A 72,089-nucleotide genomic window follows, 5' to 3' on the forward strand; every position below is an offset into this window, starting at 1 on the left:
GTCTGGTATGTTTCTCTCTACCTCTGCATTATGGTAATGGTTGTGTTATGTGACTGGTATGTTTCTCTCTACCTCTGCATTACGGTAATGGCTGTGTTATTTGACTGGTATGTTTCTCTCTACCTCTGCATTACAGTAATGGTTGTGTTATTTGTCTGGTATGTTTCTCTCTACCTCTGCATTATGGTAATGGTTATGTTATTTGACTGGTATGTATCTCTCTACCTCTGCATTACGGTAATGGTTGTGTTATTTGACTGTTTTATTTGACTGGTATTTTTCTCTCTGCATTACGGTAATGGTTGTGTTATGTGACTGGTATGTTTCTCTCTGCATTAAGGTAATGGTTGTGTTATTTGACTGGTATGTTTCTCTCTGCATTATGGTAATGGTTGTGTTATGTGACTGGTATGTTTCTCTCTACCTCTGCATTATGGTAATGGCTGTGTTATTTGACTGGTATGTTTCTCTCTACCTCTGCATTATGGTAATGGTTGTGTTATTTGACTGGTATGTTTCTCTCTACCTCTGCATTATGGTAATGGCTGTGTTATTTGACTGGTATGTTTCTCTCTACCTCTGCATTATGGTAATGGCTGTGTTATTTGACTGGTATGTTTCTCTCTACCTCTGCATTATGGTAATGGCTGTGTTATTTGACTGGTATGTTTCTCTCTACCTCTGCATTACGGTAATGGTTGTGTTATTTGACTGGTATGTTTCTCTCTGCATTATGGTAATGGTTGTGTTATGTGACTGGTATGTTTCTCTCTACCTCTGCATTATGGTAATGGTTGTGTTATGTGACTGGTATGTTTCTCTCTGCATTAAGGTAATGGTTGTGTTATTTGACTGGTATGTTTCTCTCTGCATTATGGTAATGGTTGTGTTATGTGACTGGTATGTTTCTCTCTACCTCTGCATTACGGTAATGGTTGTGTTATTTGACTGTGTTATTTGACTGGTATGTTTCTCTCTACCTCTGCATTATGGTAATGGCTGTGTTATTTGACTGGTATGTTTCTCTCTACCTCTGCATTATGGTAATGGTTGTGTTATTTGACTGGTATGTTTCTCTCTACCTCTGCATTATGGTAATGGTTGTGTTATTTGACTGGTATGTTTCTCTCTACCTCTGCATTATGGTAATGGTTGTGTTATTTGACTGGTATGTTTCTCTCTACCTCTGCATTATGGTAATGGTTGTGTTATTTGACTGGTATGTTTCTCTCTGCATTATGGTAATGGCTGTGTTATTTGACTGGTATGTTTCTCTCTGCATTACGGTAATGGTTGTGTTATTTGACTGGTATGTTTCTCTCTGCATTATGGTAATGGTTGTGTTATTTGACTGGTATGTATCTCTCTACCTCTGCATTACGGTAATGGCTGTGTTATTTGACTGGTATGTTTCTCTCTACCTCTGCATTATGGTAATGGTTGTGTTATTTGACTGGTATGTTTCTCTCTGCATTACGGTCATGGTTGTGTTATTTGACTGTGTTATTTGACTGGTATGTTTCTCTCTACCTCTGCATTACGGTAATGGTTGTGTTATTTGACTGGTATGTTTCTCTCTACCTCTGCATTATGGTAATGGTTGTGTTATTTGACTGGTATGTTTCTCTCTACCTCTGCATTATGGTAATGGCTGTGTTATTTGACTGGTATGTTTCTCTCTACCTCTGCATTATGGTAATGGCTGTGTTATTTGACTGGTATGTTTCTCTCTACCTCTGCATTATGGTAATGGCTGTGTTATTTGACTGGTATGTTTCTCTCTACCTCTGCATTATGGTAATGGTTGTGTTATTTGACTGGTATGTTTCTCTCTACCTCTGCATTATGGTAATGGCTGTGTTATTTGACTGGTATGTTTCTCTCTACCTCTGCATTACGGTAATGGTTGTGTTATTTGACTGGTATGTTTCTCTCTTAGCACTCTTCAAACTCTCACTAAATGGCTTGTGCAGTCGGTGTAATGGGTTTTGCAGCACAACGGTGAGAGAAAAAATAATCGTTTATCGTTGTCCTTTTTGTTGATTCTGTTGTGTTTCTCAGGCATTGAGAGGAAGTCGACCTCTTGTGTGTGTACTTAGCACCTTGTGTGTAATGGCATTTGGTGGCGTCATGCTCTCGTGTTTGTGAGAACGCTGCGTTCGATTACTGTTGGAAGCTGTAAGTGCTGATTGTTTGTGTGTTAGCCGTAAGCTTGTGCACACACACATTCACACACACTCACCTTCCAAGAATATAGTAAAAAAGTCACAGAAACTGGAGAGAGATGGAGGAAGGGAGGGATGGATGGAGATAGGGATGGATAGAGGGATGAGAGAGGGATGGATGGATAGAGGGATGAGAGTAGGATGGATGGATAGAGGGACGGGAGGGGGATGAGAGAGAGAGGGATGGATGGATAGAGGGATGAGAGGAGGATGGATGGATAGAGGGATGGGAGGGGGATGAGAGAGGGATGGATGGATAGGGATACAGGGATGAGAAGGGGATGAGAGAGGGAGGCATGGATAGAGGGATTAGAGAGGGATGGATGGATAGAGGGATGTGAGAGGGATGGATGGATAGAGGGATGTGAGAGGGATGGATGGATGGATAGAGGGATGAGAGAGGGATGGATGGATGGAGAGAGGGATGAGAGAGGGATGGATGGATAGAGGGATGAGAGAGGGATGGATGGATGGATGGAGAGAGGGATGAGAGAGGGATGGATGGATAGAGGGATGTGAGAGAGGGAAAGAGGTTGACACACAGAGAACTGTGCCTGCTCTCCTCCTGTCCTCTCCTCTTCCACCTTGTTCGTAAAATCCCTTTCTGGAACTGACAGCATACACCACAGGGTGGTAACCTCGTCGCCAACATAACCGCCCCCCTCTCCCCTAGGGCTGCCCAACACATCCGGAGCACTGTCAAGGCTTACATGGTGCCAGTGCAGAACACACACACTCTCCCTCCTCAAAACCCCCTGGCTTGCATGTCGTTGGCAGTCACTTCCAGAGACATGGAGGTACCCACAGGATATGCCCATAGAGAGAGAAAACCCCTCCACCCACACACACACACCCTTTCTCTCCCCGATAGCGACAGAACACAGCCAAGACTTCTTGTTCTTCTTCCCATCCAGTTTTACTCTTCACCACACCCGTCCTTACCCTCCTCGCCTTGTTCCATCCCACCAGTCTTCCACCCTAACCCCCCCCCCCCCCCCAGTCATTCCTGGGGATGTAGAGGTTCCCTTCAGTACCTAAACCCCATCCTACCCACCCTAGCGGGAAATACTGGAACGGCTCAGGGTGGTGAGTTGTTATGCAGAGGCTGGCGTGTTGCTACCTCTGGCACAATTCACTGAGTCTCTGTTTCTTACCACCTAACTTTGTACTCAGCTGTGTCTATGCCATCAGTCACTTTGAGCTGGCATTGATGCAAGGACATTTCCCTCGTCTGTCAGTGTGAAATAGGAAGTCCGTGTTTACTCAGAGACGTCCAGATCATAATTAAAAGGACATGAATTTGACAAAGGACCCATTTAGATGTATTGTATTAGCAGATGTGCTAGCCTGGAGGCCAGTGTCTCGGCATGCACTGTGTGGTAATGGAGCTAGCCATGCTAGCAGAATCAGTGATGAGGCATCTGGCCTTCTCAGAGACAGACGGATAGAGCATGAGATTGGGGCCTGGTTCCAATTCTGTAGATACGTAGCTGTCCTTCCTTCTTTGAAGTAGCTCATGTCATGTGACATGGATACTTTTATTCCTAGTTGATTAGGTCAGTGGGAGATTTTGCAGGTGTCCTGATGCTATGAGAGGTTAGATAGTACAGGTGTCCTGGAAAACCTCGTCTTTCCATCTTTGCTGATCTTTCTTCTTCTTAACATAAACTGAGAGTGGTTATGAGGTCCCAGGATGCCAGCGATAAATTACACACAGAATTATAATATTCATGAAATGTAAGCACAGCTGTCAAATTCCAACCAATTCTTGTCTCCCTAACAGAAAAAAAAAGTTAAGTTCAGAATAAAGTGCCATAGGTGATAGTTACCTCAGTTACCTTACGTTGGTGGTACAGTTTTAGGAATAACTGTCATTGTGTTTTTTAATTCAGAAGTTTTCCATTTTATTTGTATAGAGGTAGCAACAGGCTATGATATTAAGTGAGCATTGGCTGACACTGGCCCAGCATTAAGCTCACTGGCTGGCATTTACATAAATAGTAACGTCTACAGACCAGTCTGTTGCCACGGCAACACCAGGTGATTCTCCACGGCAACCTCCTTCCACACAGCAGCTTTGTCATGATCCTCCCCACCCTTGGATTAAGGCCCCACCCCTCTTCTCGCCCCTCATTGATCCTAGTTTGACAGGAGTAACAGAATTCTATTTGAACAACACACACTTACACACACTTATTTGGACAACACACACATATCCACACATATCCACACATATCCACACAAAGACACACAAAGACACACAAACACACACAAACACATGCACACACACGCTCACAGCACATTCATTAACACAACATACAGAACCCTCACATTTAAAAAAATACATGGCTATGCCATTGAAACACGACACTTGTACCTCACACACATTTGCAAAGCTCTTACACACACACACACACACACACACACACACACACACAACCCATGTCTAATCTGTTCCCCCTGTTACAGCAGCCGCATGCGCACGCACGCACGCACGCACACGCACACACACACACACACACACACACACACAACCCATGTCTAATCTGTTCCCCCTGTTACAGCAGCCGCACGCGCACACAAACGCACGCACGCACGCACACACACACACACACACACACACACACACACACACACACACACACACACACATACACACACACACACACAGGAAAGCTTGGTGGTGGCTCTGCAGATTGTCCTTGGTGTAACAGCAGCCCTATGACAGATAGTACTGTATCAGTGAGCTCCTCGATAAACACTTCCCTTATTGTCTTCTAGCAGTGTTCCTGGAGTTGGGTACACATCCATGTCTGTTTGTGTGTGAGAGTGTAGGCCTAATATCCATGTCCAGAAAGGCTAATGGAATCGGGGAACGGTAGGGAGAGTATAGTATTGTCACTGCTAATAGACTTAGGAGTTTATCATGCTTTTCATCGCCGGAGAAGAACGAAAAACATCACAGCCACAAACACACATTAAAGTCAAATTAGATAAGCGCCTCTGTGTCTGTTGTCACTGCTTTACTGCCAGTAGCAGAGGAAAATACACTTTTATATGACCTATTAAAGCACACAGGAACTGTTTTTTCTGTTCTGGAGATCTTACCTTGTCAACAATTTCCCAAGCTAAGCCTATGATTACAGGCAAGTTTGGATGAGCTCTTGTTTCCTGGAAACGATCCATGGCAACGGCCACCCCATAATCCTCCCAAAAAACATGGCCTCTCGTGTGTTTTGTTGTTGTTGTTTGGTTTTGTCTGTTTAACGCCACAGCAACGAATTAAGGCCAATTTGTTGATATTTGTGGATGTTTCCACTCTCAATACCCGATGCTTCCCAATTGCCACGGCCTATTTTCTCTGTGATTCCCTGACATTAAAGCCAACCGCGTCGACTGCCCCATGCCATTTCATATGCATATATTAGCCTTTACGTGATTGATTGAATTATTTCATTATTTGTGGTTAATCTCCTAAAACTGCCCGCAGGTTGGCTGGATCGGAATTACTCGGTGGAGTATAGCTAATTACCTTACATTAGCATATGCAAATGAGGGATGTTATCTTGTGTACAAAATGTTGCTTGTGGTAAACACTGAGCTAATGACTTTAGCTGTTTAAATGGTACTAATTGCATATTGTTTAATGAGATGCGCATTTTTAGAGTATCTTACATCACAGGAAGGATGGGGGGGTGAGTGTTTATGTAGTTTCATCTTGGTTGTTGTTTAGCCTTTATGGTCAAACAGCCTACATCTTTGTTGAGGGGGACAAAATATGTGTTCTGGACTTGAAACAAGGACCTGGGTCTGCATCCTAAATGGCACCCTTTTCCTTGTATAGTGCACTACTTTTGACCAGAGCCCTATGGCATGCCCCATGTGCCCTGGTCAAAACAAGTGCACTAAATGGGGAAAGCGGTGCCATTTAGGATGTAGGCTGGGTGCCATTGTGCTGGACAATGTGAAGTCATAAAGGTTATTTTACCGATCTTTCTTTCCACTGTCATTCATCTTAACTATACACCATCCAGTGTGTCTGTCTCCTCTGTCATTCATCTTAACTATACACCATCCAGTGTGTCTGTCTCCTCTGTCATTCATCTTAACTATACACCATCCAGTGTGTCTGTCTCCTCTGTCATTCATCTTAACTATACACCATCCAGTGTGTCTGTCTCCTCTGTCATTCATCTTAACTATAGACCATCCAGTGTGTCTGTCTCCACTGTCATTCATCTTAACTATAGACCATCCAGTGTGTCTGTCTGTCTCCTCTGTCATTCATCTTAACTATACACCATCCAGTGTGTCTGTCTCCTCTGTCATTCATCTTAACTATAGACCATCCAGTGTGGGATTCACTCCTCCTCTCTGCTTATGAAACCTCCTCCAATAGGGCCACTATGTAATTCATAAAGGAATGGTTGGGCCATCAAGGCCACCTACGCAACACACACACACACACACACACACACACACACACACACACAGACACACAGACACACAGACATACAGACATACAGACATACAGACAGACATGCACTATGCACAAAGTCACTTTATGCATTTACACTGAGCACAATGTATCTGTCACATGCGGTATATTGTACACACACGTATATATGTGCACATATACACACACACATGCACACACGCAGGCACACACACAGCGAGAGAGAGAGACAAAGTGCGTCACCAGCAGTGTTGTGTAGTGTCCTGAACCCCCTGGCCTCAGTGTCTCTGTTGTCACAGTTCCCTACTCTTTATCTGGAGCTGGCAGAGTGGGGCCTGGGGCTCTGTCTACACACTGTAACACACATATACACACACACAAGACATGCACGTATACGCATGCATACACACACACACATGCACACATACAAGACACACACGTATATATGCATACAAACACACACATATGCACACACACACACACACTCAGGTTTAAAAGGTCAGTGCCCCTGTTGTATGACCTGATGTAATTGTTCTGTCATAGTGGCGGTGACCTCCGTCAGTCCAAATGATGTCATATTGATGTTGAGAGAATGGTCTTACTTTGTGTGGGTGTCTGCTTGTGCATACACGTGTGTGTGTGCCTTTGTGTGTGTGTGTGCATGCACATGTGTGTGTGTCTCCCAGTGTGTGTGTGTCTGTGTGTGCTTGTGTGTGTGTGTGTGTGTGTGTGTGTGTGTGTGTGTGTGTGTGTGTGTGTGTGTGTGTGTGTGTGTGTGTGGACATGGGTGTGTGTGCTTTTGCGTGTTCTAGTGTGTGTGTGTGTGTCTGTGTGTGCTTGTGTGTGTCCTAGTGTGTGTGTGTGTGTCTGTGTGTGCTTGTGTGTGTCCTAGTGTGTGTGTGTGTGTCTGTGTGTGCTTGTGTGTGTCTGTGTGTGCTTGTGTGTGTCCTAGTGTGTGTGTGTGTGTCTGTGTGTGCTTGTGTGTGTCCTAGTGTGTGTGTGTGTCTGTGTGTGCTTGTGTGTGTCCTAGTGTGTGTGTTTCCCATTGTGTGACTGTGTGTCTCTAAGTCATCCGGTGGACCTCTTACAGAAAAGATCCAATCATTTCATCAGGGCATCGAGGACACTCACCTTATCTGGCGCTGTAGGGACCAGGCTGGAAGGAAACTCAACTGAGATCATTATTCTCTTACAGGTATTCACATCCAGAAACATCCATGACAGTTATTCTAGCTTGAGTAGAAGTCATTTCTCAATGAGGAATGGCAGCAAATTCACATGCAATATTGTGTGACTGAATACATAAGACCATGTTCTAAAGCAGAGTTTATAACAGTGGACTGTACTTGGAGGCCTGCTTTCAATAGGTTAAACTTGTCTTCCTTAATTGAAGTAATCAATGATCGATGATTGGATAGGTGACTGGGTGGATTTCACTGCATTGCCTTCCCTCATCAAGTCAGATCAGTGACTACCTCAAAGAAGGATGGAAGGATTTCAAACTATTGTAACAGGGCCCTATAATGTACCATTATACCTGCAAAAACGTTGTGCTGTTTAACAAATGATCCTGGATCAGCTTGGTTTCACTGCTCAGACCAGTCAAGGCTAGACCTGGTATCAGCTGATCCCAATTCAGTTGTTAAAATGGGCCGCAGTCTGCAGTTCACTGCTGCCCACCTGTTCTGAGTAACCAGGCGTGCCAGATATCTCCATGTCTGGAATGTTCACAATGTTCCGGTCTGGAAGTTACCTACCTCCAGGGTAGTATCTGTCTTTCCTGCTGAAGGGCCTTCCTCCTCCCTGCCTCTTTTCTCACTTACCTTTCTCTCTCTCACTCTCTATCGCGCTCTCTCTCTCTTGCTCTTTCTCTCTCTCTCTCTCTGTCTCTCTCTCTCTCTCTCTCTCCCCCTCTTTCTCCCCCTCTCTCTCTCTCTCTCTCTCTCTCTCTCTCCCTCTCTCTCTCTCTCTCTCTCTCTCTCTCTCTCTCTCTCTCTCTCTCTCTCTCTCTCTCTCTCTCTCCCTCCCCCTCTCTCTCTCGCTCTCCCCCTCCCCCCCTCTATCACTTCCTCTCGGTGGGTCTGACATGCTGACCAAACTGGCAACGCCAATGCGTCTGTGTGCATCATCGCCGCATGTTGATTTTGTCTAACCCCACAAGACACGCAGGTTAAAATTCCAAAATTAAATCTGAACCAACTATATTAATTTGGGGACAGGTCAAAACACACATATATTTATGGACATTCAGCAAGCTTGCTGTTGCTAGCTAATTTGTCCAGGGAGATAAACATTTGGTTGTTATTTTACCTGAAATGCACAAGGTCCTTTGGATCTTTGAAGAATTTTGACCTATTTTGAGTCACACAAAATCGTGTGTTCTCTACTCCGACAATTAATACACAGATAAAAATGGGAAACCTAGTTTGTTTTTAGTTAGTTTTCTTTGATTAACCTCTCCCTGTTCATCTTTCTTCTTCTTCTGTGGACTTTATATGTCGGTTGGCAACCAACTTTAAGGGGCATTACCTCTACCACCTGGACTGGAGTGTGGACCTCAGTACATCTTTCAATCACCCACGTGGGTATACAGTATGCTGGTAAAAAGCGATGGGAGAGGTGCGATGGGTATCATGTCATGGTATCATCATGATGTGATGGTATCATCATGATATCATGTCATCCTGCAGGTAATGAATGCAGGTAATGAATGCGGCCGAGTTGTAGATTCCAGCAGCCTGAGGTGGAGAATGTCTTGTGGGGGCTATTCCAGGTGCTGGCTAGGGAACCTTTCTGTCCTCTTGTCTTTTGGGTGGGTGGAGGAGGGGGAGACTTATTTTGGAGCACTCTGGAGAGGTATTTAATTGGCCTCCCTTGGAAATGTTTACCTCGCTCTCTCTCTGTGTGTGTGTGTGTGTCTTCTTGTCTTCTACCTCCTCTTCCGTGATTGTAGGGCCATGCTGTGTGGAACACAGACTGGACTGCTTTGTCCTCTGTGCTGGGAAAACTACCATCAGGCCTCCCGCGCTGTGCTGAAATATACCTCATTAAATATGCATGAGGTGTGTTTGTATGAGTAGGGGAAAAATAGGGGAATGTGTGTTTGGTTCACGTGTATGCACTGTGTTTGTGAGTGTGTGTGTGCATCAGAGAGGCTGGTGGGAGGAGCTATAGGAGGACAGGCTCATTGTAATGGCTGGTGGGAGGAGCTATGGGAGGACAGGCTCATTGTACTGGCTGGAATGGAATAAATGGAGCCACATGAAACCACATGTTTGACTCTGTTCCATTTATTCTATTCCATTATAGTCCTTTCTTCTATAGTTCCTCCCACCAGCCTCCTCTGGTGTGTATTGTGATTGTGTGTGTTAGTGTGTGTATGTGTCGGAGAGGGGTCGACGGGGGTGGTGTGACACAGAGTGACTCTGTGTCCTTTGGTTTCCTCCTAAGTATCATGGCGCCCTGTTGGGGGATTTCTGGCAAGTGCTGCAGTTTGTTTCCAGGACTGGAAAGAGGCTGTATGGTGCATTACTCCTCACTAGTGGGTGGGTGCCCCCCCTCCAGGTTATGCCTGAGTGTTTATCTGGGAACTCTGGGAACTCTCTGATTTGAGGTGTTGAACAGCTGGTGGGCACTTTGTCTGCTCTCTCTCTCTTCATCTCTCTCTCTTCATCTCTCTCTCTTCATCTCTCTCTCTTCATCTCTCTCTCTCTCTCAGTCTAGGGTGAGACCAGTGGTGGAAAAAGTACCCGTTTGTCATACCTAAGTAAAAGTAAAGATACCTGAATAGAAATGACTCAAGTAAAAGTGAAAGTTACCCAGTAAAATACTACTTGGGTAAAAGTCTAAAAGTATTTGGTTTTAAATATACTAAAAGTATAAATAATTTCAAGTTCCTTTAGTTTATTTAGTAAATATTTTATTACTCTATTTCTTGAGCTGCACTGCAAGTAAGCATTTCACGGTAAGGTAAGGTAACCTGTTGTATTAGGCGCATGTGACAAATAATATTTGATTTGATTTGATAATAAATCAGACGGCACCATTTTAATTGTATTTGTAATACATGTTTTAGGACTTTAGAGGCAGTAGGGATGACCAGGGATGTTCTCTTGATAAGTGCCTGAATTGGACCATTTAACTGTCGTGCCAAGCATTCAGAATGTAACCAGTACTTTTGGGTGTCAGGAAAAATGTATGGAGGAAAAATAACATTATTTTCTTTAGGAATGTAGAGGAGTAAAAGTTGTCAACAATATAAATAGTAAAGTACAGATACCCCAAAAAACTACTTAAGTCATACTTTTACTTAAGTACTTTACACCACTGGGTGAGTCCTACATGACTTGGCACATTGCGGTTCAATAAGGATGTGTTTTAGGTGACTTGATGTTCTCTAAGAAAATGGTCTGGCATTTTGAGGGGTAGCCAGGGATGATGGCCACCTTTTCCCCTTCCCAAAAGAATACAAATCCCTTAAGCCCACATAGCCACTTCCTACTATACCACGTGTCAAACTCATTCCACGGAGGGCTGAGTGTCTGAGGGTTTTAACTCCTCCATTGTACTTGACTGATGAATTAATGTCACTAATTAATAAAGAACTCCACTCACCTGGTTGTCTAGGTCTTAATTGAAAGGAACAAACAAAAACCAGCAGACACTAGGCCCTCGATTGAATGAGTGTGACCCCCCTGTACTGCGCATTGTTGACTGATTAGCCAAGAGTAGGTTGAAATAACATTTTACAAACATAATCGGCACCAACGCTGTTTAATTTCAGGCTGCATACACATTTACTGCCTAACCAAAGACATTGTGAAAAGTAACTGCCGCTCCGATAATTATCGCTGTAATATGGTGAGTAATATGTTTTTGTTCAGCACTGTTTTGTAGACAGAAAGTGGTGTTCCAAGAGTACATCATCAATCACTAATTATAATGGCTATCAGATTGTCTGTGCTTGTATTTGTGAATTAAGGTTGTTACCAACATCGAGGACCCACAGTCAGTTATGCCAAGCCGCAGGATAGCCTGCCAAGGTGGCAGCGAATCACATCTTCTCACATTTTCAGCCAACCTTACATAAATGATTAATGAGCTTTTACATCTCAGTATCTATGTGCTTTCACCCACCGCATTGCTGTCATAACATGGTCAGCCGAGATTCGTATTGAAAAAGGCTTTCGACTTGCTTACACAAATCCGACTTTAACAGTCCTGGCTCTTGAAAACCATGTTTAGTTCGATCTTTCCTTAGAAAGGCCTTTGAAATGTCTTACATGGCGGAACCCACAGAGATTGTTTTCCTGGGAAAGGGCTGTAGTCAGCCGGGGTCCACACCGACCATTCAGCCCCTAGGAACGGAAGTAATTGCCATGGTTACTCTGAAAAAGCGAATGCAATTCCACCCTTTTGTTCCTGTGTCTGTGTAATCACTGTCGGAGAGATGTTTTGACATAACCCTCCCTCTCTCTGGGCTCTCCTTCATCTTTAAAATCCTTATTAACATGTTGGGGATTCGTGTCACATCTACATGTGCTACTGTACTTTGCTGCTTAGCTGTTGTAAAAAAAAAATCCCTGCAGTTTTGTGAGACTATATTTAGAAATACATCTTTGTGAAGACTGGTCAGTTCAGCTACTCTACATGGCACAGTGTGACTATTGTGGCCAGTCAGTGTTCAACCTTGGTGGATGCTTCAAGGTTGTGTGCTCCTCTCCTCTCAAAGAAGGGAGCACGCCTCTTTCTTTGTCCACCTAATGTATTCTTCCCTTGTGCTTTCCTATAGTCACTCTGTTCTCTCTGTGCACCTATATGTTCTCTGCTTTGTGGGGACAATAGCTATCTTGCCCATTTAAGGACAATCCTCTTCACATCACAATCGCTCATGTGAGGAGTGGGGGACGCTCAATGATGTGGACTGTAAATGACCCTGAACCTGATGGATCCTGTTTTTGTGAGATGTCCTCGGGGTCAAGTGACCATTTGACATATGCCGTTACCATGGCAAATGGAAGACTTTCCCTGGACAGGCTAAAAGGGCAAGTGGCAGGAGGCAGTGGACAGAGGGAGGCGCATCCATTATGGGTTGAGACATCATCTGGCCAGTGATTGAGTGGACGGAAGGGAGGTAAAACAAGGAAGGATATGTCGGTGAGAGCATCTGTGATTGGGTAAGATCTGGCGGATCTGATTCCCGGTTGGCTGAGAGCAGCTGCGATTGGTTAAGAGCTTGCAGAGCTGATTCCCGGTTGGCTGAGCATGACGTTTGGATCCCAGACACTGCATTTTCATCTGCTCCCTCTAATTAGCTGCTCGCCTAAGAGAGTCGAGAGAAAAGCCAGCCAATCCCATTAGCCAAGCAAACTGTCCCTGAAATCCAAGCCCTGGCCTTCAGATAAACACACACACAAAACACACACACGCGCATGCACACACACACATAAGAATGACAGATTTAGTTTAACCAACACTGCAGACCCCTTGAGTGATGTGTCAACTGTGAAATTGGTGGGTTTGTTCTGGGTCTAAGAATTGCTAAAATGGCAGCCTCTGTCTTACCCTGCTTCCCATTCTGCTGGGGCGGAAAACGAGTCATCTGCCGCTGCTGACACCCCCCCCCCCATCAGCTGTCCAATTAATGCCCATGCTCCTTTTTAATCAGGCGCCTGTGCAGACGCCTCAGTCCGACAATGCCTGGGCCCCCAGCTTTCAGAGGTTCTTTGTGGAGCTCAAAAATTATTTTCTCCAGAAAGAAGTGGATTCACATTCTGCCAGATGATTACCACTCCACACAGACATTCTGGAAAGGAGCCCGGAGGTAATGTTAACTTCAATGTCGAGCACAAAGTGTGTTTTCTGATGCGCACAATAAGCAGATTGTAATTAAGGAACTGTGTCTGAAATCACAGGCTACTCTAAAGAGGCTCGGCGAGGTTGGCAGTGTGAATTACTGTGCAGTATGAATGCCTGCACATGGTGACATAATGCAGACATGTTACAAAGGCATGTCAAGATAAAAAAGGGCCCGCTCAGAGATAGCTGTTGTAGTTAAAATGGGAGGCATGAGATAACTAGAGCTCTTTGAGGGGCGACAATAGATAGCCACAGATGTTCAAAAGGCGACAAAAGAGAGCCGCTAAATACAAGTGGCAGTTCGATTCGATAAAGAGACCCATCTGCCCATTACTGTGTCAACAGACGAGGTCTGTTTGCAGAGAGAGGGAGGGAGTTTGAGAAAAGGCAGAGGGACAGAAAGTAGTATGAGAGAGAGGGACAAGAGGAGGAGACATAGCTCTCTAGACAGCACAGTCAAGAGATAAGGGGAGCCATTTTGTTGTGGCTGATGCTGCGAACTGGTTTATGCACCGGCACTTTTGACAACTGACTGTCGCTCTGCAGAGTCTCTTATCGGGCCAAGGCCTGCCAGAGGAGACCCTCCACATCCCTGCGATGCCCTGGCAAAACATGCATACATTCATGTTTCGGCATTAATGGAACAGAGCAGAGATAGGGGTGTCACTGCACCTCCCCCGCCCCTTCCAACTCAACACCCTCTTCCCCCTTCTCTCCACTGGGGACTCGGAGGTGTATTCTCATTCGTGACACGTGTGGTTTATGAACTGGCATCAATTTATGTTAATTGCATCCACAGACTTGGTCCGACCAGGTGTAATGTACGCTGGCACTGCTATCTGTTCCCTTATCTCTATTCCCTGGGCTTCTGCTAGCAGAGATCAGCAGTCCCGTCACGGCGCTGACGGAGGCTATCCCGATGAGAGCAGATGTAATTGAATGTGATCTCTAGGAGGGGAACTATGGACTGACCAATGGTAATGGAGGCTAGAGGGAATTTGATTTATTTTGGAACACATTGTGCACGTTGTAACTCATGGCTAAATTGTTTTTGACGGGATGTGGGAACTGAGGGGGACTGAAGGCAAGTTGACAGCTAAGTTTGTAGTTGTTTTTTTGTGGTTGCATTGTCGTCTACCTCTCAAAGGTCTGGACACAACAATAGCCTTGTTGTTTACAAAATCCTTGTTTGTTTACAACTGCTTATCCAGGTGTACTGGCCTAAACTTACCAACTACAAAGCACTCTTAACTGTTCATACTTTCTCAAAGCAGTATCAACAGTTCTTGACCTCCTCAAACTCCCTCTGTGAATATTCAAGTTCTGTCATCAATTGTCATTTTCACAAGATATCGAGATGCAAAGAAAAAGCCATATCTCAGACTAGCCAATAAAAATAAAATATTAAAATGGGCAAAAGAACACAGACACTAGACAGAGGAACTCTGACTAGAAGGCCAGCATCCCGGAGTCACTTCTTCACTGTTGACTTTGAGGCTGATGTTTTGAGGGTACTATATAATTAACCTGCCAGTTGAGGACACACTAATGTACTTGTCCTCTTGCTCAGTTGTGCACCGGGGCCTCCCTCTCCTCTTTCTATTCTGGTTAGAGCCAGGTTGCATTGTTCTGTGAAGGAAGTAGTACACAGTGTTGTATGAGTTCAGTTCCTTGGCAATTTCTCGCATGGAATAGCCTTCATTTCTCAGAACAAGAATAGACTGACGAGTTTCAGAAGCATTGTTCTTTGTTTCTGGCCATTCTGAGCCTGTAATCGAACCCACAAATGCTGATGCTCCAGATACTCAACTATTCTAAAGAAGGATAGTTTTATTGCTTCTTTAAACAGAACAGTTTTCAGCTGTGCTAACATAATTGCAAAAGGGTTTTCAAATCAAATCAAATTTATTTATATAGCCCTTCGTACATCAGCTGATATCTCAAAGTGCTGTACAGAAACCCAGCCTAAAACCCCAAACAGCAAGCAATGCAGGTGTAGAAGCACGGTGGCTTCTCCCTAGAAAGGCCAAAACCTAGGAAGAAACCTAGAGAGGAACCAGGCTTTGTGGGGTGGCCAGTCCTCTTCTGGCTGTGCCGGGTGGAGATTATAACAGAACATGGCCAAGATGTTCAAATGTTCATAAATGACCAGCATGGTCGAATAATAATAGGGCAGAACAGTTGAAACTGGAGCAGCAGCACGGTCAGGTGGACTGGGGACAGCAAGGAGTCATCATGTCAGGTAGTCCTGGGGCATGGTCCTAGGGCTCAGGTCCTCCGAGAGAGAGAAAGAAAGAGAGAAGGAGAGAATTAGAGAACGCACACTTAGATTCACACAGGACACCGAATAGGACAGGAGAAGTACTCCAGATATAACAAACTGACCCCAGCCCCCCGACACATAAACTACTGCAGCATAAATACTGGAGGCTGAGACAGGAGGGGTCAGGAGACACTGTGGCCCCATCCGTGGACACCCCCAAACAGGAAGGATATAACCTCACCCACTTTGCCAAAGCACAGCCCCCACACCACTAGAGGGATATCTTCAACCACCAACTTACCATCCTGAGACAAGGCTGAGTATAGCCCACAAAGATCTCCGCCATGGCACAACCCAAGGGGGGCGCCAACCCAGACAGGATGACCACATCAGTGAATCAACCCACTCAGGTGACGCACCCCTTCCAGGGACGGCATGAGAGAGCCCCAGTAAGCCAGTGACTCAGCCCCTGTAATAGGGTTAGAGGCAGAGAATCCCAGTGGAAAGAGGGGAACCGGCCAGGCTGAGACAGCAAGGGCGGTTCGTTGCTCCAGAGCCTTTCCGTTCACCTGCCCACTCCTGGGCCAGACTACACTCAATCATATGACCCACTGAAGAGATGAGTCTTCAGTAAAGACTTAAAGGTTGAGACCGAGTTTGCGTCTCTGACATGGGTAGGCAGACCGTTCCAGAAAAATGGAGCTCTATAGGAGAAAGCCCTGCCTCCAGCTGTTTGCTTAGAAATTCTAGGGACAATTAGGAGGCCTGCGTCTTGTGACCGTAGCGTACGTGTAGGTATGTACGGCAGGACCAAATCAGAGAGATAGGTAGGAGCAAGCCCATGTAATGCTTTGTAGGTTAGCAGTAAAACCTTGAAATCAGCCCTTGCTTTGACAGGAAGCCAGTGTAGAGAGGCTAGCACTGGAGTAATATGATCAATTTTTTTGGTTTTAGTCAGGATTCTAGAGCCGTATTTAGCACTAACTGAAGTTTATTTAGTGCTTTATCCGGGTAGCCGGAAAGTAGAACATTGCAGTAGTCTAACCTAGAAGTGACAAAAGCATGGATACATTTTTCTGCATCATTTTTGGACAGAAAGTTTCTGATTTTTGCAATGTTACGTAGATGGAAAAAAGCTGTCCTTGAAATGGTCTTGATATGTTCTTCAAAAGAAAGATCAGGGTCCAGAGTAACGCCGAGGTCCTTCACAGTTTTATTTGAGACGACTGTACAACCATTAAGATTAATTGTCAGATTCAACAGAAGATCTCTTTGTTTCTTGGGACTTAGAACAAGCATCTCTGTTTTGTCCGAGTTTAAAAGTAGAAAGTTTGCAGCCATCCACTTCCTTATGTCTGAAACACATGCTTCTAGCAAGGGCAATTTTGGGGCTTCACCATGTTTCATTGAAATGTACAGCTGTGTGTCATCCGCATAGCAGTGAAAGTTAACATTATGTTTTCGAATAACATCCCCAAGAGGTAAAATATAGAGTGAAAACAATAGTGGTCCTAAAACGGAACCTTGAGGAACACCGAAATTTACAGTTGATTTGTCAGAGGACAAACCATTCACAGAGACAAACTGATATCTTTCCGAAAGATCTAAACCAGGCCAGAACTTGTCCGTGTAGACCAATTTGGGTTTCCAATCTCTCCAAAAGAATGTGGTGATCGATGGTATCAAAAGCAGCACTAAGGTTTTCCAATGATCAATTAGCCTTTTAAAATTATAAACTGGCATTAGCTAACACAACGTGCCATTGGAACACAGGAGTGATGGTTGCTGATAATGGGCCTCTGTACGCCTATGTAGATATTCCATTAAAAATCAGACGTTTCCAGCTACAATAGTCACCTAAAACTGAATTGTTACGAGGATTAAAAGTCAGGCATTGTGAAAAAACTGAGTTTAAATGTATTTGGCTAAGGTGTATGTAAACTTCCGACTTCAACTGTACATATATATATATATATATATATATATATATATATATATATATATATATATATATTACATGTCAGCTCTATACATAACATGACATCTCAATACATAACATGACAGCTCAATACATAACATGACATGTCATTTCTATCTTCAACAGCCAAGCCTTCTATGCTTCAGACGGTTTAAATGAGCTTGTAACACAACATTTTTTGTCTTCAATTTTCTATATATTGCTGCACCTAGGGTTGTTGTGGTGACCGTATTACCGCCACACCATCGGTCATGAGTCATGAGCACAGTAAAATTCCATGTGAACGTTGAGTCATGGTAATCGCCTCTAATGCACTCAGGACATGCGTTGGTAGTACCCTAATGACCATCAGGTTCTAATGGCCTGGTACTCAGGGCTCTATTGTCCTTCTAACCACTCTGACATCAATGCAAATGGAATCAAAAATCACATCAAACACTTATCATCCAAACAGTATCATGCTTTTAAAACTCACCTCACGGTGATGATCAATGTGAAGAAAGAAGTTCAAAAGCAGGTTGAAACTGAGTGTAAAACATGGCCGTTGTGGATGTTGTTTGAAAGCCTAACACAACGAAATGGACAATGATTTCTACGGTGATGATTCATTCAGAACAACCATATGCATATTAGAACGTATGCATTGGCTTATGAGTCCAAGCCTGAAAAAGACCTGAATGAAAATAATGGTTGTGCTGTTATACAATATATAGCCTACCGCATATTATGCATGGCAGAAACACATACAACTGATTTAAGATGTCTTGGTACATAATTGGTCTAGCCTTTGAGTGTGGACTGTATTATTATGTGTACTGGATGGACTGGGTTACTTTGTTATGCTCCAAAATGAAATCCACGAGTCTGGGAGAGAATGTATAGCCCTAGGCAATGTTGTTGCTTCATTGATTGTGCAGGGCGGCTTACAGTTAGCTTACAATTATAGTGTAGTTGTATATGATTTTGAATAGCCTAGTAATAGGGATTTAAAAATATATATTTTCATAATTAATAGGTTGACACATTACCTTCAGCTACAAAATATATAACCACCATGTGTTTTCATCTCCTCCTCTCTCTCCTTTATTCATTTCTCAAGTGCGCAGAGGGGCTGTAAACAGTTTAGTGAAATACGTTTCCTTGCAAAAACATGTTACTATCAATGTTCCTGAACAGATTTCACTTGGTATACCAAAGGAAGCACTGGGTAGCTGCAGGAACAGGGTTGGGGAGCCCATGGCATACAGAGTACTGGTTAGCTGCAGGAACAGGGTTGGGGAGCCCATGGCATACAGAGTACTGGTTAGCTGCAGGAACAGGGTTGGAGAGCCCATGGCATACAGAGTACTGGGTAGCTGCAGGAACAGGGTTGGGGAGCCCATGGCATACAGAGTACTGGTTAGCTGCAGGAACAGGGTTGGGGAGCCCATGGCATACAGAGTACTGGTTAGCTGCAGGAACAGGGTTGGAGAGCCCATGGCATACAGAGTACTGGGTAGCTGCAGGAACAGGGTTGGGGAGCCCATGGCATACAGAGTACTGGTTAGCTGCAAGAACAGGGTTGGGGAGCCCATGGCATACAGAGTACTGGTTAGCTGCAGGAACAGGGTTGGAGAGCCCATGGCATACAGAGTACTGGTTAGCTGCAGGAACAGGGTTGGGGAGCCCATGGCATACCGAGTACTGGTTAGCTGCAGGAACAGGGATGGAGAGCCCATGGCATACAGAGTACTGGGTGGCTGCAGGAACAGGGTTGGAGAGCCCATGGCATACAGCGTACTGGTTAGCTGCAGGAACAGGGTTGGAGAGCCCATGGCATACAGAGTACTGGGTAGCTGCAGGAACAGGGTTGGAGAGCCCATGGCATACAGAGTACTGGGTAGCTGCAGGAACAGGGTTGGAGAGCCCATGGCATACAGAGTACTGGGTAGCTGCAGGAACAGGGTTGGAGAGCCCATGGCATACAGAGTACTGGGTAGCTGCAGGAACAGGGTTGGAGAGCCCATGGCATACAGAGTACTGGGTAGCTGCAGGAACAGGGTTGGAGAGCCCATGGCATACAGAGTACTGGGTAGCTGCAGGAACAGGGTTGGAAAGCCCATGGCATACAGAGTACTGGGTAGCTGCAGGAACAGGGTTGGAGAGCCCATGGCATACAGAGTTTGGGCGGAATATCACCTCTTGCGCAATGAGAGCATGCTCCTCAAAAGTGGCGGTTGGTGCAGTTTAAGATGAGGGAGGACGATTTGTTTTTCATAAGCATGGCCTTGTTTCTATTACAGCATGTTGGATGACTGTCATTCATATTCCATTCACCAATGTAACATCGATAAATTTAGGCTATTACATGATACTTGAATTTTCCCTATACTCATCATGAGGTTGCTACAACCTAGCCTATGAATGAAAATGTAAAAGTAGGTACGCAGGTTAAGATACAAATTTGAGGTTACAGTCAGTGACACATGGCCAGACAGTGACACATTCAATACCGCCTTGCACACTCTTGCCTTTATCTAGCTGATCTAGGGTGTAATCTTTAGTCCAACAGATGCAAACGAGAGTTTCCATTGGACTATTGGAGTTTCTATTGGTATGTTTATCCCCGTTTTGTTCCGTTTGCTTCCCTTTCAGAAATGGCAGAATACACCCCTGATCACATGTAAACACAGTTCACTTTCATAGCAGCCACGTTGTATTCCTTATCGCATCTATGTGCTCTCCTCCTCCCACCTTTTCCCTTCGCTTGTGGACTTCAATGCACAAAACATCAGCTGTACCACACAAAAAAAACATTCCAAGCCAAACCATATCATAACCCCTACACGCAGCCTGTATCGTTGTCACCATATTAGCAAAAGTAATGTCATAGTAAACATAGCTAATAGTACTAACGCATTAGTAAACACGCAATCATGCAGTAACGTTACAGTGTACAGTCAGTAAGCATTTCAGTAAGAAGTTACACCGGCGGGCCTCTGTGGCAATAAATTAGTAAAACCAAAAGCTTGTCTTGACTTGGAAGGGTTCCAGTGTTGTGTTGGCTAGTCATAGCCAGCTAGCTAACATAGCATCCCTCTGTTTTAGCTGGGTGTTAGTAGGCTAAACTGGCTAGCTTTCAGTACTAGATTAATTATCTGTTCCTTTGATTGGGTGGATGACATGTCAGTTCAAGCTGCAAGAGCTCTGATAGGTTGGAGGACGTCCTCCGGAAGTTGTCATAACTACTGTGTAAGTCTATGGAAGGGGGTGAGAAGCATGAGCCTCCTAGGTTTTTTATTGAAGTCAATGTACTCAGAGGAAGACGGAAGAAAGCTGTCCTCCGGCTACACCATGGTGCTACCCTACAGAGTGCTACTGAGGCTACTGTAGACCTTCATTGCAAAACAGTGTTTTAATCAATTATTTGGTGATGTGAATATATTTAGTATAGTTTTATCTCAAAAGGATAACTTTTTTAATGTTTCACCATTTCAATTTCTCTGAAATTCACTGGAGGAGGATGGTCCTCCCCTTCCTCCTCTGAGAAGCCTCCTCTGTCCTCAACCTTGTTATATTTATTTCTCAGCTGCTCATATTAAGCACAACTCATCTATAAAACCCAAGTAGCCTATCCAGCATCATTGAAAAAAGTACCGGTGGGAAAGCACGCAGCCATTCTGTTATTCGAGCGCATATGGAATACATGTCTTTTTTCCCCCTGCCACTGTTCCTGCCCATTTGACAACGAGTAATTCTAAATCGACACATCAGTAAAGACAATATTATATTGAGAATAGTCTGATGGGTGAAAATATGATGATGTGATGACAGAACAGCTGTGCAGCCTGAGCCAAGGAATGGAGTGCAAGCTTTTCACAAGACTTTCTCAAATCATCAATAGCCTATAGGGCATCATGCAGCCCATATATGTTTCGATTTCTAAGACATTCTAAGATTTGTATCATTCACAACTAAAGTTTCCAAGTAACTTTAAATCTAGCATATAAGACCTGTTTCAAATGATCACTTTTAGGACCAGGTTCGAAGTATCATGTGTTATGCTCAATATTGCACTTGCGCAAATGAAAATGAAAAATGTCCTTTGTATATGATTCAGCTAAGTTCAATGATATTCTTATTACTATAAAATCATAAAATAATGCCATGGGATTTATAGGTATATCTTGTCAGCTAAATGAACAACCCTACAGCCTATGGCATGGAGCATAGACCGATGACATCCAGTAGGTCAACTCATATTCTGTTCTTCTGTAATACTGTCATAATATCATAATGTTTCTTTAGACCGGACAAAAATAAATCATGGTTTTTTTGTGATGGTGTATATTAAATTGATTTATCAGACTTTAAATGTACATGTGCCAAAGATGCACATCAGCGGCTTGAATGCAGCTTGTTTGCGTGGAGGCCTTGACTTGCTAAACCTGTTTATGTTAATTAACGGTCAATAACTGTGAGACCGGCATACTTAAGCAATCGCGCAAGATGCATTCTCAGTATGCAAAAATCTGTTTTATAGTAGGCGGCAGGCCTATGTGGATTTTCGACAATCAATTCTGTTTTAAATGCCAGGATGTTAAAATCATCTTAGCTCTTCATCTAGTACAATTCCATGCTCACTTTTCCCCAATGCTTTGGAAGAGGTGGGCTGTGAGCCATAGGCCCTTGTTCTGTTCAAGTAGCCAAACAACAAAACTACTCTACGTAACTGGGATGATGCCAAATAGCAAAGTTTCAGCGGTGGTGTTCAAATGTAGGCTAAGTAGTTTTTGTTCTCTTTAAAATAATCACAAGTATTGCATCGTAGTCTACATGTTTGAAATCAGAAGTGTTTTCTTAATTTTTGAAGGTGATTTCTGTTTTGTCATTGAAAAGTGTTTCTTGTTCTCTTGGCCTTTCTTAGAGCTTTCAAACTAAATATTAAACCATAATTTGATTTCTGAATGTGTCTGAACCGGGGACTAGGAATGTGGCTGTGTTGTTGATGTCATGTTAATCAGGTCTTTTGATTTGAACACATGGATTGTTTTAGTTTGTAGACTAGGCTACCTATTTAATTATTGAATTTATGGATCAAGTCTTAGCATTCATTTTGAAAACGTTACCAATGCTTTAGTTTATTATGTTGCTGTCCAGCTGTTCTGAATTTGTGATGCACCCGACTGTCAACATTTTTGGTGTACTTGGCTATTTGATTTAATGTACAGTTGAAGTCGGAAGTTTACATACACCTCAGCCAAATACATTTAAACTCAGTTTTTCACAATTCCTGACATTTAATCCAGTAAAAATTCCATGTCTTAGGTTAGTTAGGATCACCACTTTATTTTAAGAATGTGAAATGTCAGAATAATATTATAGAGAATGATTTATTTCAGCTTTTATTTCTTTCATCACATTCCCAGTGGGTCAGAAGTTTACATACACTCAATTAGTATTTGGTAGCATTGCCTTTAAATTGTTTAACTTTGGTCAAACGTTGCCCTAAGCTTCCCACAATAAGTTGGGTGAATTTTGGCCCAATCCTCCTGACAGAGCTGGTGTAACTGAGTCAGGTTTGTAGGCCTGCTTGCTTGCGCACGCTTTTTCAGTTCTGCCCACACATTTTCTATAGGATTGAGGTCAGGGCTTTGTGATGGCCACTCCAATACCTTGACTTTCTTGTCCTTAAGCCATTTTGCCACAACTTTGTAAGCATGCTTGGGGTCATTGTCCATTTGGAAGACCCATTTAATTTCAAGCTGATGTCTTGAGATGTTGCTTCAAAATATCCACATTTTCCTACCTCATGTTGCCATCTATTTTGTGAAGTGCACCAGTCCCTCCTGCAGCAAAGCACCCCCACATGATGCTGCCTCCCCCGTGCTTCATGTTTGGGATGGTATTCTTCGGCTTGTAAAACTCCCCATTTCTCCTCCTAATCTAACGATGGTCATTATGGCCAAACAGTTATATTTTTGTTTCATCAGACCAGAGGACATTTCTCCAAAAAGTACGATCTTTGTCCCCATGTGCAGTTGCAAACTGTAGTCTGTCTTTTTTTATGGCGGTTTTGGAGCAGTGGCTTCTTCCTTGCTGAGTGCCTTTCAGGTTATGTCGATATAGGACTCGTTTTACTGTGGATATTGATACTTTTGTACCTGTTTCCTCCAGCGTCTTCACAAGGTCCTTTGATATTGTTCTGGAATTAATTGACACTTTTCGCACCAAAGAACGTTCATATCTAGGAGACAGAAAGCATCTCCTTCCTGAGCAGTATGAGGGCTGCGTGGTCCCATGGTGTTTATACTTGTGTACTATTGTTTGTACAGATGAACGTGGTACATTCAGGCTTTTGGAAATTGCTCCCAAGGATGAGCCAGACTTGTGGAGGTCTTGGCTGATTTCTTTAGATTTTCCCACGATGACAAGCAAAGAGGCACTGAGTTTGAAGGTAGGCCTTGAAATAGATCCACAGGTAAACCTCCAATTGACTCAAATGATGTCAATTAGCCTATCAGAAGCTTCTAAATCCATGACATAATTTTCTGGAATTTTCCAAGCTGTTTAAAAGGTTATTGTCAACTTAGTGTATGTAAACTTCTGACCCACTGGAATTGTGATACAGTGAATTATACGTGAAATAATCTGTCTGTAAACAATTGTTGGAAAAATTACTTGTGTCTTGCATGAAGTAGATGTCCTAACCGACTTGCCAAAACTATAGTTTTAACGAGTTTTAATGACTCCAACCTAAGTGTATGCAAACTTCAGACTTCAACTGTAATTGAAAATTCACACTTCAACTGTAATTGCAAATTCACCCTTCAACTGTAATTACAACACTTTGGTTTCACTAATAAATATGTTGAAATGGAACCAAATGATCTGTTCCCTTCCTCAGTCCTTTTTAAATAGCATATATGGGCTTTTGGGCTACGGTATACAGTGCCTTCAGAAGGTATTCACAACCTTAGACTTTTTTCACATTTTGATGTGTTACAGCCTGAATTTAAAATAGATACTATTCAGATATTTTGTCACTGGCCTACACACAATAACCCAAATGTCAAAGAATTATGATTTTCGAAATGTTTCCAAATGAAGTGCAAATGAAAAACTGAAAGGTCTTGAGTCAATAAGTATTCAACCTCCTTGTCATGGTAAGCCTAAAGAGGTTCAGCAGTAAAAATGTGCTTAACAAGTCGCCTAATAAGTTGCATGAACTCAGTCTGTATGCAATAATAGTGTTTAACATGATTTGTGACTTACTACGTCATTTCTGTACCCCACACATACAATTATCTGTAAGGTCCCTCAGTCGGGCAGAGAATTTCAAACACAGATTGAACCACAAAGACCAGGGAGGATTTCCAATGCTTCGCAAAGAAGGGCACCTAATGGTGGATGAGTAAAACAAAACAAAAAAATAGCAGACATTGAATATCCCTTTGAGCATGGTGAAGTTATTAATTACACTTTGGATGGTGTATAATATACACCCAGTCACTACAAAGATACAGGCGTCCTTCCTAACTCAGTTGCCATAGAGGAAGGAAACCGCTCAGGGATTTTGGTGATGTTAAAACAGTTCGAGTTTAATGGTTGTGATAGGAGAAAACTGAGGATGGATCAACAACATTGCAGTTATTCCACAATAGTAACCTAATTGACAAAGTGAAAAGAAGGAAGCCTGTACAGAATAAAAATATTCCAAAACATGAATCCTGTTTGCAACAAGGCACCAAAGTAAAACTGCAAAAAAATGAACTTCATGTCCTGAATACAAAGCGTTATGTTTAGGGCAAATACAAAACATAACTGAGTACCACTCTTAATATTTTCAAGTATGGGGGTTATTGGTATGCCTGTCATCGGTATGGCGATCATCAGCAAGGACTAGGGAACTTTATGATAAAAAGAAACAGAATAGATCTAAGCACAGGTGAAATCCTAGAGAAAAACCTGGTTCAATCAGCTTTCCAGCAAACACTGGGAGACAAATTCACCTTTTAGCAGGACAACAACCTAAAACACAAGGGCAAATATACACTGGAGTTGCTTACCAAGATGAGATTGAATCTTCCTGAGTAGCCTAGTTACAGTTTTCACTGAAATCTATGGCAAGACAGGAAAATGGCTGTCTAGCAATGATCAACAACCAACTTGACAGAGCTTGAAGAATTTTATAAAGAATAATTGGCAAATGATGCACCATCCAGGTGTGCAAAGCTATTAGAGACTTACCCAGAAAGATTCACAGCTGAAATAGCTGCCAAAGGTATTAACTCATGGGGTTGATTACTTATGTAATCAAGGTATATTTGTGTTTTATTTTTCACCAAATGTTAGAATTTTTCTACCACTTTGACGTTAGAGAGTATTTTGTGTAGATCATTTTAATACCACAATTTGTTACGTTACAGCCTTATTCTAAAATGTATAAAATCATTTTTTCCCCCCATCAATCCACACACAATACCCCATAATAACAAATCAAAAACAGGTTTACTGAAGCCACTCCTGCGTTGTCTTGGCTGTGTGATTAGGGTCGTTGTCCTTTTGGAAGATCAACATCTACCCCAGTCTGAGGTCCTGAGCTCTCTGGAGCAGGTTTTCATCAAGGATCTCTCTGTGCTTTAATCCGTTCATCTTTCCCTCAATCCTGACTAGTCTCCCAGTCCCTGCCGCTGAACATCCCGGCAGCGTGATGCTGCCACCCCCCTGCTTCACTGTAGGGATGTTGCCAGGTTTCCTCGAGACGTGAACCTTGGCATTCAGGAGAAAGAGTTCAATCTTGGTTTCACCAGACCAGAGAATCTTGTTTCTCATGGTCTGAGAGTCTTTAGGTGCCTTTTGGCAAACTCCAAGCGGGATGTCATGTGCCTTATACCAAGGAGTGGCTTCTGTCTGGCCACTCTACCATAAAGGCCTGATTGGTGGAGTGCTGCAGAGATCGTTGTTCTTCTGGAAGGTTCTTCCATCTCCACAGAGGAACTCTGGAGCTCTTTCAGAGTGAACATCGGGTTCTTGGTCACCACCCTGACCAAGGCCCTTCTCCCCCAATTGCTTTGTTTGTCCAGGCGGCCAGCTTTAGGAAGAGACTCGGTGGTTCTAAGTTTCTTCCATTTAAGAATGATGGCGGCCACTGTGTTCTTGGGGACCTTCAATGCTGCAGACATTTTTGGTGCCCTTCCCCAGATCTGTGCCTCGACACAATCCTGTCTCGAACCTCTACGGACAATTCCTTTGGCTTGGTTTTTGCACTGACATGCACTGTCAACTGTGGGACCTTATATAGACAGGTGTGTGCCTTTCCATATCATGTCCAATCAATTGAATTTACCACAGGTGGACTCCAAGTGGTGGAAACTTCTCAAGGATTATCAATGGAAACAGGATGCACCTGAGATAAATTTGGAGTCTCATAGCAAAGGGTCTGAATACTTATGTAAATAAGTTGTTTTTATACATTTGCCAAAATGGTCAAAAAATGTTTTTGCTTTGTCATTATGGGGTATTGTGTGTAGATTGATGAGGAAAATAAACAATTGAATTTATTTTAGAATAAGGCTGTAACGTAACCAAATGTGGTAAAGGTCAAGGGGTCTGAATACTTTCCACATTCACTGCAACTTCATTCCTATTATATTCAGAGTTTAGAGGAATTAATCAAATTGATAAGGAGCTATTATCAGGCTGATTAATGCAATGCATGTCTGTTGAATTTGGAAGAATCCACCTGCACTCGACGCCGCCCCACATACTCAGCCAGTTAGAGCCGCTACTGTAGTGCTGCCGTGGCATACTGCATACTTTTTACTAAACGGTACGTGCTAAATTGTATGCTATGACGAGTACATATTATGCAGTTTAAGTATGTAGTACACTAGTATGGGCATTCGGACACGGCCACTGTCTATATGTGTACTCTCCTTTGATAACAGACAGGCTACTTGTCTCGTTCTCCCACTAATGGGCAGAAGAGGTGGTCTCTCGAATGAAGAGTGTATGCGAGCACTGAATCTGTTCTGGTTAATCAAGGACAGATACAGTCAGGAGGGCCTTCTGGCTGTGTGCGTAATGTTAATCACACTCAATACTATTAAACATAATCTCCATCTCAGAATGTGCACCCTGCTGTTTTGTATAAGTGTCAGTGGATCCAGAGTGGACGCGCATACATTCTGACACTCACATGCTAATGACGACATACGGAGTGTTTAGAACACACCGATACATGTGTATGCCCAGGTAATGTAGACCAACACCTGATGGGCAAATAATGCATGCACACTCACGTACGGCGCACGCACACACACACACACACACACACACAAACTGCCCTTTTGCGTAGTTGCAATTCATATTCCAATAAGGTGGAAATATACACTGAGTATACAAAACATTATGAACAGCTGCTCTTTCCATGACATAGACTGACCAGGTGAATCCAGGTGAAAGATATGATCCCTTATTGATGTCGTTAACTCCAAGCAGTGTAGATGAAGGGGAGGAGACGGGTTAAAGAAGGATTTTCAAGCCATGAGACAATTGAGACATGGATTGTGTATGTGTGCCTTTGAGGGTGAATGGGAAAGACAAAAGATTTAAGTGCCCTTCAATGGGGTATGGTAGTAGGTGCCAGGCGCACCGGTTTGTGTCAAGAACTGCAACGCTGCTGGGGTTTTCACATTCAACAGTTTCCCGTGTGTATCAAGATTCACCACCCAAAAGACATCCAGCCAACTTGACAGAACTGTGGGAAGCGTTGGAGTCAACATGGGCCAGCATCCCTGTGGAACACTTTCCACACCTTGTAGAGTCCATGCCTCAATGAATTGAGTCTTTCTGAGGGCAAAAAGACGAGGGGTGCAACTCAATATTAGGAAGGCGTTCTTAATGTTTTGTATACTCAGTGCACATCAGATAAGCAGTACATCCTCATTTGGTATGCGTCACGCATGCACAACATTGTGTCCAAAAAAACAACTCCCTTATCTCGCCCATTGATACAAGACCCCGACAATTAATTGTGATTTCTGTCATCTCTCCAAGTCAGACATTATGGAAAGCTGACACCGAAATACAATGTGGGCCCTCTCAAAAATGAACCAATTGTCTTCGGGGCAATGTGGGGGCTATGTGAGGGAAAAGCATTTGTAAGCCACTTTTTGATTTAAAAAAAACCCTTTTTCCCCTTAAAGAGAAAATGTCCAATGTCGCCGACGCTCTCTTGCCATCAAAGTAAAAGAGACTTTCACCGTGGGTCATTACAGCAAGAGGCTCCTGTCAATAGCAGCCCTTAATCGTATTTGATAGAGGGCCACAACTCCAGTCAAAAGCTATCCTCTCCACAAGGACTAATGGCCCACTCTTCCTTTGAACTCCAACTGAGTGAGAGAGAGCGAGCTAGAGGGAGAGTGCGTATGTGTGTACGTGTGAAAGAGTGTCTGTGTGTGTGTGTCAGTGTGTTAGTGTGCGTACCTGTGTGTATGTGTGTGAACGTGTATATGTGTTTGCGGTAGTGTGGCTGAGTATGTGTATGCATGCACTCGCATGATATAGCAAGAAATCAACACAAGGAACTAGAACACAAGGAACTAGAACACAAGGCACTAGAACACAAGACATTATAACACAAGGCATTATAAAACATGACATTAGAACACAAGGCACTAGAACACAAGGTGCCAGAACACAAGGCACTAGAACACAAGACATTATAACACAAGGCATTATAACACAAGACATTAGAACACAAGACATTAGAACACAAGGCACTAGAACACAAAGCACTAGAACACAAGGTGCCAGAACACAAGGCACTAGAACACAAGACATTATAACACAAGGCACTAGAACATAAGCACTAGAACACAAGGCATTAGAACACAAGGAACTCAAACACAAGGAACTTGAACACAAGCCATTAGAACACAAGGCACTAGAACACAAGGCATTAGAACACAAGGCACTAGAACACATGGCATTAGAACACAAGACATTAGAACACAAGGCACTAGAACATAAGGCACTCGAACACACTGCATTAGAACACAAGGCATTAGAACACAAGCATTAGAACACAAGGAACTAGAAAAAAAGGCACTAGAACACAAGGCACTAGGACACAAGGCACTAGAACACAAGGCACTAGAACACAAGGCACTTGAACACAAGGCACTAGAACACAAAGCACTAGAACGCAAGGCAATAGGACGCAAGGCACTAGGACGCAAGGCACTAGGACACAAGGTACTAGGACACAAGGCACTAGGACACAAGGTACTAGGACACAAGACACTAGGACACAAGGCTATGTGAGCCTTTGATGCAGCTCGCTAGCTCTTCTGTCATGATCAAAGTGGTCCAACACTGCAACCGAAATACATTGACTGTGACTGATTGACTGGATGGGTGATGCTTAGTTTAGCCGCCCCGTCTCCTCGGGCTCTTAAGCCAGGCACCCCACACCTCGACCATCACAACCCGGCCACCACTGGGTCCCAGTCAGCCTGTCTGTCACTAGTCCACCCACAAACAAAGCCCTGGGAGACACTAATGCAATGTGACCACTATCAGCCCCTCATGTTGTTCTCCGTAGCGCCACTACCTCTCTGTCACATCAAGGGCAGATATTCTCCTGGCTGTCAGGGGAGAAGCTCACTCAGCCTCCCTTCTTCCTGACTCCGGACTCCCTAAAACCCCTCACGCCTCAGTCCTCTCACTCCTCAGTCTCATCAGTCCCCTCACTCCTCAGTCCCCTCATTCCTCAGTCCCCTCACTCCTCAGTCCCCTCACTCCTCAGTCCCATCATTCCTCAGTCCCCTCACTCCTCAGTCCCCTCACTCCTCAGTCCCCTCACTCCTCAGTCCCATCACTCCTCAGTTCCCTCATTCCTCAGTCCCCTCACTCATCAGTCCCCTCATTCCTCAGTCCCCTCACTCCTCAGTCCCTCATTCCTCAGTCCCCTCACTCCTCAGTCCCCTCATTCCTCAGTCCCCTCACTCCTCAGTCCCCTCATTCCTCAGTCCCCTCACTCCTCAGTCCCCTCACTCCTCAGTTCCCTCATTCCTCAGTCCCCTCACTCCTTAGTCCCCTCACTCATCAGTCCCCTCATTCCTGTCCCCTCACTCATCAGTCCCCTCACTCCTCAGTCCCCTCACTCCTCAGTCCTCTCACTCCTCAGTCCCCTCATTCCTCAGTCCCCTCACTCCTCAGTCCCCTCATTCCTCAGTCCCCTTACACCTCAGTCCCCTTACACCTCAGTCCCTCATTCCTCAGTCCCCTCACTCCTCAGTCCCCTCATTCCACAGTCCCCTCATTCCACAGTCCCCTCACTCCTCAGTTCCCTCATTCCACAGTCCCCTCACTCCTCAGTCCCCTCATTCCTCAGTCCCCTCACTCCTCAATCCCTGCATTCCTCAGCCCCCTCACTCCTCAGTCCCCTCATTCCTCAGTCCCCTTACACCCCAATTACAGTTCAGGACCCTTTCAGGCACTACAGGTCATTAAGGATTCATTTCAGTGACAGCTTGATGGTCTAGTAGTGATGGGGAGGCTGCTGACTGGGAGACTCTGCAGACTTGAAGACAATTAAAGACTCATGTTGAAGCTTAGTTAAAAGAGATTCCTATGATGGGTATGTGTACTGTGCAGTGACACCTTGAACAAGAAGGATTTGTATATACATTTATTGGGAATTGAACCACAGAGGCTTTTATAAAGAATTGCATTTTAGAATTTTAGAATGCTTTTAATTAACTGACATTTTTGCATATACACTACATGAACAAAAGTATGTGGACACCTGCTCTTCGAACATCTCATTACAAAATCATGGGCATTAATATGGAGTTGGTCCATCCTTTACTGCTATAACAACCTCCAGTCTTCTGGGGAGGCTTTTCACTAGATGTTGGAACACTGCTGCGGGGACTTGCTTCCATTCAGCCACAAAAGCATTAGTGAGGTCAGGCACTGATGTTGGGTGATTAGGCCTGGCTCACAGTCGGCGTTCCAATTCATTCCATCGGTGTTCGATAGGGTTGAGGTCAGGGCTCTGTGAAGGCCAGTCAAGTTATTTTTTTAAAACTTTTTTTTTAGGGGATAGATCAGATTTTATATTACAGAAAGATTGTGGCTTCCATCAATGTAATTGTCTGCGTCATTTCCTATCCCACATATAAAACATTTTGTAAATATGCAGAATATATGACACATATATAAACGGTGCCTTCAGAAAGTATTTAGACCCCTTGACTTTTTCCGCATTATTCTAAAATGTATTAAATTAATATAAATCCTCAGCAATCGACACCCAATAGCCCATAATGTCAAAGCGAAAACAGGGTTTTAGAAATCTTTGCAAATGTATTAAAAACAAAAACCTGAAGTACCTTTTATTTGCATACTGTAAGTATTCAGACCCTTTGCTATGAGAATCGAAAATGAGTTCAAGTGCATCCTGGTTCCATTGATCATCCTTGAGATGTATCTACAACTTGATTGGAGTACACCTGTGGTAAATTCAATTGATTGGACATGATTTGGAAAGGCACACACCTGTCTATATAAGGTCCCACATTTGACACTGCATGTCAGAGCAAAAACCAAGGGGCAGGCCTAGCAGGGCAGAAATTTGACGAACTGACTTGTTGGAAAGGTGGCATCCTATGATGGTGCCATGTGTAAGGGGTGCGTAACTGGTTTCAGTGAAGTCAGACGCAGGAGAGCAGAACTAGGTAATAGCCGGAGCAGTTTAATTTCAAAACCAACGTCATAAAGAAAATACCAACATGGGTACAAAACCCGACGCTTGCCAGTAACACAAAGACATGGGGGTAACAGAGGGTTAAATACACAACACTTAATTAGGGAAATGAGAACCAGGTGTGTAGGGAAAACAAGACAAAACAAATGGAAAATGAAAAGTGGATTGAGGATGGCTAGAAGACCGGTGACGCCGACCACCGAACACCACCCGAACAAGGAGAGGAACCGACTTCGGTGGAAGTCGTGACACCACGTTGAAAGTCAGAGGTCTTCATTAATGGCATTCAATGTTTGTCTATGGAGATTGCATGGCTGTGTGCTCAATTTTATACACCTGACAGCAACGGGTGTGGCTGAAATATCCAAATCCACTCATTTCAAGGGGTTTCCACATACTTGTTGCAATGTAGTTGCAAAATAATTCAGACCCATTAATTTCTTAACATTTTATTGCTTTACAAACGGGGTTAAACTATATTGAATTTTTGTCAACAAAATACTTTAATGTCAGAGTAATTAAGTGTTGTGTATTTAACCCTCAAGATGAATAATAGTGTAATAACTAAAATAGTCATTGCATAAGTATTCAGCTCCAGAGCTGTTAGAAAAACCTTTGGCATCGATTAAACTAAGCTATTGCCAGAGAATTGAATGTTAATTTCTCTGCCATATGCCAACTCTAACATAAAATAATTTGGCTGTACGTCCAACCCGGCCTCACAGCCGCAGACCACGTGTTATAACCACGCCAGCCCAGGACCTCCACCTCCGACTTTTTCACCTGTGGGATCGTCTGAGACCAACCACCCAGACAGTAGGCAAATGCTCACCTTCAATGACCGCTGGCACGCTGTAGAAGTGGGCTATTCATGGATGAATGCCGGTTTCAACTGTACTGGGCAGATGGCAGACAACGTAGCGTATATGGCGCCGTGTGGGCGAGCGGTTTGCTGATGTCACTGTTGTGAACAGAGTGACCCATGGTGGCGGTGGGGTTATGGTATTGGCAGGCATAAGCTACAAAGAACAAATACAATTGCATTTTATCGATGGCAATTTGAATACACAGAGAGACCGCGATGAGATCCTGAGGCCCATTGTCGTGCCACCATCACCTCATGTTTCAGCATAATAATGCACAGCCCCATATCGCAAGGATCTGTACACAATTACTGGAAGCTGAAAATGTCCTAGTTCTTCCTTGGCCTCCAAATTCACCAGATATGTCACCCATTGAGTATGTTTGGGATGCTCTGGATCGACTTGTACAACAATGTGTTCCAGTTCCCACCAATATCCAGCAACTTCTCACAGTCACTGAACAGGAGTGGGACAACATTCCACAGGTCACAATCCACAGCCTGATCAACTCTATACGAAGGAGATGTCGCAAGGACACTAAAGAGGCCTTTCTACTGACTCTGAAAAACACAAAAAGAAAGATGCCCAGGGTCCCTGCTCATCTGAGTGAACGTGCCTTAGGCATGCTGCAAGGAGGCCAGGGCAACACCGTCGCCTATGGGCACAAACCCACCGTCGCTGGAACAGACAGGACTGGCAAAAAGTGCTCTTCACTGACGAGTCGCGCTTTTGTCTCACCAGGGGTGATGGTCGGATTCGCGTTTATCGTCAAAGGAATGAGTGTTACACCGTTGCCTGTACTCTGGAGTGGGATCGATTTGGAGGTGGAGGGTCTGTTTGCAGGCAATCTCAACACTGTGCGTTACTGGGAAGACATCCTCCTCCCTGATGTGGTATCCTTCCTGCAGGCTCCTCCTGACATGACCCTCCAGCATGACAATGCCACCAGCCAAACTGCGTGATTTCCTGCAAGACAAGAATGTCAGTGTTCTGCCATGGCCAGCGAAGAGCCTGGATCTCAATCCCATTGAGCACGTCTTGTACCTGTTCGATCAGATATGTCTGGGAACTTGCAGGTGCCTTGGTGGAAGAGTGGGGTAACATCTCACAGCAAGAACTGGCAAATCTGGTGCAGTCCATGAAGAGGAGATGCACTGCAGTATTTAATGCAGCTGGTGGCCACACCAGTTACTGACTGTTACTTTTGATTTTGACCCCCCCTTTGTCCCTTTCAGTGAAATATTATTCAATTTCTGTTAGTCACATGTCTGTGGAACTTGTTCAGTTTATGCCTCAGTTGTTGAATCTTGTTATGTTCATACAAATATTTACACATGTTAAGTTTGAGGAAACGAAACTCAGTTGACAGTGAGAGGAAGTTTATTTTTTTGCTGAGTTTTTATATATATACAGTGCCTTGCGAAAGTATTCGGCCCCCTTAGACTTTGCGACCTTTTGCCACATTTCAGGCTTCAAACATAAAGATATAAAACTGTATTTTTTTTGTGAAGAATCAACAACAAGTGGGACACAATCATCAAGTGGAACGACATTTATTGGATATTTCAAACTTTTTTAACAAATCAAAAACTGAAAAATTGGGCGTGCAAAATTATTCAGCCCCCTTAAGTTAATACTTTGTAGCGCCATGGATGGAGAGCATTTGTGAACAGCAGTTTTCAGTTCTTTCCACAGATTCTCGATTGGATTCAGGTCTGGACTTTGACTTGGCCATTCTAACACCTGGATATGTTTATTTTTGAACCATTCCATTGTAGATTTTGCTTTATGTTTTGGATCATTGTCTTGTTGGAAGACAAATCTCCGTCCCAGTCTCAGGTCTTTTGCAGACTCCATCAGGTTTTCTTCCAGAATGGTCCTGTATTTGGCTCCATCCATCTTCCCATCAATTTTAACCATCTTCCCTGTCCCTGCTGAAGAAAAGCAGGCCCAAACCATGATGCTGCTACCACCATGTTTTACAGTGGGGATGGTGTGTTCAGGGTGATGAGCTGTGTTGCTTTTACGCCAAACATAACGTCTTGCATTGTTGCCAAAAAGTTCAATTTTGGTTTCATCTGACCAGAGCACCTTCTTCCACATGTTTGGTGTGTCTCCCAGGTGGCTTGTGGCAAACTTTAAAAAACACTTTTTATGGATATCTTTAAGAAATGGCTTTCTTCTTGCCACTCTTCCATAAAGGCCAGATTTGTGCAATATACGACTGATTGTTGTCCTATGGACAGAGTCTCCCACCTCAGCTGTAGATCTCTGCAGTTCATCCAGAGTGATCATGGGCCTCTTGGCTGCATCTCTGATCAGTCTTCTCCTTGTATGAGCTGAAAGTTTAGAGGGACGGCCAGGTCTTGGTAGATTTGCTGTGGTCTGATACTCCTTCCATTTCAATATTATCGCTTACACAGTGCTCCTTGGGATGTTTAAAGCTTGGGAAATCGTTTTGTGTCCAAATCCGGCTTTAAACTTCTTCACAACAGTATCTCGGACCTGCCTGGTGTGTTCCTTGTTCTTCATGATGCTCTCTGCGCTTTTAACGGACCTCTGAGACTATCACAGTGCAGGTGCATTTATACGGAGACTTGATTACACACAGGTGGATTGTATTTATCATCTTTAGTCATTTAGGTCAACATTGGATCATTCAGGGATCCTCACTGAACTTCTGGAGAGAGTTTGCTGCACTGAAAGTAAAGGGGCTGAATAATTTTGCACGCCCAATTTTTCAGTTTTTGATTTGTTAAAAAAATTTGAAATATCCAATAAATGTCGTTCCACTTCATGATTGTGTCCCACTTGTTGTTGATTCTTCACAAAAAATACAGTTTTATATCTTTATGTTTGAAGCCTGAAATGTGGCAAAGGGTCGCAAAGTTCAAGGGGGCCGAATACTTTCGCAAGGCATTGTTTATATGTATATGTATATGTATATATACACTGCTCAAAAAAATAAAGGGAACACTAAAATAACACATCCTAGATCTGAATGAATGAAATATTCTTATTAAATACGTTTTTCTTTACATAGTTGAATGTGCTGACAACAAAATCACACAAAAATTATCAATGGAAATCAAATGTATCAACCCATGGAGGTCTGGATTTGGAGTCACACTCAAAATTAAAGTGAAAAACCACACTACAGGCTGATCCAACTTTGATGTAATGTCCTTAAAACAAGTCAAAATGAGGCTCAGTAGTGTGTGTGGCCTCCACGTGCCTGTATGACCTCCCCACAACGCCTGGGCATGCTCCTGATGAGGTGGCGGATGGTCTCCTGAGGGATTTCCTCCCAGACCTGGACTAAAGCATCTGCCAACTCCTGGACAGTCTGTGGTGCAACGTGGCGTTGGTGGATGGAGCGAGACATGATGTCCCAGATGTGCTCAATTGGATTCAGGTCTGGGGAACGGGTGGGCCAGTCCATAGCATCAATGCCTTCCTCTTGCAGGAACTGCTGACACACTCCAGCCACATGAGGTCTAGCATTGTCTTGCATTAGGAGGAACCCAGGGCCAACCGCACCAGCATATAGTCTCACAAGGGGTCTGAGGATGTCATCTCGTTACCTAATGGCAGTCAGGCTACCTCTGGCGAGCACATGGAGGGCTGTGCGGCCCCTCAAAGAAATGCCACCCCACACCATGACTGACCCACCGCCAAACCGCTCATGCTGCAGGCAGCAGAACGTTCTCCACGGCGTCTCCAGACTGTCACATCTGTCACATGTGCTCAGTGTGAACCTGCTTTCATCTGTGAAGAGCACAGGGCGCCAGTGGCGTGTTCTCTGGCAAATGCCAAACGTCCTGCACGGTGTTGGGCTGTAAGCACAACCCCCACCTGTGGACGTCGGGCTCTCATACCACCCTCATGGTCTGTTTCTGACCGTTTGAGCAGACACATGCACATTTGTGGCCTGCTGGAGGTAATTTTGCAGGGCTCTGGCAGTGCTTCTCCTTCTCCTCCTTGCACAAAGGCGGAGGTAGCGGTCCTGCTGCTGGGTTGTTGCCCTCCTACGGCCTCCTCCACATCTCCTGATGTACTGGCCTGTCTCCTGGTAGCGCCTCCATGCTCTGGACACTACGTTGACAGACACAGCAAACCTTCTTGACACAGCTCGCATTGATGTGCCATCCTGGATGAGCTGCACTACCTGAGCCACTTGTGTGGGTTGTAGACTCGGTCTCATGCTACCACTAGAGTGAAAGCACCGACAGCATTCAAAAGTGACCAAAACATCAGCCAGGAAGCATAGGAACTGAGAAGTGGTTACCACCTGCACCCACTCCTGGGTGTCTTGCCTATAATTTCCACCTGTTGAAAAATGTATTGTCAATCAGTGTTGCTGGTACGCGATGAGACAAGGACACCCCTACCGACCAAGCCCTCCCTAACCCGGGCGACGCTAGGCCAATTGTGCGTCGCCCCACGGACCTCCTGGTCGCGGCCGGTTACGACAGAGCCTGGGCGCGAACCCAGGGACTCTGATGGCACAGCTGGCGCTGCAGTACAGCGCCCTTAACCACTGCACCACCCGGGAGGCCCTAGTCCTGTAGGTTTTAACTCCAACCCTGTTCCTGGAGAGCTACAGTCCTGTAGGTTTTAACTCCAACCCTGTTCCTGGAGAGCTACAGTCCTGTAGGTTTTCGCTCCAACCCTGTACCTGGAGAGCTACAGTCCTGTAGGTTTTAACTCCAACCCTGTTCCTGGAGAGCTACAGTCCTGTAGGTTTTAACTCCAACCCTGTTCCTGTAGAGCTACAGTCCTGTAGGTTTTCGCTCCAACCCTGTTCCTGTAGAGCTACAGTCCTGTAGGTTTTCGCTCCAACCCTAATCTAGCGCACCTGATTTCCAACCATATTATGTTATTGACACTTTCTTACACAATCCATTTCAGTTTGTACAGCTATACTATGATTACCTTGATTGACCTTTGACACACTACAATAGCCTTGTTTATAAATGCCTTTACTCATCTGCTGGTTTTAAAGCAACCTCAGGCAGCTGTATCGTCTCCAAACATGGAGGGCGTCATTTCCCTATCATTATGTTTTTGTAAAGGCATTGTTGGAGTGTACATACCTTCCCCCTCTCATCCAAAGGAATCTCTGAAGAGAGAGTGTGTCTGTGTGTGGGAGAGAGAGACATATCCGACTCCACAGTGCTGCCACAGCAGGTCTCACAGCGTCACAGCTCCAGTCTTACTCATCTCATTTTAATAGGAGCCTTTGATGAAGGGAAAGAGTGCCCCAGAGACGTCACTAGGAGAGAGAGCGGGCTTCTTTCCTCCCCCTTTCTCCCTTCTCCCTCCCCTTGTACATTTAAACACCCTGGTTATCACCTTTATTTTACATCTCTCAGATTTGCACTTTGAGCAGAGGACACATTTGCCTCCTCGACATGGCCTCCCCTGTGAACGGAGTGTGTTCTTCTGATTAGGCAGGCAGGCAGGCAGGCAGGCAGGCAGGCAGGCAGGCAGGCAGGCAGGCAGGCAGGCAGGCAGGCAGGCAGGCAGGCAGGCAGGCAGGCAGGCAGGCAGGCAGGCAGGCAGGCAGGCAGGCAGGCAGGCAGGCAGGCAGGCAGGCAGGCAGGCAGGCAGGCAGGCAGGCAGGCAGGCAGGCAGGCAGGCAGGCAGGCAGGCAGGCAGGCAGGCAGGCAGGCAGGCAGGCAGGCAGGCAGGCAGGCAGGCAGGCAGGCAGGCAGGCAGGCAGGCAGGCAGGCAGGCAGGCAGGCAGGCAGGCAGGCAGGCAGGCAGGCAGGCAGGCAGGCAGGCAGGCAGGCAGGCAGGCAGGCAGGCAGGCAGGCAGGCAGGCAGGCAGGCAGGCAGGCAGGCAGGCAGGCAGGCAGGCAGGCAGGCAGGCAGGCAGGCAGGCAGGCAGGCAGGCAGGCAGGCAGGCAGGCAGGCAGGCAGGCAGGCAGGCAGGCAGGCAGGCAGGCAGGCAGGCAGGCAGGCAGGCAGGCAGGCAGGCAGGCAGGCAGGCAGGCAGGCAGGCAGGCAGGCAGGCAGGCAGGCAGGCAGGCAGGCAGGCAGGCAGGCAGGCAGGCAGGCAGGCAGGCAGGCAGGCAGGCAGGCAGGCAGGCAGGCAGGCAGGCAGGCAGGCAGGCAGGCAGGCAGGCAGGCAGGCAGGCAGGCAGGCAGGCAGGCAGGCAGGCAGGCAGGCAGGCAGGCAGGCAGGCAGGCAGGCAGGCAGGCAGGCAGGCAGGCAGGCAGGCAGGCAGGCAGGCAGGCAGGCAGGCAGGCAGGCAGGCAGGCAGGCAGGCAGGCAGGCAGGCAGGCAGGCAGGCAGGCAGGCAGGCAGGCAGGCAGGCAGGCAGGCAGGCAGGCAGGCAGGCAGGCAGGCAGGCAGGCAGGCAGGCAGGCAGGCAGGCAGGCAGGCAGGCAGGCAGGCAGGCAGGCAGGCAGGCAGGCAGGCAGGCAGGCAGGCAGGCAGGCAGGCAGGCAGGCAGGCAGGCAGGCAGGCAGGCAGGCAGGCAGGCAGGCAGGCAGGCAGGCAGGCAGGCAGGCAGGCAGGCAGGCAGGCAGGCAGGCAGGCAGGCAGGCAGGCAGGCAGGCAGGCAGGCAGGCAGGCAGGCAGGCAGGCAGGCAGGCAGGCAGGCAGGCAGGCAGGCAGGCAGGCAGGCAGGCAGGCAGGCAGGCAGGCAGGCAGGCAGGCAGGCAGGCAGGCAGGCAGGCAGGCAGGCAGGCAGGCAGGCAGGCAGGCAGGCAGGCAGGCAGGCAGGCAGGCAGGCAGGCAGGCAGGCAGGCAGGCAGGCAGGCAGGCAGGCAGGCAGGCAGGCAGGCAGGCAGGCAGGCAGGCAGGCAGGCAGGCAGGCTGGCTGGCTGGCTGGCTGGCTGGCTGGCTGGCTGGCTTTAGCCTAAAGGCTGTTGACTCTGTGGGCTCTGTGGTTAGTGTGATGTATAGAAAGTAACATGCTATCTTGTTTTATTTGGTGTGTCATACATTGTTTATGTAAAACCAACTGCAGTGCATGAAAATAGGAAAAAATCTCTTAAAATGCAGTGCGCTGACCAGCTGAATGTAGACGTTAAAGCCATTTTCTCTTTTTTCTTCTCTTAAATACCTCCTCTCTCCAAGAATGGAACGTTAAGTGGCCCTGACTCCATTTGTCAAAGACCCTTTGCGTCTCTCCGCTAACGACCTTTCAGTTTAAATAAGTAAACGTTTCTTTTCTCCTTGTGCCGCGTCTCATCGTCTGAAAATGACCCCACGGATGTCTTCGGCCCGTTTTCTAAACGCATTAGGGGCCCGTTGGTTTCTCAGACAGGACAGAGGGGCCGGCTTCCCCCGGCCTGGCCAGGCAATGTGTGTGGCCCAACCTCGGCCATGCTGCTTCGGCCCGGCGTTCATTCACTGCGGCTGCTCCAAGTAGGAACTGACAGGGTGGGAGGCAATTACCGCCACTCAGCCAGCCATTTAGGCTCGGAACTAGGGGGCCAGACACTGCTCACTTAGGGTTGAGCTCAGACTGGCTTAAGCAGGAATGACACTCCTGTCTAGGGAAAACAGGGGGGAGGGAGTTGAGGACACACACAGACACTGGGGGATGCACCAATGCAGGCATGTATGCATACACACACACACACACACACACACACACACACACACACACACACACAAGCTTGTTTATTCACTTACTCATAAACACACTCATACTTCAAAAGACACTCAAGTAGAGGTTAACACACATGGTCAGGTATACCATTTAATCATACACTCTTCTACATCTGATAATTGTATTGTACATTAATATGCACACTCACCCATACAGACACTCAGAGATACAGTATAAACACTGACAGACACAATGAACAGTTCTCAAGCCTCTAACGTTGCTCATTACTAAGACTAATGTGCTTTTGTTTGTAGATTCATTCTCCTATAAGAAGGCATGTACCCTCAATGTTATACAAATGAACAATCATCATGTCCTCTCAATGTTATACAAATGATTAATCATCATGTCCTCTCAATGTTATACAAATGAATGATCAGAATGTCCCCTCAATGTTATACAAATGAACAATCAGCATGTCCTCTCAATGTTATACAAATGAACAATCATCATGTCCTCTCAATGTTATACAAATGATTAATCATCATGTCCTCTCAATGTTATACAAATGAATGATCAGAATGTCCTCTCAATGTTATACAAATTAATGATCAGAATGTCCTCTCAATGTTATACAAATTAATGATCAGAATGTCCTCTCAATGTTATACAAATGAACAATCAGAATGTCCTCTCAATGTTATACAAATGAATACTCAGCATGTCCTCTCAATGTTATACAAATGAACAATCAGCATGTCCTCTCAATGTTATACAAATGAATACTCAGCATGTCCTCTCAATGTTATACAAATGAACAATCAGCATGTCCTCTCAATGTTATACAAATGATTAATCATCATGTCCTCTCAATGTTATACAAATGAATGATCAGAATGTCCTCTCAATGTTATACAAATTAATGATCAGAATGTCCTCTCAATGTTATACAAATGAATAATCATCATGTCCTCTCAATGTTATACAAATGAATAATCAGCATGTCCTCTCAATGTTATACAAATGAATGATCATCATGTCCTCTCAATGTTATACAAATGAACAATCAGAATGTCCTCTCAATGTTATACAAATGAATACTCAGCATGTCCTCTCAATGTTATACAAATGAACAATCAGCATGTCCTCTCAATGTTATACAAATGAATACTCAGCATGTCCTCTCAATGTTATACAAATGAACAATCAGCATGTCCTCTCAATGTTATACAAATGAACAATCAGCATGTCCTCTCAATGTTATACAAATGAATACTCAGCATGTCCTCTCAATGTTATGCAAATGAACAATCAGCATGTCCTCTCAATGTTATACAAATGAATGATCAGTATGTCCTTTTAATGTTATACAAATACACAGTAGCCATCTAGATTTTCTTCTGATTTCAAAATCCCCCACCTCCTTTAGAACACTGTAGTGACTCTGATGTAATTCTAGTGTTCTTTACTTTACAGTAGGGTTAAAACATGACCCATGAAACAGAGAAATGCCACTGTGGCATCCCAAAAGGCACCCTGTCCAATATTTAGTGCATTACTTTTGACTAGGGCTTACAAGGCTCTGGTCTAAAGTCATGCACTATATAGAGAATAGGGTGCCATTTGGGACGTAGCCATGGTGTTTCTCTGTTTCATGAGTCATGTTTTAACCCTACTGATGTTGGAGGTGTAACTGCGGTATGAGCTGACAAATCGGTGAGCAGCCACTCTTGTTTGTCACAAACCACTCTCTTCCTTATTATCCTACTGTGTTAGAAGTCACAAACCACTCTCTTCCTTATTATTCTACTGTTAGAAGTCACAAACCACTCTCTTCCTTAATATCCTACTGTGTTAAAGTCACAAACCACTCTCTTCCTTAATATCCTACTGTGTTAGAAGTCACAAACCACTCTCTTCCTTAATATCCTACTGTGTTAGAAGTCACAAACCACTCTCTTCCTTATTATTCTACTGTTAGAAGTCACAAACCACTCTCTTCCTTAATATCCTACTGTGTTAGAAGTCACAAACCACTCTCTTCCTTATTATTCTACTGTTAGAAGTCACAAACCACTCTCTTCCTTATTATTCTACTGTGTTAGAAGTCACAAACCACTCTCTTCCTTATTATCCTACTGTTAGAAGTCACAAACCACTCTCTTCCTTATTATTCTGCTGTGTTAAAGTCACAAACCACTCTCTTCCTTAATATCCTACTGTGTTAGAAGTCACAAACCACTCTCTTCCTTATTATCCTACTGTTAGAAGTCACAAACCACTCTCTTCCTTATTATTCTACTGTGTTAGAAGTCACAAACCACTCTCTTCCTTATTATCCTACTGCGTTACAAGTTCAAAATGGCATTAGAAAGTGTAGGCTCTATTGATGTTAGAAAGGTTGACTCTCAAACGCCAACCCATTGATGTTAGGCTAATACATGGTTTCTAAAGCAGCTGCATGGGCTTCGTCTTTTTATAGTCAGGTCTGGTTTTGTTGTATCCAATGGCAGTGTCTGTGATGGCCATAACCGGCCTTAACACACTGAGCTGCTTGTGGTTTTGTTGTATCCAATGGCAGTGTCTGTGATGGCCTTAACCGGCCTTAACGCACTGAGCTGCTTGTGGTTTTGTTGTATCCAATGGCAGTGTCTGTGATGGCCTTAACCGGCCTTAACGCACTGAGCTGCTTGTGGTTTTGTTGTATCCAATGGCAGTGTCTGTGATGGCCATAACCGGCCTTAACGCACTGAGCTGCTTGTGGTTTTGTTGTATCCAATGGCAGTGTCTGTGATGGCCTTAACCAGCCTTAACACACTGAGCTGCTTGTGGTTTTGTTGTATCCAATGGCAGTGTCTGTGATGGCCTTAACCGGCCTTAACACACTGAGCTGCTTGTGGTTTTCTTGTATCCAATGGCAGTGTCTGTGATGGCCTTAACCGGCCTTAACACACTGAGCTGCTTGTGGTTTTGTTGTATCCAATGGCAGTGTCTGTGATGGCCTTAACGCACTGAGCTGCTTGTGGTTTTGTTGTATCCAATGGCAGTGTCTGTGATGGCCTTAACCGGCCTTAACACACTGAGCTGCTTGTGGTTTTGTTGTATCCAATGGCAGTGTCTGTGATGGCCTTAACCGGCCTTAACACACTGAGCTGCTTGTGGTTTTGTTGTATCCAATGGCAGTGTCTGTGATGGCCATAACCGGCCTTAACACACTGAGCTGCTTGTGGTTTTGTTGTATCCAATGGCAGTGTCTGTGATGGCCATAACCGGCCTTAACACACTGAGCTGCTTGTGGTTTTGTTGTATCCAATGGCAGTGTCTGTGATGGCCTTAACCGGCCTTAACGCACTGAGCTGCTTGTGGTTTTGTTGTATCCAATGGCAGTGTCTGTGATGGCCATAACCGGCCTTAACGCACTGAGCTGCTTGTGGTTTTGTTGTATCCAATGGCAGTGTCTGTGATGGCCATAACCGGCCTTAACACACTGAGCTGCTTGTGGTTTTGTTGTATCCAATGGCAGTGTCTGTGATGGCCTTAACCGGCCTTAACACACTGAGCTGCTTGTGGTTTTGTTGTATCCAATGGCAGTGTCTGTGATGGCCTTAACCGGCCTTAACACACTGAGCTGCTTGTGGTTTTGTTGTATCCAATGGCAGTGTCTGTGATGGCCTTAACCGGCCTTAACGCACTGAGCTGCTTGTGGTTTTGTTGTATCCAATGGCAGTGTCTGTGATGGCCTTAACCGGCCTTAACGCACTGAGCTGCTTGTGGTTTTGTTGTATCCAATGGCAGTGTCTGTGATGACCTTAACCGGCCTTAACACACTGAGCTGCTTGTGGTTTTGTTGTATCCAATGGCAGTGTCTGTGATGGCCTTAACCGGCCTTAACACACTGAGCTGCTTGTGGTTTTGTTGTATCCAATGGCAGTGTCTGTGATGGCCTTAACCGGCCTTAACACACTGAGCTGCTTGTGGTTTTGTTGTATCCAATGGCAGTGTCTGTGATGGCCATAACCGGCCTTAACACACTGAGCTGCTTGTGGTTTTGTTGTATCCAATGGCAGTGTCTGTGATGGCCTTAACCGGCCTTAACACACTGAGCTGCTTGTGGTTTTGTTGTATCCAATGGCAGTGTCTGTGATGACCTTAACCGGCCTTAACACACTGAGCTGCTTGTGGTTTTGTTGTATCCAATGGCAGTGTCTGTGATGGCCTTAACCGGCCTTAACGCACTGAGCTGCTTGTGGTTTTGTTGTATCCAATGGCAGTGTCTGTGATGGCCTTAACCGGCCTTAACGCACTGAGCTGCTTGTGGTTTTGTTGTATCCAATGGCAGTGTCTGTGATGGCCTTAACCGGCCTTAACGCACTGAGCTGCTTGTGGTTTTGTTGTATCCAATGGCAGTGTCTGTGATGGCCTTAACACACTGAGCTGCTTGTGGTTTTGTTGTATCCAATGGCAGTGTCTGTGATGGCCTTAACCGGCCTTAACGCACTGAGCTGCTTGTGGTTTTGTTGTATCCAATGGCAGTGTCTGTGATGGCCTTAACCGGCCTTAACGCACTGAGCTGCTTGTGGTTTTGTTGTATCCAATGGCAGTGTCTGTGATGGCCTTAACCGGCCTTAACGCACTGAGCTGCTTGTGGTTTTGTTGTATCCAATGGCAGTGTCTGTGATGGCCATAACCGGCCTTAACACACTGAGCTGCTTGTGGTTTTGTTGTATCCAATGGCAGTGTCTGTGATGGCCTTAACGCACTGAGCTGCTTGTGGTTTTGTTGTATCCAATGGCAGTGTCTGTGATGGCCTTAACCGGCCTTAACACACTGAGCTGCTTGTGGTTTTGTTGTATCCAATGGCAGTGTCTGTGATGGCCTTAACCGGCCTTAACACACTGAGCTGCTTGTGGTTTTGTTGTATCCAATGGCAGTGTCTGTGATGGCCTTAACCGGCCTTAACACACTGAGCTGCTTGTGGTTTTGTTGTATCCAATGGCAGTGTCTGTGATGGCCTTAACCGGCCTTAACGCACTGAGCTGCTGGTGGATTTGAGAGCAGTTCCGAAACCGCCAAAGCAACTGCTATGCGAATGTCGGCTAAAGTGAATCCGATAGAATCGGGCCCTAGCTCTATGAACGGGCAGTAGCTCAGAAGGTAAAGAGTTACACCCTGTCATTAGCAATATCTATCTATGGCAGTCAGAATGCATTTTTTTTTAAAGTCAAAATGGTTCTCTCACAGCTCTAGAGAGTGTTTTGTGTTTTGCTATCATCTGCAATAACTGACTCATGGTTCAAAACCAGGGAGTGTAAAATAATACATGACAACCTGTTGAAGCTTGAAGGTTTTTGACATACGCTTGTTCCCGACAAAAAAGACTGTTTGCAACAGGTGAATATGGTAAGAACATGTACCTGACTTTGATGCCCAAAGTATATTCTGTATTTTCACATAGGTGAAGGGTTCAGTAGTCCACAGCCAAACTCCTCCAGCATCTCTTTCACCTAGAATTGCCATTGAACCGCCATCTGAAGGACATCACTCACAAATGCCTGAGAATACACAACAGCACTAACCAGCTGATCCATTCCATAGCTTTGACGATATCAAGGCCCAACCGTCACAGTCATAAAATAAGTTAGTGAAATAGTGATACATGGAAAATAGAAATAGATAGTGGGATTTAAACCCACAACTCACTGACTCAGAGGGGGGACCCACTGGTTGAATCAATGTTGTTTCCACGTCATTTCAACCCAAGAAATCTATGCGATGACTTTGAATCAACATGGAAAACTGATTGGATTTGCAAAAAGTCATCAAGTTGAAGGTGCAATATGCTCTGCCATTTCCTTCAAATAGTTCGCCTAATTTCCGTTTCTGTGACCAAACAAGCACTGTGTTGAGAATCATTGTACCATATAAACCACTGTGAAATAATCTTTTCAATATATATTTTTAAATACTTTTTCAGCTGTTTGACGCTAGTGTACAAAACCGAAAGTAAAACAAACTTAAGAATGGGAAGCATAGAAATAGCACACAGAAAACAGATCTACAGCTTCTTAGGCCTGCATTCAATTTGAATGACAGATCTATAACTTACATTTCTATGTGAATTTGGTTGGGTCGTCCAAAAAGTTACCATGCAGCTTTTTTATTGCTGCTATTTTCTTTTTCTTTTTTTGTGTGTTTTTTGTTGTTGAATTTTACCCCCTTTTTCTCCCCAATTTCGTGGTATCCAATTGTTAGTAGCTACTATCTTGCTCATCACTAAAACTCCCATACGGACTCGGGAGAGACGAAGGTCGAAAGTCATGCGTCCTCCGATACACCACCCAACCAAGCCGCACTGCTTCTTAACACAGCACCCATCCAACCCGGAAGCCAACCGCACCAATGTGTTGGAGGAAACACTGTGCACCTGGCAACCATGGTTAGCGCGCCCGGCCCGCCACAGGAGTCGCTGGTGCGCGATGAGACAAGGATATCCCTACCGGCCAAACCCTCCCTAAACCGGATGACGCTAGGCCAATTGTACGTTGCCCTACGGACCACCCGGTCGCGGCCGGTTACGACAGAGCCTGGGCGCGAACCCAGAGTCTCTGGTGGCACAGCCCTTAACCACTGCGCCACCCGGGAGGCCCTTTTCACCCAACTTTTAACCTAAATCTAATGACATGGTTAAATGTTTTGTTGATTTCACGTTGAATTCACATTAGTTGAAAACTCAACCAAATGAAAATGAAATCTAGATATTGAATTGACTGACGTCTGGGCCCGTGGGCTGATTTCCCTTCTAAGCTGTCAAATGCAAACAGTGGTTATTGATATAGGTTCTAATGATGGGCTTTGACTCCAGATGGTTAGGAGCCTGATAATTGGGGTTATGATAGCACACACTCTTTGAGCCACTCAAGATGTTTAGAGGCTACGGCTACAACATGTCATTACTTAAGAGCTCACATTAGCATCATGTTGAGGTGTTGTTATACATAGCAAGAGATTTCAGAGATGGGACTTGTCATTGCCAGGTTGGTGACCCTTGTACATATGCTCTGAGACGTTTCAGAGCCTTGACACCACTGGCTCCCTCCCCATCTTATAGCTAGCTATTAAATGACAGAATACAATTGAACTCACATTCCTGTCACACAAAACATCCGATGGACTCAGAACTCTGGGTGTATTGATATTGTATTGATATTGACTTCAATAAATAATTGCTTCCCCAAGATAATTCAATGACAAGAAAATGACAAGAAAATAGGAGCATCAAAAATGATTTGGACACTGCCAGGGATACTCTCACATGGCATTGGAAAATTATGTAATAAATGTGGATTCGGAAGAAAAACATCTGTTCTCTACAGTCTATTTCTATGTTCACAGTTGTGCAATGTAATTCATCAATGGTCTCACAAGGGGGCAGCACTACAAGATGGCTGCCGTTGCCCTCGTCAATGGATTGCATTACCCTGCAGTACCTCTATTAGCCACCACTCTCCAGCTGCAGAGGATTGGGGGAATCAGGCCTGCAATTAAGCCTGACACACCTGAAACTGATTGATGTAACTGAACACTGATTGGAATGCATGATCAGTTTGCACTAGTGAGGAAGCCAGGAACAATGAGTGCTCTGCCGGTCTTCCCAACAGGTGAAATCCATTTATGTCTTGTTTGTTGAAGTTTTGAGTTCATAACTTGATGTTATTGATCAAAACATCACATTCCTGATTACTATTATTATGCTCTCAGTTCCATAATAATGACCAGTGGAAAGCCAAGAGCCAGGCTTGAACCCACCTAGTCGGAAACCCAACCTGGAATTTCATTGAATTCTACGTCAGGCAGAAATGAGCATTTGGATCAGGAAAGTTTCCTCATGACCTCTACAAGCCAGCATATTGAATGCAATTATATTTAATCTTACTTTACCGGTTGTCCGTGCGGTTGGTCTGTTTGCAGGTAGGAATGTGGGACAATACATTGACAGGAAATATAATTACATGAACTTTTCAACGCGCTGGTAGTGTATTTTAGATTTTTATTACCTGAGTCATGCGCACAAGATAAAAATACATTCACGAGGTGTATGAATACTTGCTGAACCCGTGCACATGTTTACATGGTTCTGCACATGCTTCGGGTGATAGAAATCTGAACGCACTTCCAGCGCTTTGAAAAGATGATGTAATTATATTTTCCTGTCGATATATTGTCCCACATTCCTACCTGCAAAAGGACCAACTGCACAGACAACCGGTAAAGTAGGTTTAAAATCTAATGTTATTCAACCTTCTGGCTTGTAGAGGTTGTGAGAGGAAACCTTCGTCATCCAAACGCTCATTTATGCCCAATGTTGAATCCACTGCAATTCAATGTTGGGTCTCCAGGCTAGAACCACCATTGCATTTCCATTTGCTGAGTGGGTGGGTGACATAATAACTTGGTCTATGAGCAAAACAAGTCATTCAAGAGCAGCTGAAACAGTCAGTTTCCATCCACTTCCTTCAGGCCCTGCGGTATAGGATAACAGTGACATGGTTATTTCTGGCTCTCGTGGGTTTGAATCCTACAGTTCAGGGATGCTGCTGTTTTCAATATTGCTGTGTGGGTGGTACCTGCAGCCAGCCTTTAGCCTTTGAGTCACAATGGAGCTACTGCTGACTACAGCCGCTTCCATCAAAGTCAAATAATCAATAATACTCCGCACAATTACCAGGAGTGGGATTTCAACCAGTATGTCAGCGAAATACTGTAGGCCTATTTTTCAAATCAGATTCATAATGTTGTTCAAGTTGAATAAATAATTTTTGATATATTTTATTCAGCATAACTTGTGATGCTACAGTGGCAAAGTTCTCTCTTGTTGGAGAGATCCCACTCAGAAAGACTAACCTGGTAAAATACATGTTAAATAAAATATACAATAAAATGTAACTGTGGTTGGGTTGTCCTTGTTTCTACCAATGCCCTTGATCCACCTCTCCATTCTCCATCAGCTGTCAGCCTTTACACTGATGGGACGACTAGGAGACTATCAATCATCATCAATCAGGGTGCCCTCTGATCGCCAAACAGAGAGCAGTGATGTCTATGCGCTGCCCTATGGGAACCAGCGAAAGACTTTATCTGTCTTTATCGATCAGGTCAATTAAACAGTTCTCCATCTAACGGGGGATGTTCCCAGAATGTTTTTGTCCAGTTACTGTTCAGTTGAGAGCTGTGGAGAGAATATACTCTGAACATTGTTGGAATGTTTTCTTAGTCAAGGATGAATGTTCCAGTAGATTTACTGATTTATTTTTTTCTTCCTTGATAAAAGCTTCAACATTCAAGGAGCCTCCCAGCAGAGTACTGAGAGTCTTTCTAGATGGTACCAAGAGTGTCTGTAAAAGTAACATTCTTAAAAATACTCAAACAAGTGGACAAATGGACGTTAACCTATCCGACACAATTTGGCAACTAAGTAGGGCAAGATAGGAAGCTATCCCATATCTCCTATTCGGGCCAAAGCCACTCTTTGCAGGCCAAACCACTCGCAGGATGACATCTCTTCAGTATTTGAGTGGTGTAATTCTGGTTGTTCCCCCCTCTCACACCCTCTAAAAATTCCCGGTCCCTCCTCTGCTGTCTGAGTGTCAGGACGTGTTAAGGTTGCCCTCCGTCTCGCTCTCGTTTTGATCTCACTCCGCATCCAAAACAATTTGGCTTCCTCGCATCACCGTGTTCCTCGCCCGTTGCCATCTCTCATTCGTCTGCGAGGTGTCGGAGTACTAAAACTTCATGGTCAAAAGTCCTCAGTAATTTCTGAAAACACAGAGGAGAGGAGAGGAGAGAAGAGGAGAGGAGAGGAGAGGAGAGGAGAGGAGAGGAGAGGAGAGGAAGAGTGCTCTTGGGTAAAGGATCTATTCGTGTCAGTTCATAATTCCGGAGAACTTCAACCAGGTCGTTATTGTAGAGCATAATTGGTTCTTAAAGAGATATGGCTTAATGAAGGTTTAAATAAGGAAGTGATAACATCCTGTGTGAGTCAATTTGTAGGAGCGTGGCACTAGCAATACCAGGGTTGTGGGTTCGAATTAAGCAAGGGACACACATACAAAAAAAATGTACTTTCTCTAATGTAAGTCACCTTGGATAAAATAGTCTTCAAATGGCATATATGAAACTAAGCTCTTAGCTTGAGGATGATAGAAAGCCTTTATTTATAAAGTATTACACATCCTCAGAGTGATGATTACATCAAAAAGCACATGGCGCACGTTTTGGCACACTTGACTATGCACGTTTAATTGGCTCCTCTTGCAGCTTTCTGCTGTTCATTGAGGGCTCTGAGCTGAGGGAAATACATCATGATCCTAAACATAGCATTATACTCTGTCATCATCATCATCTGTTTTCACATGCATAGACCTACACACATGGTGATGGAGATGTTGAAGTGGTGCTTTGAGAGAGAGACTCATTTATAGCACCTGCTGTGGTTCTTCAGCATCTTTGACTAGCTGCTGGAGCCTTGTGGTTATGGTGGTGAAGAACCAACAGGTGACCATAGACGGGCAAAAAGGGCTTTTTGTTATTGGTCAGCCTCAAAGGACAACAGAAAAATGTCTGATAAAAATCCTGATGCATTTATTTTTTGGTCTGACAAAAGACAATAAAAACTATTGTTACTAAACCCCTGCAGAGAAACCACATTATCAAACTCGCATCACTTTCTTGGTGTGACATCATTCGTGGGGGCAGAGTGAGCTTCAAACAGGAAGCTCACCCTGCAAAGCACATAATAAGATCAGTGACAGATATTTTTCTGTTTTGATGTTAAGGTTATAAAACTGTCATAACTAATGCACTGTGCCAAATTGTGATATAAATGTGTATACGTTGTAATAGTGCATCAAAATACATCAAAACAAGTTGCCATGTTTACATTTTGTAATTCTGTCTATTTTGCAGTTGTCCTGCATTACCAACCATACAGTAGCTAGCTAAAGTAGGACAACATGGAGTAGCTACATTCAGACAGTCTCATAGACTTGTCCAATGGAGAAAAGAGATCCAGTTAACATTAGGTACCCCCTGTACTTAGGTTAGGTAGGGCTCTGGTTCTTGTAGTACTGTAAATGTGTTCTTGTAGTAAGTACTGTTATTAATACTGTTATTAGTACTGTTATTAGTACTGTTATTAATACTGTTATTAGTACTGTTATTAGTATGGTTACTACTGTTATTAATACTGTTATTGATACTGTTATTAGTACTGTTATTAATATGGATATTAATATGGTTATTAACACTGTTATTAACACTGTTATTAATACTTATTAATACTGTTATTAGTACTGTTATTAACACTGTTATTTGAGTGAATTCAGAAAACGTGGGAGACATTTAGAATGTCCATCCTGTAACCTCTTCAGACATCTAACATATTAGCCCAATGCATGATACATTTCTGAAATCCTGTCACATTCTGACCATAGTTCTTTTGTGTTTTCTTTGTTTTAGTGTTGGTCAGGACGTGAGCTGAGTGGGCATTCTATGTTGTGTGTCCAGTTTTCCCATTTCTATGTTTGGCCTGATATGTTTCTCAATCAGAGGCAGGTGTTAGTCATTGTCTCTGATTGGGAACCATATTTAGGTAGCCTGTTTTGTGTTGGGTTTTGTGGGTGGTTGTTTCCTGTCTTTGTGTCTATGCACCAGATAGGACTGTTTCGGTTTTTCACATTTGTTGTCTTGGTATTTTGTAGTGTTCACGTTTATTGTCTTTATTAAACATGTGGAACACTAACCACGATCCTTCGTCCAAAGAAGAAAGCAGTTACAGAACCACCCACCACAAAAGGACCAAGCGGCGTGATAATGGGCAGCAGCAGCGAAGTCAGGATTTCTGGACATGGGAGCGAGATCTGGACTGCGTCACTACTTGGGAGGAGATAGACAGGTGGGCGGTCGACCCAGGGAGAGTGCCGGAGCCCGCCTGGGATTCTCTGGAGCAGTCTGACGAATGTATATATATGGAGTTAGCACGGTGGCGTGGTAGGAAGCCCGAGAGGCAGCCCCAAAAATGTATTGGGGGTAGCACACAGGGAGTGTGGCGAAGCCAGGTAGGAGACCTGTGCCAACTTCCTGTGCTTACCGGAGAGCGAGAGAGACCAGGCAGGTACCGTGTTATGCTGTGGAGCGCACGGTGTCCCCGGTGGGGTGCATAGCCCAGTGCGGTACATTCCTGCTAGAGTCTCCCGCCTGTCCAGAGCTGCTAGAGTCTCCCGCCTGTCCAGAGCTGCTAGTCTCCCGCCTGTCCAGAGCTGCTAGAGTCTCCCGCTTGTCCAGAGCTGCTAGAGTCTCTCGTCTGTCCAGAGCTGCTAGAGTCTCCCATCTGTCCTGAGCCGCCAGAGCCGTCAGTCTGCAACGAGCCGCCAGAGCCGCCAGTCTGCAAGGAGCCGCCAGAGCCGTCAGTCTGCAAGGTGCCGCCAGAGCCGCCAGTCTGTAAGGAGCCACCAGAGCCGCCAGTCAGCCAGGAGCCGCCAGAGCCACCAGTCAGCCAGGATCCGCCAGAGCCGGCAGTCAGCCAGGAGCCGCCAGGAACCGCCAGAGCCGCCAGTCAGCCAGGATCTGCCAGAGCCGGGTGGTTGTCTTCTGTCTATGTGTCTATGCACCAGATAGGACTGTTTCGGTTTTTCACATTTGTTATTTTGGTATTTTGTAGTGTTCACATTTATAGAAAGCCGTTACACCTAATCACGCAAATGCAATTGAATTGTCATTGGGGTACAACTAGGACTATAACAATGGTGTCCCAGTTTATCTAACCTGCTGTACCCAGTCTATCAAATGTGAAATAAAAATATGGTTTTGACTTAGTGTACTCAAAAGGGTGTGTCATGCCTCCTGGTGAATATATCAACATTTTTGGTGTTCGATTATGAAACATATTGAAGATTTCGGATATGTATTATGTGTTGGCTAATATGTTGGTTAGATGGTGAAAGAGGTTACAGAAGACAGGAAATGAAAACAGAATTCTCTTCTGTATGTGTGTTGTTTCTTCATCACTAGTATTCAAGGCATTCAAGATTTAATCTGTTTTAACATTGTGTTCACGAAATTATGTTTTTGCAATTATTATTCTTTCACTTTAATCTCTGTGAATACCAGCCTTCCCCTGCTGTTTTATGTATCACTTTTGATTCAGTGTCTCAAACGTTTAATTGGAAAACATTTCACAAAAAACGCATCCGGCTATAAATTTGAAAAAGGGCTGTTTTTGGAAGTTAATTAAGATGTATAACTAAACAATTGCAATTAATACTTTCGCACAGTTCATTGGTCTGAAGGATGACAAGCAACGCTAGCAGTCGCCGGGATTATAATTAACAAACTCAATTCAGCCTAATTAACACATTTTTCTTTCTTGATTTACCCAACCCATGGGACAGACAAATATGTAGAGATCGAAAGAGTAGAGTACTGCCCTCCAGTTCATTACACAGATGAAGACACTGGGGGTTATACGGACGGTACGGTGTGTGACGCTGAGAGGCTCCGTTGCCGTGGGACCGCTGTGGGGTGTGTGACGCTGAGAGGCTCCGTTGCCGTGGGACCGCTGTGGGGTGTGTGACGTTGAGAGGCTCCGTTGCCATGGGACCGCTGTGGGGTGTGTGACGCTGAGAGGCTCCGTTGCCGTGGGACCGCTGTGGGGTGTGTGACGCTGAGAGGCTCCGTTGCCATGGGACCGCTGTGGGGTGTGTGACGCTGAGAGGCTCCGTTGCCGTGGGACCGCTGTGGGGTGTGTGACGCTGAGAGGCTCCGTTGCCGTGGGACCGCTGTGGGGTGTGTGACGCTGAGAGGCTCCGTTGCTGTGGGACCGCTGTGGGGTGTGTGACGCTGAGAGGCTCCGTTGCCGTGGGACCGCAGTGGGGTGTGTGAATCTAAATGTACCCCTGCAATTCGTCCTTCACTTTGACGCCCGGCTGTTGCAGCCGGTTTGACGGTCACAGTAATGAATGAATGATCTTATGTGAGAACGAACGGTGGGTGGGGGACAGAAATGGCTTCAGGGCGGTGTGTCTACTACGTAATTTGTGTCACATTGTGTTGGATCTAACGCACAGAGAGTGTTGTCTTTCGAAAATAAATAAAGGTTTTATGTCACATAATTTCAATTCCATTTCCAATTAATTAAGGTTTTAAGTCACATGATTTCAATTCCATTTCCATAGGTTGTTGTTTTGACCAAAATACACATTTGCTCCCTTTTCCTCCTAGGCCCTTAACCAAAATGGACCCATTCCCTTTTCCTCCAAGGCCCTTAACCAAAATGGGCCCATTCCCTTTTCCTCCTAGGCCCTTAACCAAAATGGACCCCTTCCCTTTTCCTCCTAGGCCCTTAACCAAAATGGACCCATTCTCTTTTCCTCCTAGGCCCTTAACCAAAATGGACCCCCTTCCCTTTTCCTCCTAGGCCCTTAACCAAAATGGACCCCTTCCCTTTTCTCCTAGGCCCTTAACCAAAATGGACCCATTCCCTTTTCCTCCTAGGCCCTTAACCAAAATGGACCCCTTCCCTTTTCCTCCTAGGCCCTTAACCAAAATGGACCCATTCCCTTTTCCTCCTAGGCCCTTAACCAAAATGGACCCATTCCCTTTTCCTCCTGGGCCCTTAACCAAAATGGGCCCATTCCCTTTTCCTCCTAGGCCCTTAACCAAAATGGGCCCATTATCATATTACTCATACCTGTTCCAATGCTCTCAGATCTACACAGGTGCCTCATTGTAGTAGCTGGGGTTGGTTTAGGATTCCTCAATGTTTTTTTTCCCTATTCCATATTTTCTCCTCCACATTCCACCTAGACCTGATTATAGGCCTACATCAACACCATTATCTATTGTAGCGATACTAGTGATAATGCATTAGCGAATGGCCCTGACAGAATGCATTTGATCAAATAACTCTAAGGACTCTTAACTCTGTTATACGGTTCCTTTAGTGTACCTGGTTTAGTGCCGTCATGGTGTCTTGGTTCGTCTGGGCCTGTCTGCCGGCGTAACCTATCTATCAAGGCTGCTCTGTCAGTCCCACCGGGAGCCCTGGTTCCTCCAAGGTCTTCTTAGACATGAGTGAGTGACCACATCTCACTCCTTTTCGTCTCACTTAGAGGAGCGGGGCGAAGACGGGAGTAGAGAACTGAATAATATCTCCATAAGAAAGCATACAGAACTAGAGGAGAGATGCTAGACCGTTTTGCAGTCGTATAATCCTTGACTGTGGTACTGGGTTTGGAGAATGTTATTTATAAATTACAGTGATCTTTTTCCTAACCTCCTCTTTGAGATAATGTGTATTGTGAGTATTCTGGTGCAAAATGACAAGAGAGCATCACCCAGGTGGGTGCTACACATTAGTGATGGAAGGAGTGCTGTGAATTCCCGTCATGCATTGCAAAGCACTATCAGTTAGAGAAAAGGCGCTATATAAATGCAAATCATTCTTCTGGGGTAGAAAATAAGTCCCTTCAACAGTGGCATATTCTTGTTCTTTCCCCACGATACAAGCTTGATTAATGGGAAACTCAAAAGCCCTTCGTTTTAGCAGCACCCGGCTCAGACCAGTTAGTTGTTGACATTTGATTCCAGAGGGCTTCTTTTTATGACAATTAAAACTTTACATGGCACGGACACCTCACACTGTTTCTATGACAACCCAGTTTTTAGATGTATTACTGCATGGTCCTCTCACTCTGCAAATGCACTCTGATTGACACAGAGTAAAGATTTCATCATGCTTCGCTGAGATGCGCAGATGTTGACTCGTGAGCTTGCCAAAAGCTCCTCTCGCCACTGTTTCCTTGGCCCCGAATCAAATTCCCAATTTGTTTATGCTATTATGTTTATAAAGGGTAGCATTTCCACATGAATATCAATATTTCAGGCGCAGGGGAGGGAAGGAAAGCGGTATACGTTCGTTAGTATTGGCGTGGCTCACGTGCACCGCGGGCCAGTAGTGTATAGTATGGAGAGTAGATGAATGGTCTCCATTTTGAATGCAATTTCACCCATCTGTTTTTGGGGCGCCAACATCACAAAAGGTGTATTTTTAGAGGCCGCTGCTTATCCTCGCCTCGCTCGGGGCTAATGTTAAATGAACAGATCCATCAACAGGAATTTGGGAGGAGAGCAGAGGACTCAGAAGCAGCGTCGGCTCCCTCCTGCCAAATGCGAGATTCCAAAGCCGTTCCCATTAGTATAACTGACTGTAGCTGGAGGAGAAACAGCAGCATTTTAACGTGACAGCGCTTATTAGGGAGGATGGTACAGTAAATACATCTATAGCATTTGTAGAGTTTAATGGACAACATCAAAAATTCAGCTAGATAAGTCTTAATAACTACTTAGTTAATTCTACATTTTCTACAGCCACAGGAGGTTGGTGGCACCTTAATTGTGGAGGACAGGCTAGTGGTAATGGTATCAAACACATGGTTTGATGCCATTCCATTCGCTTCGTTCAAGTCATTATTATGAGCCGTCCTCCCCTCAGCAGCCTCCACTGGTACAGCTACATGGACATGTGTAGTAGATGGAGGGGGCATAATGTGATAAGGCTTGTTTGTGCATGGTTAGGTGGAATACCATAGGGATGTAATTTAGTATACTGTAAACATTAACCAAGTTATTCATTCTAAGTACGTTTACTGTGTACACAGCGCTGGTGCACATCTCCTCCATCCGCCTTTGATGACCTATTTAGATCAGATGGGAGAACAAACTCTGAGGTTAATTACTCACAATGCACCTTGTTTTTTGAATAAATGAACTAAGATGGAGGCGGGGGGAGCGGCGCTAAGTTAAGTGGCTAATGATATAAATAAACAAAGTCATCATCGTTCACTCTTCCTCCAAACACAAATCCCCCTATACCACAATTCATCAGTGGTCTAAATCACTGCAACGGAGGCGTGTTTGGTCTTTAATGCCTGCGTAATGTACGACGTGCACTCGTACCACCGCCATCAGATGACCGTTTGCCATGCAAAATGGTGTAATCAGTTATGAGAGGTCGCACGGCTACATGAGAGATATGGGTCTATCTGTCGTGCGTGGCGCACGTCAGGGCGGGTCCTCACCATCGGAGAATGACAGAAACACAGCTGTGATTTAAGCCCCAGATGGACAGGACCAGCCATTCCAATCATTCCCAATATAAGTCCTAGTCGTTCCCGCCAACGGGATAGATAGTGGGAAATGAGAGAGGGAGCAAGGGGGAGAGTACATGGCATGTGAAGAGTACATGAAGAATAATGCAAGTAATTTAGAGATGGAAAGACAATGTAGATAAAATGTAGAGGTCACTAGATGCATCTCAATTATCTAAAATGGCTTCCTCTCTCCAATCCATCGTAACTAACCTAAGACAAGTGAACAGATGAGAGCAAACTTGGTAGGCATCCCCCATATTGCTTTCACCAAGCAGTTCTTGCTTGTGTTTTCATATTAGAGGACGGTGTAAGGGCACAAGGAAAGGAGGCCACGAATGACTATTGAGATACATCCCAGGTAGAGTTGAATATTTTCCTGGTATTTTACAAATGTTCCATCCGAGAATAAATCACTTTTCTCACGTGTAACCGAGTATTTCCTGCCAAATCCGGAAGTGTCATTCAAAAGCTTATAAAGCAAATAAATAGGCTTATGTATGGATTTGTTGAGAGCTTTGATGGAAAATTCAAGCCTGATGATACCTGAGCTTAATGAGCCCTACATTAAATACATTTTATGAGCACTACATTGAAGACAGTTAATGAGCCCAAGCCCAAGAAGCCCAAATGATTGTGCCGTTATCCAATAGATACAGTGGGGCAAAAAAGTATTTAGTCAGCCACCAATTGTGCAAGTTCTCCCACTTAAAAAGATGAGAGAGGCCTGTACCTTTTCATCATAGGTACACTTAAACTATGACAGACAAAATTAGAAGAAAAAAAATCACATTGTAGGATCTTTTATGAATTTATTTGCAAATTATGGTGGAAAATAAGTATTTGGTCACCTACAAACAAGCAAGATTTCTGGCTCTCACAGACCTGTAACTTCTTCTTTAAGAGGCTCCTCTGTCCTCCACTCGTTACCTGTATTAATGGCACCTGTTTGAACTTGTTATCAGTATAAAAGACACCTGTCCACAACCTCAAACAGTCACACTCCAAACTCCACTATGGCCAAGACCAAAGAGCTGTCAAAGGACACCAGAAACAAAATTGTAGACCTGCACCAGGCTGGGAAGACTGAATCTGCAATAGGTAAGCAGCTTGGTTTGAAGAAATCAACTGTGGGAGCAATTATTAGGAAATGGAAGACATACAAGACCACTGATAATCTACCTCGATCTGGGGCTCCACGCAAGATCAAAATGATCACAAGAACGGTGAGCAAAAATCCCCGAACCACACGGGGGGACCTAGTGAATGACCTGCAGAGAGCTGGGACCAAAGTAACAAAGCCTACCATCAGTAACACACTACGCCGCTAGGTACTCAAATCCTGCAGTGCCAGACGTGCCCCCCTGCTTAAGCCAGTACATGTCCAGGCCCGTCTGATGTTTGCTAGAGAGCATTTGGATGATCCAGAAGAAGATTGGGAGAATGTCATATGGTCAGATGAAACCAAAACAGAACTTTTTGGTAAAAACTCAACTCGTCGTGTTTGGAGGACAAAGAATGCTGAGTTGCATCCAAAGAACACCATACCTACTGTGAAGCATGGGGGTGGAAACATCATGCTTTGTGGCTGTTTTTCTGCAAAGGGACCAGGACGACTGATCCGTGTAAAGGAAAGAATGAATGGGGCCATGTATCGTGTGATTTTGAGTGAAAACCTCTTCCCATCAGCAAGGGCATTGAAGATGAAACGTGGCTGGGTCTTTCAGCATGACAATGATCCCAAACACACCGCCCGGGCAACGAAGGAGTGAGAAACATTTCAAGTTCCTGGAGTGTTCTAGCCAGTCTCCAGATCTCAACCCCATAGAACATCTTTGGAGGGAGTTGAAAGTCTGTGTTGCCCAGCAACAGCCCCAAAACATCACTGCTCTAGAGGAGATCTGCATGGAGGAATGGGCCAAAATACCAGCAACAGTGTGTGAAAACCTTGTGAAGACTTACAGAAAACGTTTGACCTCTGTCATTGCCAACAAAGGGTATATAACAAAGTATTGAGATAAACTTTTGTTATTGACCAAATACTTATTTTCCACCATAATTTGCAAATAAATTCATTAAAAATCCTACAATGTGATTTTCTGGATGTTTTTCCTCATTTTGTCTGTCATAGTTGAAGTGTACCTATGATGAAAATTACAGGCCTCTCTCATCTTTTTAAGTGGGAGAACTTGCACAATTGGTGGCTGACTAAATACTTTTTTGCTGTACTTTTTACTCCATAGATTTTCCCTGACACCCCAAAATACTAGTTACATTTTCAATGCTTAGCAGGACAGGAAAATGGTCCAATTCACGCACTTATCAAGAGAACATCCCTGGACATCCCTACTGCCTCTGATCTGGTGGACTCACTGAACACGCATGCTTTTTCATTTGTAAAATATGTTTGAGTGTTGGATTGTGCCCCTGGCTATCTGTAAATAAAAAAGGACAAAAATGGTGCCGTTTGGTTTGCTTAATATAGGCAATTTGAAATGATTTATACTTTAATTTTAGGATTTACATTTACTTTTGATACTTAAGTATTTTTAAAACCTAATATTTTGAGACTTTTACTCACATAGTATTTTACTGGGTGACTTTCAATTTTGCTTGAGTCATTTTCTTTTAAGGTATCTTTACTTTTCCTTGAGTTTGACAACTGAGTACTTTTTCCACCACATGACAGAAAAACATAAAAACCCATGGATATCGCTAGCTAGAGTGGGGAGAACAAGTATTTGATACACTGCCGATTTTGCAGGTTTTCCTACTTACAAAGCATGTAGAGGTCTGTAATTTTTTATCATAGGTACACTTCAACTGTGAGAGACGGTATCTAAAACAAAAATCCAGAAAATCACATTGTATGATTTTTAAGTGATTAATTTGCATTTTATTGCATGACATAAGTATTTGCTACATCAGAAAAGCAGAACTTAATATTTGGTACAGAAACCTTTGTTTGCAATTACAGAGATCACACGTTTCCTGTAGTTCTTAACCAGGTTTGCACACACTGCAGCAGGGATTTTGGCCCACTCCTCCATACAGACCTTCTCCAGATCCTTCAGGTTTCGGGGCTGTCGCTGGGCAATACGGACAGCTCTGGAGACTGGCTAGGCCACTCCAGGACCTTGAGATGCTTCTTACGGAGCCACTCCTTAGTTGCCCTGGCTGTGTGTTTTGGGTCGTTGTCTTGCTGGAAGACCCAGCCACGACCCATCTTCAATGCTCTTACTGAGGGAAGGAGGTTGTTGGCCAAGATCTCGCGATACATGTCTCCATCCATCCTCCCCTCAATACAGTGCAGTCGTCCTGTCCCCTTTGCAGAAAAGCATCCCCAAAGAATGATGTTTCCACCTCCATGCTTCACGGTTGGGATGGTATTCTTGGGGTTGCACTCATCCTTCTTCTTCCTCCAAACACGGCGAGTGGAGTTTAGACCAAAAAGGTATATTTTTGTCTCATCAGACCACATGACCTTCTCCCATTCCTCCTCTGGATCATCCAGATGGTCATTGGCAAACTTCAGACGGGCCTGGACATGCGCTGGCTTGAGCAGGGGGACCTTGCGTGTGTTCAATCAATCAATCAAATTTATTTTATATAGCCCTTCGTACATCAGCTGATATCTCAAAGTGCTGTACAGAAACCCAGCCTAAAACCCCAAACAGCAAGCAATGCAGGTGAAGAAGTGTGTTGCAGGATTTTAATCCATGACGGCGTAGTGTGTTACAAATGGTTTTCTTTGAGACTGTGGTCCCAGCTCTCTTCAGGTCATTGACCAGGTCCTGCCGTGTAGTTCTGGGCTGATCCCTCACCTTCCTCATGATTATTGATGCCCCACAAGGTGAGATCTTGCATGGAGCCCCAGACCGAGGATGATTGACCGTCATCTTGAACTTCTTCCATTTTCCTAATAATTGTGCCAACAGTTGTTGCCTTCTCACCAAGCTGCTTGCCTATTGTCCTGTAGCCCATCCCAGCATTGTGCAGGTCTACAATTTTATCCATGATGTCCTTACACAGCTCTCTGGCCTTGGCTATTGTGGAGAGTTTGGAGTCTGTTTGATTGAGTGTGTGGACAGGTGTCTTTTATACAGGTAACGGGTTCAAACAGGTGCAGTTAATACAGGTAATGATTGGAGAACAGGAGGGCTTCCTAAAGAAAAACTAACAGGTCCTTGAGAGCCTGAATTTTACTTGTTGGTAAGTGATAAATAAATAAAATGCAAATTAATTACTCAAAAATCATACAATGTGATTTTCTGGATTTTTGATTCTGTCTCTCACAGTTGAAGTGCACCTATGATAAAAAATTACAGACCTCTACATGCTTTGGAAGTAGGAAAACCTGCAAAATCGGCAGTGTATCAAATACTTGTTCTCTCCACTGTATATGCTTTCTTGGGTAAATGAATGAAACTAGCTCCAGTAGGCTAATCCTTTTTAGTGTGAACTGTATTACTGTATTGTATTATACTGTATTATATATGGACTGGAATTACACACACATCGTTCAAACCATGATAAAGAAGGGAGAGAACATACGATTCTGGTACAGCACATGCAGCCTGCAAAGTCACAAGTATAGGCTAGCAAACGTTATTTTATACTGAACAAAAATATAAACGCAACCTGTAAAGTATTGGTCCCATGTTTCATGAGCTGAAATAAAAGATCCCAGAAATTGTCCATACGCACAGAAAGCTTCTTTCTCGCAAATCCCTGTTAGTGAGCCTTTCTCATTTGCCAAGATAATCCATCCACCTGACAGGTGTGGCATATCAAGAAGCTGGTTAAACAGTATGATCATTACACAGGTGCACCCTGTGAACAATAAAAGTCCACTCTAAAAGGAGCAGGTTTGTCACACAACACAGTGCCACAGATGTCTCAATTTTTGAGGGACCGTGCAATTGGCATGCTGACTGTGGGAATGTTCACCAGAGCTGTTGCCAGAGATTTGAATGTTAATTACTCTACCATAAAAAGCCTCTAACGTCATTTTAGAGAATTTGGCAATATGTCCAACTGACCTCACAACCGCAGACCTCATGTAACTACTTCAGCCCAAGACCTCCACATCCGTCTTCTTCACCTGAGGTGCAGAATCTTTCCTGCACAAACTGTCAGAAACAGTCTCAGGGAAGCTCATGTTTACCTTCGATGGCTACTGGCATTTAGGAGAAGGGTGCTCTTCATGGATGAATCCCGGTTTAAATTGTACCGGGCAGACAGCGTGTATGGCATCATGTGGGTGAGCGGTTTTCTGATGTCAACGTTGTGAACAGAGTGCCCCATGGTGGCGGTGGGTTTATGGTATGGGCAGGCATAAACTTCGGACAACAAACACAATTGCATTTTATCAATGGCATTTTGAATGCACAGAGATACTGTGACAAGATCCTGAGGCCCATTGTCTTGCCACCATCACCTCATGTTTCAGCATGATATGTCACAAGGATCTGTAACACAATTCCTGGAAGCTGAAAATGTCCCAGTTCTTCCATGGCCTGCATATTCGCCAGACATGTCACCCATTGAGCATGTGTGGGACGCTCAGGATCAACATGAAAAACAGCGTGTTCCAGTTCCCCCCAATATCCATAAACTTTGCACAGCCATTGAAGAGGAGTGGGACAACATTCCACAGGCCACAATCAACAGCCTGATCAACTCTATGCGAAGCAGATGTGTTGCATTGCTTATCTGTATTCCCAGTCATATGAAATCCATAGATTAGGGCCTAATTAATTAATTACTAATATATGAAATGTAACTCAGTAAAATCTCAGTAAAATCTTTGAAATTGTTGCATGTTGCATTTATATTTTTGTTCAGTGTAATTTAGAAATGTAATATTTGTATAATTAGTAGGAGGGCGCATATATACTTTTCATAATATTTCCTCCAATGTTATTAGCCTACTGTACCTCCTCTTTCTCACTATAGTTACTTCAGTCCTTCCTCACTTTCAACAGTTAAATGAAATATGTTTTGTTGTCCTTATCTTCATCATTCTAATGACATCGTTGAAAAATATAGAACTAGAATTAGATACAGAATGCTTTCACTTCTCTTCACAAAGATTTAATGGTTACGGATCTGAGTAAATAACTGCTATAACCTACAGCCAATGCGCATTCGCTCTTATTTCAAACTACCTGTGAGTTCTGTTAGTTGCTGTATTTAACATTCAGCAAGCAAAAGCTTGCATCCCTTTTCGAAGTGTCTATTGGTATAAGAAATGAAAAAAATGTCTAGCAAGCTATTCTAGTCTAGCTTTTCCTGCATGGGACTCCAAGAGCTAAGGAGTGTTTTTTAAGGGGAGAGTCCAGCTGAGCACAGGTGTGTGCATATTGCGCAAGAGACAGAGGCTATAAGTTAGAAGCTTATTATGCATAACCCATCATTAATTATCTAAATCTAAGGCTAATACTGCATTGAATGTATTACCTGAAAGAGTTAGGCTTGGACATCTATATATAGGCCTATATATCAATCTAGAACAGGATTATCTATTTTGATGCAATTTCAATAGAGTTGATTGAGAGTGACTGTCCAATCTACTCATCACATTAGTAATAGTAGGCTGACATTAGTCTGCAAATGTGATAATAGATGCATTCAATCATTTGTTATAAAGGTACATTTTTTGGGTGAAAAACTTGCTTCCCCAAAACTTGAAACTCACATGACACATGCTAATACCTAGACTAGAAGCTATCTAGCTAGTTAATGTTGGCAAACTTAGTCCAGTTGCACCTGGTTAACGTAACAGCTAAACTACACTCAAAATGGACTTTCCAGTGATAAAATGACCGGAGCATACCCTGTACTGATAGCTGTCTGGGTTCAGGTCCTGACTTACCAGTGATAAAATGACCGGAGCATACCCTGTACTGATAGCTGTCTGGGTTCAGGTCCTGACTTACCAGTGATAAAATGACCGGAGCATACCCTGTACTGATAGCTGTCTGGGTTCAGGTCCTGACTTACCAGTGATAAAATGACCGGAGCATACCCTGTACTGATAGCTGTCTGGGTTCAGGTCCTGACTTACCAGTGATAAAATGACCGGAGCATACCCTGTACTGATAGCTGTCTGGGTTCAGGTCCTGACTTTCCAGTGATAAAATGACCGGAGCATACCCTGTACTGATAGCTGTCTGGGTTCAAGTCCTGACTTACCAGTGATGAAATGACCGGAGCATACCCTGTACTGATAGCTGTCTGGGTTCAGGTCCTGACTTTCCAGTGATAAAATGACCGGAGCAGACCCTGTACTGATAGCTGTCTGGGTTCAGGTCTTGATGTGCAAAAATATTTATTTGCTTTCTGACAGTTCTTGAGTCTTATCTCCATCGCGTTTCAAGATTGCAGGTCATCTGTAAAAATATTTTTGTCCTGTTTTCTTTCCTGCCTTATTAGAGACGCCAAATACTGCACAGAAATTGACCGTGGTGATGAATCAACTACTTTTAAGCACTGTTATCATGAAGCTTGGGGTTGCCACTCAGCTGTTGTTGTCGAAATAATTGATGCAGTGGTCTTCCAACATGGCCGCTAGGAAGTGTCGTGCGTCAACTGGCAACGCTCTATAATGGGGCTCGCATCCATTTCTTCAATTTCTCACTCTTCAGCTTGCCTGAAGGAAGAACGTGTCATGCAATTTACAAACTTTTCAAGCTCACGAAGGCTGCGATATTTGGCTCCGACTTAGCTGTCCGTTAGTGGGGAGAGAGATGGCCGGTGTTAAGAGTAAGTTAAAAAAGCCAAGTTTGAATCTTCGACTGTGTCCAAGGGCATGTAGTTTCTCAATGGAAATGAAATATACTCACGAGGGTTGTCCTGTTGCCTGGGGTGGAAAGATGCTCAGGAGGCCTTGGTTTGGACCAGTTAGTGTGACCATTGTCTCCGGCTGGGTTCAACTTCCATTGGGAGTCGGGCTAACTTTGTGAGGAAGATTGGTGGTCAAAGCTGATAGGGATGTCATGAGGCTCATTCCTGTTTCTCTTACATTGTTCAGAGTTCATATTCCAGGGATGATATACTATCCCTGATTGGCTCTGGAGGGTTTTCAGAGTGTGAGTCTGATGACATCAGCCCGGGGGCGGCCTGAAGCCCCGGCTATGGATTCGGTGGGGGAGAGTTAACCATTGGTGGTGAATGCATCTTTAATGGCGTTTTCTCCCCCGCAACGGACTTCCTCCAGGTTTACCCCTGTTTAAAGATTTTGCCAATGAGTGGCGAGTTACACAGCTCTAGAGACTAACAAGGGGGCTAATCCTAGCACGGTGCTTCCAAATAAACAGCACCGGTTCTCGGGATTCCTGAGAGGGACAGGCAGATTTATTTGGATGAGCCAGTTTCGCCTGGTATCAGAATACACAGTTCCTTCCCCACGTTCAGACACACAGTTGTCATGAGTGGTGGATATGAAAACACGCATGACAAAACATAATAATTATCCCAGAGTGGCGCTCTGTCCCTTCAGGACATGATGTATGGGAGACTGGCAGCGTGCTCCATCCAGTGCAGGGCATTTGCAGTTTCACTGTGGGTGATGAGGGGTATGGTCTGCAGTTCACTGTGCGTCCTCCTCCTTTTCGTGGCGTCATTACGTCAATGGTCCCCAAGGTCCTAGCGCCTCCTTCAAAAGCAAGCTGTTCGGGTGGTCTCCGTGTCAGAAGTACAGAGTGGTTGGTACAGCTGGCACTTCTTAGTTCCCTAGTGGGATGGAACGATGCATCCCATCCTGGACTTGTTTGTTTTTAAAAGAAGCACCTCAAGGAGGGAGAATTTGGCACCTTCGACCGCAGATATGGGATCTAAGGGTTTGGCCCCTGAAAGGTTGAATTTGATGGCCAGGGGTTTACCCTCAAACATGATTATGACTGTACAGTCGATGCGTGCGCCAAGAGAGTTGTATGCATATAAGTGGCGTGTGTTTGAGGGTTTGTGTCACGTTAAAGGAGTTTGTCCTTTTTCAGAGCCCTTTGGTGGACAATTTGATGTTCTTGCAAGAGCTTTTTGAGCAGGGCCTTTCTGTTTTTACATTGAAGGTTTATATGGCAGCCAACTGTCTTGTAGGGATTGATGGCTCTACCCGGGTTCTCATCCTCTGGAGGTGCACTTCCTGAAAGGCGTGTGTCAGCTCAGACCAGTGTCTAAGCTTATGGCATCGACCTGGGACCTAGCTTTCGTCCTGGACACTCTGTGTGAGCTTCCATTTGAACCACTGGAGTTTGAACCACCTGAAGGTCCTTTATTACAATACTGCAGTGCTCAGGGCCTTGGCGTCGGCCAAGTGCGTTGGGGATCTGCACGCGTTGTCAGTACACCCTTCCTGTTTGGAGTTTGCACCTGGCGACTCCAAAGGGATGTTACGTCCTAATTCAGCATTTGCTTCCAATGTCATGCCTATGTCATACAGGTCCTTGGCTTTTGAGCTGTTCCCTTTCTCACCTCTGTTTGCTTCCAGTCAACAATGGAGGTTGCGTAGCCTGTGTCCGGTGCGCGCTTTATGCCCGTATATGGATTGGCCAAGGATATCTGCATTTGTGGCCAGATTTTTGTCTATTTCACTAATCCAGCTCAGGGTAGTGTGCTTCTAAGCGAATTGGGCTGCCATGGTTCGTCTATGAGGCGGCGAGCGAATGCTGAAGTCACAGCAGGTGACTGTTGTTTTTAATTTGTGGTTCCTTGTGTGAGTTCTAGTATTCCAGTCTCCTCAGGTCTCGGGTGTAGAGACTTGGGCTGCCGTGGTCAATGTTAGGCAGCATTTGGTCTGGGTTACCACAGTTTCCCTGTGAGTTTGAGCTTTGGGTGCCTTGATGTGCGGCTGCGCGCATTTATCAGTGTTACCAGAGTTCACTGTCACAGTCCCCTGTTGGTTTACTTGCGGTTTCTTGTACAACATTTCAGGGTCGTAAGGTGAGTATCATTCTTGCAATCGTGGGGTCTATGGACTTGGGCTGCAGTGGCAGCGTGTCAGTGCGCATAGACAATTTGAAGCAGGTTCTGGTTCCCGTTATGGGGCTCTGACAGTTCAGGCTTCTTGGGTCGGTATTAGAGGAAACTTTGACTTCTGTAATCTATTTTTGGAGCCGGTTGAACCTGTGTGTGCTTGGGCTAATGTGGGCTCCTAGTTTGGTACCTCTGAGCTGTGTTGGGGTGTGATTGTATGTCCCCGTAGTATGTTGTACTGACTAAAAGGGAGCATACAGTTATGAATATAACTATTGTTCCCTGAAAGAGGGAACAAGGTATAACATTGGGCTCGCTGAAGAGTGGTACTGAATTGAGCAAATGGATGCGAGCCCCGTTATTATAGCCAGGAAGGCGTGGCTTCTGAGGGTAGGCTTGGCATCCATTGGCCCGTTGGTGGGATTTCAGTATGCTTCAGCTGAACAGGATAGGTCATTGACTACCCATAGTATGTTAGACCTTGTTCCTTCCTTCAGGGAACAGTAGCTACATTCATAACTGTTTGATATTTCATCATCTGCGGATAAAGTCTTTTCAGATGTGATTTATCCCTGTTATATCTACATTCTCTAATTACCACAATATTGGAAATGATTTGCTAATATCAAAGCTATTGATCGGACCGATGTCATCAGCCACCCATCGTACCAAACTGCCCGTGTATGGAACCAATCAATAACCACGGACACAGGCACAATTGACAGAGGTATTGGAGCCCATCGTGTGAAACCATCACCTGGAATCGGGATAGGCTGAGCACTCTACCCACTTCCTGTACAGCCTAGGGTGGAGGAAATTAACACTATCCCTCCGTGATACCATTGATTGATTAAACTGTTAGGGCTCAGGCCTGGGACTTGTTGCTTCGGTCGCCCCCATAAATTTACAGGACGTTAGTGTTTTGATGGCTTCAATTGGGTATTGATTTGCAGCCTAGAGGTATCTGACCTTGTCAAGTGTGTCACGCTGGCGTTGGGATTGTGCCACCGCCACACAATAAAGACCAAAGCTGATTTTGCTTTGTCACTTGTACGGTGGTCATATATACGCCAAATGATACATTCAGAGGTACAGTATGACATGTTGTGTGTGTGTGTGTGTATTTGATACTCCAGTACAATGCTGGATTTGAAGGTTGCCCATGTAACTGTATCTTTCCCTTTATATAAAATAGAGAACAAGATGTTTAACAAGGACAGAGTTCTGTCCTGCATTATTTGTTTGTTGATTGTCCTTCTCTATTCTCTATCCACTTCTAAAGTCAGTCCACTCCTAATGTAACGTTTGTCGTCGGAAGGAGACCAAGGTGCAGCATGGTACATTATTTTATTTAAATGTTCCATCAAGAAAAAACAATACAATGAACGAACAGCTTGGTCGTGCTAACTACATGCACTCAAACAAAGACAAGATCCCACACTGAAGGAGGGAAAAAGGGCTGCCTAAGTATGATCCCCAATCAGAGACAATGAAAGACATCTGCCTCTGATTGGGAACCACACTCGGCCAAACACAAAGAAATAGAGAACATAGAATGCCCACCCAAATCACACCCTGACCTAACCAAACATAGAGAATAACAAGGATCTCTAAGGTCAGGGCGTGACACCTAAACTCAGTGGCCTGGTGGGTGTTCAGGGTGGCTCAAATCGTTACATAAGAAAGAACATATATATAGTTAAATCAGCATCGTGCATCAATATTTACAACAATGGCACAGTACACTCTGTAATGGTGGTGCCTCATCTCAATCACAACCCATGGATAGCAGTCCTGCCTTAGCCTCCATCTTAGCCTTCAATTTACTGCACAGCTTTTCAATCATCTACCCCAAGATATATAGAGAGCTATTATTGGGTGGCAGATGCAAATATGGACAATTCACCTTGAACAAAGCGTTCGATAAGGCAGGGCCGATGATTAATAGATGGCTGAGCAGTCAATATCCCTTAGCCTGCGGCCCGGGCCATTTAGTCGGGTTAAGCACGACACAAACACTTTGTTATGATATCAAATGATGCAGTCGTTGTAATGGAGCTTTTATTGGCTGTATGGAGCGATCTGTGCTGTGAGCTCTTTTGAAATACGATTCATTCCACTCAAGGTTGACAAATAATATAGCCTTAATTGAGGAAAATCTACATTTCAACAGCCAATGTGTGCTTCCACTAATGGACCTTGTGATGGTTGTTGGTAGAAGACAGTCATTTACAAGCCACATTTTGACATTAGTAGGAAAAATGGAAAGCGTCTGTTTCTGTGTTAATCCAACCATTGAATAAATAGGAAGGTAAATGGAGTTTTATTAGGAACAAAGTCACGAGGACTAGAACATTGCATATTATTGCATTGCATTATAATCAATATTGAGTGGGAAAAATGTTGTTAGTTCATGAATACTGTTGATGTAAAAGTAATAAAACAAGAAAGGGAGTCTATTTCCTTGGATATCAGGGGTTTGGCGCAGGACTGTACGTGTGGTGAATCTTCCCAGGCGAGGTCACCTTAAACACATTATGGTTTAATGTGGTAGACTGGGCGGTATTAGCCAGGGATTAGCATTGTGATGTTGACTGTACGTTGGTTGAAAATGAACTTAATGTTTCTAGATATATAAATTAAAAAGTGAAACGTGAACTATCAGGACAGCTCGATAACGGCACCGCGGCTGAAAATGGGCTGGTAATGAGTTAATGGTCGAGGTGCGGTCGTGCATCTCGACCGTCCAATTGGAGGATGAGAATCCTATTAGGTTGAAAAAGTCTGAGGTGAATTTGATGAGCTGTGGGGGCTCGATAATACTGCCTTTCTCTCCCCCCACTCAGGGTCAAGTATTGCTTTATAAACGTTATCTGATTGGTGAGAGCTTTTCCAACACTTAAATTCTACAGTGAAATTAATCTCTGACTAAAATATTGATGGTACACAAAACCCATCAAGTGAGGCGAAGCAATCAGGCAATAAGGGAGGAGGCCATGGATAGAAATAAAAAAAGCTTTGTAGATAAGCACAATCAATCGGACGGCCTCACCCTTGGGTAAAGGTGATGTTAGCAGGATGGAGGGAGAGAGAAGAGTTTTCTAAATAGGCCTACCGTAACAGGTGCAGACTGCAAAACTTGAAGTGTGGATGCTCTCAGGGGACCTTTCACCTTGAGTTTGTTTTGTCTCATCCAATCATATTCCACTTACTCCCTGGAACCCTGGGCTAATTGTAGTTATTTGCTGATACTGTTTACTCTTTAAAACTGAAATGAGTAGCGTAATCTGGACCAATCAAGTGCTGGATTGCTGGAAATGAGGGATTTGTTTATAAATTCCCTTGGTTTAATTTCATTTAAGAGTGTTCATTTTGATTAAACGATTACAAGCCAGTTAATACACTCATTAATCTGTATGCCTATTCCAAAGCACCATTTAACACTTATAGTACTGTGACCAAATAAGGAACCGTAGTTAACAGTAGTTCACGGAGTGTGTCTACTCAATTATGTACAGTATAACGTCATCTTGGATGTGATTTTCTCCATCTCCAATTAGTCTTTCCGTGATTCCTCGCATCTTATCTCCTCGCCTCCTTCTCAACTGTATTGGAGGAGAAGGTCTGAGAGCCCTCCCCTTCAGATGTTCGCCAAAGCATTTTAAGAAGGAGGCAACAGGGACACGTGGTAATCCTCCATAAAGGAGGCAGTACTTACCTTCCCTACAGAGCTCACCTTCTGCATTCACTTTCCAGGGGTTAAGGGAATAACATAAAAAAAAACAGTCAATAATCTTCCTTCAGTACGCTTCAATCCCATAAGCCCTAGGGGTATGTCATAAAGAAGCCATCCAAAACCTACTGTATATAACTCTGGGAGCCGGGAGAAAATTATATATTATAAAAGATGACTCATTCCTTTTGTAATGCTGAGGTAAAAAAAA

This window comes from Oncorhynchus mykiss, chromosome 21 (genome assembly GCF_057628025.1).
Source record: "Oncorhynchus mykiss isolate SJ-2025 chromosome 21, ASM5762802v1, whole genome shotgun sequence".
NCBI classification, from domain to species: Eukaryota; Metazoa; Chordata; class Actinopteri; order Salmoniformes; family Salmonidae; genus Oncorhynchus; species Oncorhynchus mykiss.